This window comes from Thermobia domestica, chromosome 2 (genome assembly GCF_964235325.1).
Source record: "Thermobia domestica chromosome 2, izTheDome1.hap1.1, whole genome shotgun sequence".
In the NCBI taxonomy this organism is placed as follows: domain Eukaryota; kingdom Metazoa; phylum Arthropoda; class Insecta; order Zygentoma; family Lepismatidae; genus Thermobia; species Thermobia domestica.
The window spans coordinates 326,566,315-326,638,403 of record NC_137455.1 but is presented as its reverse complement, the minus strand read 5'-3'; the positions used below and the strand labels follow the sequence as shown (position 1 = coordinate 326,638,403).

The window sequence follows — 72,089 nt, the reverse complement described above, 5'->3', positions numbered from 1 at the left end:
GAGGTTTGTTCTGAACTAAATTCTGATGTATAAGTTCTATCTTGTTCGCTAAATACTAATTTTTCTGTCTTTTTCCCTTCGCTAAACTCTAATTTCTCCACTGGGGTCGTGGGTGTAATTACGCTACTAGGTGGCGAAACAAACACTATCTGTAAGGGATCTAACTTTTCCTCTTGTTGGTACTTTTTCATTTCTTTGGTCGCAGGTGATTCACCAGTTTCATTATAGGAATTAATTTTAGAACTAGCACTAGCTGAAGGTTGTAAACCAATATTCTTAACACTATTAGTTTGTTTGTTAGATTCACTTTGGGTTGGAGAGGTTGAGGGATCGTTTCTATTTTCTACTTCATCTAAACAAATTACTGACGCACCAAATTCCGCATAATCAAAGATTTTACCAATGTTTTCGTTTATTCTACTTTCAGACCAGGAATCGTTATCCTCTTCTTCTTCTTTCTCAATTTGCTTCTGGTGGTCGGAGCAAACTGAGGAAAAAGCATCATTACTTTTCTTCTCTTCGCCTAACCTCCTCTCAATTGGAGCAGGGGCGACGAGGTCATTTCTCTGGTCAGCGTACTCTGTGGGAGGGTATTGGTTCGCTGCTCGGGGAGTAGAAAAGTGGGAGGATCCCAGTGGTCATATCGGAGTTCTTCTTCGGGGTTCCATGAAGGTTTTGACTCATCCTCCAGGAATGACGCAGGAGGAGACTCCGGTTTGTCGTTCTGTATTTGCGCTATTTCTTCGTTTTGTAATTTCTGTAGTTCGTAACCTAACCAATCGTCTTTCAACGATTCACCCCCATCTGAGTCGGCACTACTAATATCTCCGTTTGACCACCTAACTTTACTAACTACACTGAGTATGTTATCTATACTGTCTAAATATTGCAGTTTCTCATGGAGGGTAAGGCTATCTTCAAACATGACAGGGTTGGTTTGAGTAGCAGTTGTCCGAAGAACCTTAAGTTCACGGTCTGTGTCAATCCGGATCATTTTAGGAAACTTATATTCGGTGTGAACACTAACATCTTTCTTTTGAAAATCGTCGGTCTGTATTTCCATATCAAAATTTCCAACTACATTTTCCTCAGGTAATAAATCTTCAAAGGGGGCTGAGGGGTCAGCTTGAAATAAAATACCTAACTTCTCGTCGTCGTCACCGTGGCGACGAACAACTGTGACCTGTACTTTCTTGTTCCGAAGTTGTCTAGTTAAGGGTCGAATTAAGTTTCCTACTGCCGGGGACAGTTCTGTTTGTAATGAATGCTTAATCTGGTCTATTAACTCTTCATCGTTAGGTTGTGTCAGAGAGCGCAATTCATTTTCATTATTTTCGTCAGGGTTCTCAATTTTCGTTTCCCTTGGTTCGTTTCCTATATTTGCATAAATTGGCTCTTTATTCGTTGAAGTCTTGGGTTCGAGATCAATATTTTCGTAAATGGGCTCTTTATTCATTGAGATTCGTGATACGGTATCTAAGTTAGCATACATAGTTCTAGGACCGATCTCGGCATAAACCGTTTCATCACTACTACCAGCATAAAAAGATTGAAAGGTCGGTCTTTGCATTTCTAACGGCGTTCTAAGATCTGACAGTTCGTATTTAATAGGAAAATATAGCGCTACTGGGCTATCTGGTCCTTTTGATACACCAATATCTTTGTTTTCTGCACTTAACACTAAGTCACTTAGTCTATTTTCCTTATCAGCTAACTTATTATTATCTAAGGGACTTTGGTTCGAGGGGACATCAGGTATTACACCTGTTGTTGTTTCTATCTCAATTGTTGCCTGAGGCCATTCCTGACCTGCAGTTATTACTTCGGCTATCTCTATTTCATCCTTTAAATTTACTTCATTCACTAGAGTTTTCGGATCTACCCCCGGTGGGGTCTCATCAGTGTCTGAACTTACATATATCGTCCTAGGAGCTGGCGTTGGTTTTTCACTTGAACCAGCACTTTGTATTTCCATATCATTTCTAGTCGGGATAGGGCTAGACGCGGCCAGCGGCGTTAAATCGCAGCCACTCGCCGGAGCGTCTGGAGTTTGCGGACTAGCGGTCGTTGGTTCACGATATCTTGGCTGACTCCAGGTATCCAAGTATCTCGGTAATGGATTCTTTTTCCAACGGCCAAACTCAGAAGGAGAATGCCCGTGGACTTTTACTTTATTGCATTCAATACAATAATAATTATTCCACCGATCTAAAATACAACGGTGTTTGCCCGTGGGTGTCTTAGGACAAGGAGATTGCCCTAAATCTAATAGCTTTTCTTTGATTTTCTGCGCGAAACTCATTTTTGATAAATGAATCTGTTTTTCACAAGTCAGTGGCCTCTTAAACCAGGGCAGTGGGTAATCAACCTATTTCCTCTGATATAATAAGAATTTAATCACTGATAGCTACTTCCCTCGGAAATGCCACGTCAAAATTTCTTACGTATTATGCGACTTATTATTATTTCAATATCTTCATTTAACTTCCTTTGAACTTGAAATACTCAACTTCAGTTTCTTTATAAATTTTGCTTTACTTTTTAGAACGGGAAACGGAAAGTGACTAGACAGCTGTTTATAACAGATAATGCTTATTTGTTCACTTAAGATGATTTTACTTTTTACTTCTATTCTTTAACTTGTTTTCTTTTTTTTAAAAAACTTCATTTTTTTAAACTATTTTGTTTTTAAATTCACAAGGGGGACTTCGATCATCCAACCATTGGTTCATGTACCTGCATTTTGATTTTTGGTATTGCATTTGCATAAAGGTGAGTTTTAGGCAGTTATTCCCAGGCAGCCGTCGGGCTTGCACCCCTAGTACAGAGGGGCCCTGCTGGACCTAAAGAATAAGATACCTGTGACCCCCAAGCGTTGCATGGGAAAGAATTTTAGACACTTATCACCGGACAGACTAGTCGAACTTTCATCCCGTAAAACGGGAGGTTCTGCTGTCTAGAGATAAAACTGCCTGTGATCCTCCCCAATAAGTGGTAAGGGTATTAGCCACTTATCGCCGGACAAACTAGTCGAACTTTCATCCCGTAAAACGGGAGGTTCTGTTGACCAGAGATAAAACTGACTGTGACCCTACCGAAGCGAGCAGAAGCATAAGCAGACTTAGGGTTTTGCAAGTACATGAGACAAGAGCTGAATTCTGTATTAACACTCGCGTCCCGATTTTTTCATTTCCATTACTACACAAAAAACGTCGTGAGGTAAACTGAGTCTTGCTCTGCGGAACCTAGCAACTATTCCGCTGACTTATAACAACTTAAAGCGAGAGAAATTGAGAATAAACATTTTTTTTTCGTCGCCACTTCACTACTTGTGAAACGCACTATTTAGAGCAGAAAAAATTATATTTGTATATCAGAGTCATATGCTGAACACCGCCTAGGCTAAGTACACCACTGAACTTTACTGACTTTACATAGTACCGATACACCACTTGACTAGTCAAAAGAAAAACTTTCGCGTACACTTTTCACTTTTTATCTATTGAAAGCTCTTCGGTAAAAAAAAATCACTCCCGATTTGCTAAAATCGCGTTTTAGGACGACTGAGATAGTTGGTTCCCCAATAAAGTGAATGAGCACCAGAGATTTGTTTAGAGATTCAAGAACACACAGTTGGTTACCCGGCGAACACCGAACACCATAAAACTGTTATATGATGTTTTGTTTGTTCTGAGATTGGCGTAGCAATTGTGTACACTTTCTTTTGTGAAATCGTATTTGAGATCACTTCTTCACTCTCACCCAGTATTACAAAGTTGGTTCGGAGTCCAACTCCCTTTTAGCCTCGGTCTCGAAAACGTCTTTGGCTTACTGGTTCGAAGATGATGAGAAAGTGCACTAACAGTGGTAGAGCTTGGTACTGGAAATCGAAACCCAGGTAACATATGAAGACTGTGAGCCGAATCTAGACAGGTGGGATTAGCGTGTCTAAATTAAAGAGACCATTCCACTTTACGTTTTATTTAAAAAAAATAAAAATAAGAATACAGATGAATTTAACAAAATCAGTTACTTGGAATTACAACTTGAAAGTTTTACTACACCACTTAAGTGGGAGCACAACGCCTATAATACTCAATGGGTGCTAGAAGGTTGTTATGCTAAGCCGCGATTTATTGAAAGTAGTGAATTTGATAGCCCGCACTTGCAACTTGCATTGGCCCGTAAGGAAAAATGATAATTCTTGAAAAGGGAATTTGGTCTCATATTGAATCTAAAAACTTTTTCACTAACAAATCTCAAAGTGCTCATCCCGAGTTGAGGGGGGGGGGAACTTAGAAAAAATAATCACATACCTGATTTTCTGAAGAGCGTCCCGAACAAGAGCGAAGTACACTGGAGGTCGGTCTACTACAGAATCAACCGGAGCGGCGAACAGGCCTCGTTTATAAAGGCGTTTCGTCCCACGCATTTCTGCCAGTTCTGACGTAGCTCGAAGGCGACGTCACGAGCCTCATCGAGCTTGGGAGAGACTTCTTCACGCGCATGCTCAATAGTGGTTAAGACTTCTAGTTTTTTCTATGATTTTTCTCTATCACGCCGGGATTGAAATTCCTATTTTACATTTATTTTTACAGTTTTTATTTTACACTTAGCTCTAACTACATAATAGATTTCATGTATTTATTGCTTTCGTGGTATTCCCTAAATATTGCATCTAGGACCCGGCACTGTGATCTGAGTACATCAGAGCCAGGGTCATACCACTAATACATGCGTGTGGGTTGGTGTCAATGAGGCATCAGGTCGCTAATTCAATCTGGACCTCAACTGACTCCGTTCTCCCTATCTCTCTTTTCCTTACTGCACACACAATTTGAAAAGCGCGGGCGTCTCGCCCCATAATTTGAGTCCGGCTTAGGACTTCGAGGCACAACTGTGTAACAATATATATATATATATATATATATATATATATATATATATATATATATATATATATATATATATATATATATATATATATATATATCAGGCAACTCGTCTCAAGAAAACAGTCGGTATTGGAATTGGTCACTTCTGGCTAACTGCTTCCGGTATATAATATCTAAACGTTTCCGGTGTGGGTATTTACAGTGATTGCATACACACATCATATACATCAATTAATAAATCTTGCCGAAGAAAGTGATCTTTACAGGAATTAGTCCTTTCGGTCAAACAATTCCATTACACGAAAACCATACATTTTCCGAGAGTAGAATATTTACAGCGATTGCGCACCTGCACCATATGTATCAATCAACTCGCATGGCCTAAGAAACGTCTATACCGGAATTGGTCACATAGGTCAACCACTACACGGTATCTAATACAGTTCCCGGAGGTGATTATCCAGCGATTGCAAATATGCAACATACATGTATAAGTCAACTCTACTTGATGAAAGAAAGTGATCGGTACAAGATTTGGTCCCTTTCGTTTAACCATTTCCGGTGCACGGTATCTAATATTGTTTCCCGCGTTGGAGTGTTTTCTTGGATTATACTCATGCATGTATTAATCAACTCTGGTTGGCGAAGGAAAGCGATCGGTACCAGAATTCGTCACTTCAGATGCACAGTAAAATAAAAAGTAAAGTTTCCAGGAATTTGAGTGTTTCCAGCGATTGCACACATGCAACATAAATATCAACTGACTCTACTTGATGAAAGAAACTGATCGGTATCCGAACACGTAAACCCCGTAAAAGGTAAATGAAAATGAAATGAAATCTTTGAGTTTTACGTCCCACGGTTATGCCGGTTAGGCTAAAGGAGATGGTGATGATGAGTAATGAATGAAATGGTGGAATGAAGAAAGTGGGAGGTAACAGGAGAACCCCGAAAAAACCCACGCACATGGTGCCCGTAAAAGGTGTCAGCACAGAGTAGTGTAAGTAGTGGAACGGAAATAAACAATACCGGTACAGAATAAGAAAATTTTCTATCATCAAAAAATGCTACTAAGCTGGATAAGAGGCAGTAGAAAGTTACAGTGTTGTACGGAGAAAACCCGAGAACCCAGGAAATTGCCCTAAACGAGCCGTTAAATGTTGACATGGAAGATGAATGTGTCAATTGCTACCTATTGGAGGAAGGGGGATGCGGTGGCATAGTGGTGGAGCGTTTACCTCTGGTGCATGGGATCCCTGGTTCGATCCCAGCTCACCAAGTAAACATTGTGATGGACAAACACAGTGTACGAGTGTTTCCTCGGGGTTCTCCCGTTTCCTCTCACATTATTCATTCCACCATTTCATTCATTTCTCATCATTACCGTCTCCTTTAGCCTAGCCAGTATATCCGTGGGACGTAAGAAACTTAAAGTTTTCATTTCATTTCATTTCCAATTCTAGGAAAAATATTGTTGGGGTATCAAGCTGGGAATTATGGTTTATAGATTATTAACGAGGGTTTGTGCCATGAAGCTTAATTCATAGAAGATAAAAGTGGTGTAATATTAAGTCCTGTTTCACTTATTTAAATTGAGTAACTAAACTGAGTCACCGGGATATAGCAAGCTCCGCTGACTGTTTGCGAATTGCCATCACTGGTAATCTTTCCAGTGATGCCACAACTTCTCTGCATTGTTCCTCTCTTGTCGATGGTCCACTACTTTGTTATTTAGTTTTAACACTGCCAGTAAAAGAAAGCAGTCTGAGTTTTCAACGCAAAAGTGTTCACTTTGGAGGAGACTCTTGTCCGAATCGAGGTTAGAAATCCATACCATACCTGTTCTTACGTTTTCTCTGTTATGGGCTCCTTGTGCATTCAAGTGCTTATGCCGTTGCGCTCTTCAATGGTATAATCACTTGTATCAGCTGTTGTTTGTACCTAAAATAAGAAAGAAATGTATTGTAATTTCGTCATACAGTTTATATACAAAATATACAGTTTATATATTTTGATCATTTTATATTTACGGGGGATGACGAACTTTGTACCTGCCCTGTACGTAGACATAGGAATCGAAACCAATTCTGATTTTTTAAGTTAACACTTCTTAAAATTGCATTTTGAAGTTTCTCTAAATAGTTTTTCTTTTAAATTGACAATATTCTCAGTTTATTTCTAGGTGCGGCCTTGCAATAGAATATACATATATAGAAGTAACAGATATAGCTGTGTTGCGAATATTTAAAACCCTATGTTCTCGAGTGTTTATTTTGTAAGTAAATTGCATACTGTCATAAAACATGCAGAAGGTTTATAATTCTCAGCAAGGCAAATTTCTTTCGATGCCAACAAATTCAAAATGAATTATAATGCAAACAATGCTAGTAATTTTCTATATCTTCTATAACCTGGTTAGCAATAAGAATACATTGCTTTATAATTTCGTAATTCGGTTTTCAATAATAACAAATCTTCAGGCACAACGTATTTACCTGTACAAAGAGGAAACAACATTGAAAGACTATAATGTGAAACAATCATTTATTATTTGGATGAACTTGATTCTGAATAGAATTTATTTCTATCAAGTACTTCAAGTGAATTAGGATTTTTCACGTATACTCACGTATGAATATTACATATTGAATCTCTAGGTATTTGAAAATTCACATACTGTAAGTATCTACTTTGAAAGATTTTACAAACATGAACACATCCTTAAATAGCAAAATGAGATAGCTACTATAAATAGTTTTATATTAGCGTAAGTAAATACATTTTATCGGGATGCCAAGAGCTTCAAAACACTTAGACTTTAATGTTCTTTCGCTTAGGGTTATGGCCCTGGGTCGTTAATGAATAAGAATCGGTAATAAGTGCATAAAGGTATAGATTACAAATAATTTTTCTCAACATCTTCCGCAGCCGACAAATAATGGCCTCTATTGCACATATTAAGATCGGCAACATATTCTATCGGCCCACATTCCGCCGAATAATTATCAGTACAGACTCTGTTCGTCTCTATACATTTTGTATGTTTACACATAAGTAATCTAATAAAATTTTTAGTTGTGTGTCAATTATCCTTTTTAGCCAAGATCAAGCGAATAATTCATTGAAGTGAATGATTATGAAAGAATTGGTGGAATTAGAATGTGGGAGAATAGGGATAACCTTGAAAATATCTACGGACAGGGTGTTGTCCAACACAAGCCAAGGATAGGTGAGCTCTCTCATTTTGCCCTAATGAGGACCGTTGTCACAATCACTCTTTCTCATTTAGCATCGTAGATAACTATTTTGCATTCGTTTACTCGGGCTAGCGCTGACTAATCTCAGTTGGACATACACTCAGACTCACTTCTTTCAATTGGGGTAGCGCTCACTCGGACTTCAGCTCAATTCACTCACTCGGATCGTGCTCACTCACTACATTGGGGCTCGAGCTACTCACTTCAATTGGGGTCGCGCTCACTCTTGCTCATGCTTGCATTCACTTATATCGTTGCGACTCGGACCCACTCTCCTGAATTAAGCTCAAGTTCACTCACCTCAATAGAGCTCACGCTCACGCCTAACCGAGCTAAAGTCTCTCACTTGGGGTTGAGCTCAAATATTCTGGCTCGGACTAGGGCTTAAGCCCCGCCTCCGATTGTCCCGGTCTCCTAGTCATTTATATATTTGAGGCTCGGGTTTACTTTCTTCAACTGAGCTCGCAATCTCTTATTTCATTAGGACAATCTCTTCTGGACTTGAGCTCTCATTCGATCGCGAATTTGGACAGCTTTACTCTGAGTACGATAAAATCGAACTAGATATGTAATGGGAATTGTGATAAAAATTGCTACCAGCGTCAGCACTTTATAAGATTGCAATAATACACTAAAAATACAAGTGCAAATACACTACACACACTTATTTATTGCTCTTATACGGTTTTCTTCATTTGTATGTAACATTCGCACGTAATGTTTGCATTTAACATTCCGACGTTCTGTCAATACGTATCATATCACAGATGTTATAATTTAAACATAATAATTACCTATAGTATGTCCTGAAATGATCATATAAAGATTTGCAACTGATTTATTTTTATGTGATTATTTTATATAAAGATTTACACATTCAGGAACATAACCTGAAATACGAATTGATTGATTGGGATTTAATGGGGACGTCAGAAACCAGATTATTTGTCTCCAATCAAAACACATGCTGTAAATTAAAGTTTAAAAAAAACATATGAAAATATACCCAAAATATTGCTCCAAAAGAGAGGAGAAAATATATAGGAAGAGATTAAATAATAACTTTATGAGAATACCAAATATACAACAATAACAATAAATATTACTAAGTTATTCATAGTAGCTTTGGAAACTTCAAGATTATTAATAACACTCCAATTGACCAAAGCAGTATATATATATATATATATATATATATATATATATATATATATATATATATATATATATATATTGATATTATGTATTTGTACTACAGTTTGTACTATAGACTATAGAGAAAATAGGAGGAAATTTCGAAATGAGATGGTACAGGAAAGAATGCGATGCCCAGATTTACTGCCACAAGAGGAGTGACGTAGACAGAGAAACTAAGAATAATTTTATACAGAACATCAAAAAGGGAATATAAATGATAGCAACGAAGAAAAAAGGAAAGCAGACATAGAAATGCTGTGAAAATTATTAAAGGGAAACGGATACAGAAGAGAAGATTTAGAAGAATGAAAGAAAGGAAAAACAGAGGAAGAAGCAGAGAAAGAAAAAAGGATGGCTTTGTATTGAAAGTTTAGGCGAGAAAACGGAGATTCTGAGTAACCTCTTGAGGAAGGAAGGGATTAAAACATACAGGAAAGAGGATAATAGACTTAGTGACAGAGAAAAGAAAGAATATCAGAAGAGGAAGTATATAATCTTAATATATAATTTTATATAATCTTATATATAATCTATATGTATGTATAATCTTAATATATATACTGCTTTGGTCAGTTGGAGTTTGATTAGTAACAATAAATATATTTCAATGACAATGAATAGTAATAATAGTAACAATAAATTAAATATATAACTAAAACAATAGTAAAGAATCAATAAAACATCAGAAATAAACGTTTGAGGCGAACCGTTCCATGTTGGCCGTCCACTCAGTTTCCATCAGTTTGTATTCCACCACATCCGATTTTAAAGAAACTAATGGTGCTTTACGAACTGGTAAATATCTGTTGGTGGGACTATATCATTAAGTTGGTGTATATACTGGCTAATTTTGAGTCCGGCGGGCGGAGTGAGGTGAGCGGCGAAGAGGTGGAGTTCGTCAAAGACCATCTGAAAGAACACTAAGAGCAATAGTGAGGCTTCGAGACGTTCGGCAAGTCGATGTCTGAATTTCTGGAATTTTGTAGGAAACAAGATCAATTTAAGTGGAAACGTCGGAAATCCGAATTGCATAGGTTTACAAGAAGAAGCTGCATCTGTAAAAGGGCAGAGAAAGCGAGGAAGGGATGCTTTCTTTTAAACACAGCTTAGCATGTGGAGTATGTCTTCTCAAGAACCACTAGATCTTGGATACTTTTCTAATGTTAAAAGGCACGACATCTCGATACCAAACAGAATGTTCGCCCTTGCAATTGGCGCAAAAGGGCTTGGTCTCTGTACAGGTTTCCGCACGATTACTAAGACGGTTCACATAAAGAGCAGTGCATTACACGAGGTGCTGGTGTGCCCGAAATGTTGACATTTGAAACAGTACAGGAGACTGCGAATATAGGGACGGACCTTTAAATCGAATATAATCAGCCTTCACGCAGTCCGAAATTGTAAACAAACTTAAAGGAAGAATTGGTGACTTGTAGTGACCAGTTCACCTAATTTGTTACTTTCGATGGGAGCGCTGCCACATGTTGTTTATCCAGCTGTGGCTTAATCTCCTCCTCGATGGCATTTAGAATGTCCAAAGGTGATATCACACCGCTTGAGACGTTCAGTGGAAAATGGGGTTCTGCCAAAATGTTAACTGGTCCTACGATAATAAGTTTAAATAGCTTCGGTGTTTGCTTCTCATTGATCATTTCCACTAATAAAGTGCCATGCCATAATTTCCTGATACCTTTAAGCTGTTGGGCGTTATAAGTAATAAATTTACTAATGAGGTAAGGAGACAAGTCCTTAATAGCACTCGGACGATTTTCTACTTCATTGACCATATCAGCGTCATTATCCTGAATTACAAAATATCGAACAACAGGAATCGCGATATTCGGCTTTTCCACACTAACTGAAACTTGAGATTGTCTCATTTTCGCTTAATATGTCTTTTTCCGAGAGGGTGAGCCTGGATTCAATATTAAAGGATTTTTATTATCCATATAAATTGGTATTAAATATACATTTATACTGGAAAAAGTGTGTGAATGCCCCAATTTCACACCGTGACATTTGCGAGGAGAATTTACGGTAGAATTTACGGAGATGGTCTACAATCCCTTCGTCGTAAGATTAACCTAGAGCCAACGCGATCATGGGGAAAGGGGTTGAAGAAAACCATTCCCATCGACTAAAACGAATAGTCTCTGAAAAGGAAGAATTGGAACTAACATAAACAACCTATAGAACAACAACAAGAACAACAGAAATGATTCCACCAGTGTACAAAAGAAGAAAATGTTCAGATTTTTGTATCCTTTGAGCTTTTGTTATTTTTACATTATATGTTTTAATAGTTTCTTTGTATTTTTTGTTTTCAAAGACTAGGACACCAGATAACACAAACACTGGACACACAAAACAAAATAGCAGATAGGGAAAACGTACACGAAACATGCACTTCCCAAAACTCCCACAAACTATTCATTACAATACTCTATTCAGTTCTGCTGGGTGCGAATACATTTCACTTTTCCGTCCCATGGCTCCGGGTCATGCGTCTTGAAACCTACAACTCTATTAATTAGACACAGCAATAGAAATGTTGGTATCCAAAGAAAGCAGTGCAAATGAGAGGCTTATCTTCCTGCTGTACTTGATCGTAGGTTTTATACCGGCATGGCACAAACCACAGACAGGGGGAGCAGTAGCTAACTGCAGTTCCAAACAACTGGGTTATGGGGCTGCCGCATCCCGACTCCGGGACATTAAATACCAAAAAACTTGACCCAAACGGGAATCGAACTACGAGTAGAAGTTCCGCAGTTTTCCACTAAGGTAATATGAACATTTTTGACGACATCCTTATGAAGAAATATAACTTATTTGAACGAGAAAGACATTCTTATAAGTTGCACATGCTGTTGTTATTTTCTCCTTTGTCTGTTTTATTCTACTATGTATGCGAAAACTATGTTTCCTTTCATTGGAAGTTTTCTTTTAGTTATGGGTAAGTGACAAAACCAACGTGTTCTCATATGTATAAAATGAATATTACTTAATTAAGTATCATTAAGTATTTAAATGAATATTACTTTTTCCTTCACTTTATATAATTTCATCATGTCTTATTGCATTTATACGAAGAATAACACTCCTACAGTTTTCCCCAGTTGGGAAGGTTGACTTCAGTGTTCGAATCTGGCATCCTTAGTTTATTGTTTCCAAATATACCCGAATCGGGAGTTATTTTTTACCCTTCAAAAAGCCACAATTAATTCGCTCATCCTTTTAAGAATAAGGTTTCTAAAGGATCAATAAACTTAGGAAATTATATATATAAGAAAACGGACGGTACAATTATCACTGACACGGATATTGCGGCAATTAGATGGATATATTTTTTACATGTTGTTCAATACGCACTCAGAAATAATATACAGCGAGAAATTTAAAATTATACACTAGACCAATTTAACCAAAGCCTAAATGAACAGAAATAGAAGTTAAGAAATAAAACACTGAACTGCTGAACAAGACTGTATGTACTATTGCTAAAAATATATACTTTACGTGTTACGTTTCGATCTTTTAACCAAGATCCTCATTAGACATGCACTCTGAGGAGTATGTATGTCTGACGCGGAGTGTATGTCTGATGAGGATCCTGGTTGGAAGATCGAAACGTAACATGTACAGATTTCTTTTCAATAGTACGGTACTGTTCAGTAGTTCAGGTTTTATTTCTTTTCTTATTTGCAAGACGTACAGCAATATTGTGTTATCAAATAGAAGTTCGTATAAAGAGATTAAAGAAATGTAAATGGCCGAGTGTAGACGAAAGATTTTCTGAGTTAATTATATCTAGAGAGGAAAAATGGTGGAATGAAATACTCAATATCCTTCCACTCATCTGGAGCAACTAGGAATTGCCATAAGAGTAAAGAGAATCATGGGTTCAATTCACTATTAAGATAAGAAAACTGACTTAAGAACTACGGAGGCATGTCCATAAAATCTTCTCAAATATTGTTAGCAAGATTGATTGCATACATAGATAAGGTAATTGGAGATTATTAGTATGGATTTATGCGAAATTGTCAAATACGTTTAATGCAAAAAATAAATGTGAATATAAAAATACTTCGGAACAATTTCAGAAGGGTCTACTACTCTATTAGGGAGGGTTATTGTATTCTATTCTTATCAAATTTATTTTCCCCGAAAGCCTAGTTAGATTAATAAAGACTTAATGAGATTTAATGAAACCCAAAGTAAAGCCCTAGGGGAAAATAGTTGCCTACGGACTATCGCATAGAAATTGGTCTGAGATAAGATGTGTCATCTCCATTGTTATTCAATTTTGTTCTAGAATATGCTGTAAGCAAAATCGAAGATAGCAACCAGGACCTAGATCTGTTGGCACTCACGATGTAATCATGATGGTTTATGCTGATTATGTAAATCTGATAGATGATGAGTGGAGAATAGGAATAAACGAAGATGGTTTGTCAAATGCCTCCAGCCAAGCTGTCACGAATTCTAACTGATCATTAGGATGTATGAGATCTGATGTATGTGTTACTTGAATAGCTAGATGTACTCGTGCTAATATTGGACAGTACAGGTTTGATTATATGGTTTTGTCCAGCGGACGCAGTTAATGATACACGATACCTTCCAAACCTACTAAGCTCACACAACAACCTTCTTGGGATTCACAATGGACTTTACCACAGACTACGAAGCTTCCCCAAGCTTTGACCATGATTATTTTTCGCACATTGTGGTCGATATTTATTCACTTTTGATTAGTATCAGTTTGCTGATGGAAATTAGATTGAGTACCTTTATTAAACTTAGATCATGTGGTACCAAAACATACAACTTTTCTTTCGTGCCAAGCTTTCTCCAAATAGTTTAACACTGTTTGACAATGATTGTTTACGTCTTTGAAGATGAAATTACTACTTTTGCCAGAATATCCTTCAGTTTTGCTGTAATTGGTCTCCTACTGTAAGGACCATCCAGAACTTTAAAATTTCCAGAAAAAACTGATTAATTCATCTTTTGATTGTTGCTCATAATAACGTATCGTGGCTTTATACAGTACATACATCTTTAAAGGATTGTGCGGTATTTCTAGTTCTACCGAATGAAAATTGTAAAATGTGAGAAAGTTTCGCGGAAAGTCCATTCACTTTTTAAGATACAATGCTTTAATACTTTTTGCCTGATTATGAGAGTAGCAACGCTTTCTGCACATCTGCTAATCTCGACTTTCAACTGAAGATTAGCTTAAATTAATCAAACATTTGACTCACCATTGTTAATTAGGGAAAGGATCCCGTGTCTACGGTGCCTATTGCGACACCGAGTACTCTAACCACATAAGAAACATTGCTGAAACAAAGACATTTGTTCACCAAAAGCGAATGCTGAAACTAAATTTTTCCTCCATAGAAATGGGACTGACGGTAATTGAAAGAGTAATTATCTTTTCGAATTCTTTGGTCTTGGAATACCGTAGCTCTTTCACTTATGTGAAGAATTTATTAACTCTTCCTCTATGAAAACCAACTTATGTAAACTGAGCCCGAATTTATTTAACTTATATTTTATGTAAGTTGATTCATACGAAATTTGAATACAGAATATTTGTTTGTTTGCAAATATAGTGTATCAGATAATGCATCATTGGTGTTTTGCAATTAAGAGGAAAAGAGCAAACCCAGGGAATGTAAGTTATTTAAGATTTTTATCCTTTAGTATGATTCACATACTTCGTTCTCAGGTTTACAGGTAACAATTATTTTCGAGGGTTCTTTCCACTATTATTCATTACTTAGCAACTTTTCTATCTTTAAACAAGAATATATATATATATATATATATATATATATATATATATACAGAACCACTAAATATTGACACAGAAATCATTGGTTAGTTAGGACTCACAAATAACGTTTTAGTAGTCTGAGTTCAGGTTTATGTTTGTAACTCTGGGTGAAGTAATTTATTAAGGATACGAAAATTTAAATCCAAGTCGAGTTTTTGAGCAAGGCTCTAGAACACACAGGTTTGTTTCTTGGACGTTTCTGATGATAAGTGATTCAGAAAATAAATCAAATGTGTCGAAGGTAAACCCAAAGTGAATATATATGTTATCTATCTACAGCTCTACTTCCACACACACACACACACACACACACACACACACACATTTATTTCTATCTATCTATGTATCTCTCACTCTCTCTCTCTCTCTCTCTCTCTATATATATATATATATATATATATATATATATATATATATATATATATCAAGAATTGGATTTCGAAGTCCAGTTTCGTGTGATCTTGATACTAACCCAACAAAACGAACGACAAATAGCAGTCTCAAATTCTAAATAAGCATCGAACTTAGACTTCATGCAAATCAATGCTTACGTGAGATGCCACAACATACAACAACATCTTATTCTATCATGCACGTAAAAATTTCATTGTACAAACGCATGGAAATAAACCATTCTCTTATGAAAAATATTGTTTGGATCAAGGAACTGTGCCACACAAATAAAATATTTAAATTCGATGTAAAATCTTTTTCGTTGGAAATAAACCATTCTCTTATGAAAAATATTGTTTGGATCAAGGAACTGTGCCACACAAATAAAATATTTAAATTCGTTGTAAAATCTTTTTCGTTAACTTTTCGTTATTCTTGCTAGATCGAAAATGTAAAATAAAAAAAAAATCAAAACACGGAATTAATTTTCGTAACCGATGAAGATTGAATTTATATTTCAGAGAAAGAAATTATTGGCTTTGCAATTTTCTATTTAACATTTAATCACATAGCTGTTGTTTTATTTTGTTTGCTTTTCAGTTTGCCTCTATACTAAAAGTTTATGTACAAAATTTAGAACACTAATTATTAAATAATGATTTAAGGTGATGACAAGTAACCGCACATTTTATGATACGATATTTATCATTCTTTTGAAGTCGATGGGTTATGGTTATCTAACTATTGATTGTAAACATGATTACACTTAAAAGTACACAGTTTTATGATGATTGTTGTTTCTGCAATCCGTTGTGATTGATGAGCGATACTCCACCAACATCTTTCATCCGAGTGATAAGCATCCTATAATCAATTTGGTTTATTAGTGTATGTGTTTGTGTGAACTATTCAGAATGAGCGAAGGAGAAATGCCATTGTTAATTGTTATCAGAAGAAATGTAAAATAATGTAGTTATTTATATATTTGTGATATTATATAACAATATTTCACTGATATTGTATGATATTATACTCCTTTTAATTCCACTAAAATATCATTTATGCATAAGAAATCCATACATTCTTCAGGAAGAAACAGGACAGGTTTATTTTCTTTCAACCAGGAGACGATGCATGCTTCGTACATGAAATACGTGCTAAAATACCTTTGCAAGGCCACAAAATTACCTACAAGCAACTTAGTTTTGTATTTCTAGTTCGCTGACGTATTTTAAGCCAAGTTTGGAACAGAGAACGAAACAGAGGCATAGGATTCAATTTATCTAAAATCACATACGCCTATAATGATTCGATAGCGTTATATATTTTATTATTATTACTGACAATACAGCAAATTACTTAATGGAACGGTGCTAAGAGAAACATTATCAGTGTGTTTTCTGTAATTTCACTTGTATTTTATTGTCTATGTGTATATATTCCTTTTTCGTTTGCTTGTACAAAACTCTTTATACTTAATATATTTTCAGGAACCTGTGTTATACAAATCAAGCCACATTAGATGCCTGAAGAGCGATTTCTGTATTGCACTTGTTTCATAATTAAACTTTATCTACAACCTACGAGTGTTCCTACCTCCATTTCTTTTGTCTAGAAGATCATCACTTGTTTACATAAAATAGTCTACGAATGTGTGTGAAGAAGTTTAACAAAATTGCATATAACAGTCTAGTAGCAACTACATCTCTGTTACATTACACGGATAAGTAAAATGAAGATTTATGTACCAAATTCAATAGAGCAGTGAAAATAGTTACATGAAATTGTATTGGATTCTCTGAAAGATTTTTTAAAAAAAGAAGTTATATTTAAAACACAAGGAAGGAGTTCTTCCATATATACGTTTTAAGTAGCAAATCTTGCATCGTTTTACAGCAATGCCTAAATATATATTTGTGTTTTTAGTTCTGTTTATAAATTTATCTTTTAATTTTGGTTTACCTGAATATAGGCTTCCACATACCGTAGGACCACTATTCTACAAAATTTCAATCATAACAGATTTTGAGGAATCCAATTTCATGTACGAAGGATTTGAGGAAATTTTGTTAATTTGTATTGAGAAAACCTACATTATTAAGATTCACTCTGTTGACCTTGAGATACAACACGATGAAGTGAAATTACTTGAGACGGATTCTGATAGAGTTTTGGAAATAGAGAGCCATACTTACGACACGAACAACGATTTCTATGTTATAACACTAAAAGAAAATTTGAAAGAACGAAAGACGTATCTCTTGCAGATAACATTCACAGGTGAACTCACAGATGTATTACATGGATACTACCGGAGTAGTTACATTGATCAAACTACAAATGAAAGAAAGTAAGTAAAAATGCCACTTTATTATTTTAAGTATGCTGATTATTCCTTATATTAATGAACGGTACTACAGGTCTTGCTAGAGTATAGTTATTCCTTGACTACTATCTAAACGGGTAGTCAAACCTATAAATCATTCATCTCACATCTAAGGATGTTATTTACGTAGTCCCACTTGAACAACATAGATATCGCAAATTAGCTAATAATATTTTGTCACTTTTTATGTAGCCCGGAGCCACCTATAAGTGTTTTCCTAGTATAAGTAGTCTTATATGTAGCTATAAAGGTAACCAAGAAAATTTTGTCGCTTTTTGTGGAGGTCTCCGTTCAATTTTACCTCACACCGTGATTTGAATGTGAATGGAGATAAGGCAAAGGTCAGTTGTTTGTGTGGGAATATCCAACATACTACCTGTTTGTGGCAGTTCAGTTACACCGTGAACTTGCTTAAGGACAAAGTATACATGGAGTCATAAAAGCGTGTATGCTATACGACTTCAAAACAGGGTCAAAGCTGTAGTGAGGCGAAAGATATGCCAGGTTTTTGGCGAGGTTGCCATGACTACGCGGACAGTGCAGCGGTGGTTTAACAAGTTTAAGGACACTGACAAACACATGAAGACGCATCATTTACCGGAAGACCAACATATGTAAAATGAAGGTCTTCAGGCAACAGTTGAGGCGAACAATGGCCAGACATGTGAAGAACTGGGTCTACAATACAGTGTGAATGGAGAGGCTATTTGACAACACCTACATCAACTCGGGAAGCATTATAAGATTTGTTGATGGGTCCCACATGATTTAACTCTGGGCCAGAAGGAAACACAAGGAGACACCTGAGTTCCTGTGCTCTTTCGTCTGAGGAAGGAGCAATTTCTGTACACGGAGTTAACACGTGTGATGAGAAGTGGGTTCTGTGCGAAGTTCAGGGCACCGTCATCATTGGTTAGCATCCCATTAACCGGTACCAAACCAGCTCAAACCAGTACTACACCAGAAGAAGTTCCTCCGGTGTGTTTGTTGGACTGCTCGCCGCATAGTGCATTGGAAACTGCTACTAAGTCGTCAGAGCATCAACACAATTGTGTAATGTCAGCAGTTGAGCCGTGATCAGGGAAAAATCAAAACTTCGGAGCCAGCACTTCTGAATCGCAACAGTTCCCTCCTGTTACAGAAAATCGCTAAGCCGTACATGGTTAGGATGACCCGGGACAACATTCTACTCCTTGGATGGTAAAGACTATTGCATCTGCTATACTGCCCAAGCATTGCACCGTCCAATTATTGCCTATTTCATTCCTTGGACAATCCCCTTACATTATGTCCAGTTCAAATCCCTAGTAGAGCTGCAAAATGCACTTGATACTCCTTCGCTTCACGGCCCACCAAGTTCTACTGCTATGGAATTCATGGCTTTTGAGAACGGCGGAAGATCTTCGATATTGATGGGATTATTTTTGATTTGCCAATTATGTCTTAGGTGACATGTCGATGTCGAAGGTGGTGCTAAAAAGCCGACAGAACTTCAATGGTTACCTTTATACAGAAGTGAAATATCAGATTAAATAAAAAGTATTGAGACTTCGGAATTGAAAGTTTAGAATACGTTTATTGTAATCTGTAAATATTGCCTCTGACAATTAAGATCGGTGAATGAAGTGATTACGCTTTACTTGAAAACACTGGCGGAACGAAACTGCGTACAAGTAGCAACGGGAGTCAATATCGATAGGCAACGTTGTTGCTTCATGAGTTAACAACGTTTCATACGGTTCGTGTTTTATTAGCTGCCTGTTAGCGCATTCTGTTTTTCGTGAGACTCAAATCCTTGGCCACAATACAATGAGCAAAAAGGCACTATTTACACTTTTGTTTTATGTTTGGAAAGACAGCCAAAGAAAATCTACTGTACTGGAAGAAGTTTATGGAAATCAAGTTCTGTCATGAAGTGAATTTATGACTGATTATCCATTTTTCGAGCAGGGAGGGAAAATGTTTCTGATGATCCTCGTAGCGGAAGGCTATAAGCTGCTCGCAGTGACGATAACTTTGACAAAGTGAGGACTCTTATCTCCAAGTATCGTCATGCAATACTGCGAATGATAGCTGAGGAACTAAACTTTAGTGTTGAAAACTGATGCTCATCGTGACCTAGGACTTAGAAAAACAGAAAATGTTTTATCTCTACCACATCACTTGACGAACAAGAAAATACAAAGACGTGTTCTGGCTTCACAATATTGTATCACTATGGCGTAGGAAGGTCCAATTGTCATGAAACGCACTGTTACAGAGGATGAAAATTGATGTGTGAGATGCAACCATAAAACCAAACTCCAAAGGAAGGAATGTCGGTCTTCTGCATCTGATTGGCAGAAAGAGGACAAGACGAATAACTAATGCATGAAGATGATTCTCTTCACTTTCTCTGATGGGTTACTTCTCAAAGAATTACTACAGAGGGAATAGCATTGACTACTCCTAGGTGTATTGAAATTCTTGAACTTTTCATGAAACAACTACGATATATATCCCAGAAACTAAGAACAAGGTTCATGGTTTCTTTTTACTGATAATAGTTCATCCTCACACAGTTACTATAGTCCGACAGTTTCTGGGAGTTAAGAGAATGGTTCAAATTGACCATTAGCGGTCTTTGCCAAATCTGAGTATTCCCGATTTATTTCTCTTCCTATATCTCAAAATCTATTTGGAAGGTAACAGATTTGATGATATTCCAGACATCTAACGGAATGTGAGGAGGGTATTGAAAAGTACACCGAAAGAACATGTTTTAAAAAGTTTCCAGGACATTTTCAGATATTCTCAACTGCGTACAGGCATGGTTGGAAAAAACTTCGAAGGACAGTAAAGTACATTTCGATTATGAATTATTCAACTTTAAATGTTCAGAATCATTCACCGAACTTGACTGTCATATCTTTCCTTGGCGTCAATGTCGGCTTTGCTACAAACATTGGTACTTCTCCTTACTTCGACAATAATCTTTTTTAGTATTATTATTGTAAGTTATAACTTTTTTCAATCGCTTCACAAATAGTTTCAGTTCCTTGCATTTAAGTAGAGATTCACAGATAAAAAAGTAGAGCGAGTGAATGTTTTAGAGTCAGATTATGTGGTACCTACATTTTGAATTTCTTTGGGCACCCAGATTTCTCCAATAGTTCATCTATCTCAGTGAAGCACGTTTAGGTCACTGACGACTTCATGACTGGTACATACTAGTACTGTCCGATTTTGTCATATTATGATCTGCTTTTGCTGTGATCGGTTGCCAACATGAGGAACATCTCGAACATTGAAATTTCCAGAACGAAAGCAGAAGAACCACTTTCTAGCCGTTATTTTTGGTAATATCTTTCCTATACACAACACAAAATTCTTCACGGACATGAACTGCATTTGATTCTTTATCGATATTAAATTGTAAGATATAGCGCTGCTTTATGTAAAGTTCAGTCATTTTCACTGCACTATACCTTAATCCTCATTATGAGAATTTCTTACAGTCTATTAGCTTCAACTGTCAGTTGTCGAGTGATATTAGGTCTGAACAATATACTCTGAGATATGAGATATTAACACAAGCCCGTTAGCAAAAGGGTCAATACTTTTAGCTCACTTGATATTTTGATGCTCAATAAAAGAACTTGATCAATAATTGCTTATTTTTGCACCTGGAAATATTAATAACCTACTATTTTTCAGTCTTAAAAGTGTAAAGAAATACCCAACTTTTGTTTTAAGAAATTTTTCGCTTCAAAAAGAAAGTTGAAATTCGATTGGTTTTTAAAATTTTCCGCTCTCGGCGAAAACGTGCAAAGTCTATTTAGAAATTCTAAACTGTTAACTTCTGATCATCTCTCGACATTTTTCTTTGTTGAAGTATTTGACTTGTTTTAATTAAATTATTTATCTTCGACTTACTTTCGAGTTACTTAAGGTTTCATTAACTTTAAACTGATTTTCATTAACTTTAAACTATTGAAATTTACATCGTGCTCTCGCTTGTTTTGCAGCACTCACTAGGAATGGCTGAAGTACTGACGCTGTCATCTGATTGTTAGACTGTAATTTAACACATGTTTTGAATACCAAAAATATATGTGTTTGGGACCTTAACTTAAGATGGAACCGAAACCACCAGAACATTATAACAAATTGAACATAATTCTCCTCAGTTACACTTCATTACTTTTTGACAGACGATAAGATTTAATCTCCCAGTGCGTGGTTTAAGTCGCCGCTTGAACATATAGATGAAAAGGTACTTCAAATTTGTTCAATTAACTCTCGTTCCCAAATTGTTCTTTTTAAGGTGAAGAAACTCTGGCACAAATCCAGTATGTTAATAAGTGATGCCATTTCGAATATTACACTGTAAGTGTCACTGCGATGTAGTAATGTTGAGTGTATATGAAGAAGGGAATATCTTTATCAAGTAAGTACGTCGGAAGCATGAAAAAGGAAAGGTAGCAAGGTTAGTATTGTAATCCTAAACTATAATTAAAAACAATATTTTGTTTAAATTTTGTGATCTTTTTTTTAAAGGTGGCTTGCTTCAACGCATTTTGAACCACATCATGCTAGACGAGCTTTCCCATGCTTTGATGAGCCAATGTTCAAAGCCAACTTCTCTATATCTTTAGGACGACGAAATGGTCTAAGAGCACTGAGTAATATGCCAATTGAAAGCACAGAACCTATGTAAGTATAATATTTTACAATATTATAATATTCACTGTTGAAATTGAAAATAAGATTGAGCTATTACTTCAATACAAAGAAGTGACAGTTAAATGTGCAACTAGTCTCTATCTCAGGTCTTACAGAAACTAAAAACGAAACACTGCTGTTATAATAAAATTGCATTCATACAATAACAATGAAACTAATGTTTATTTCAGTGCCGCGAACAACACGCTAGCAAAATAATGCACATTGTGTGGTATCAAAATACTACATTATGATGCTAAATACAATCGGAAATATTTATAGCAACAACTGTGCTTTTAATTACGAATGGGGGTATAACTGCGAAATCCAAGGATCCAGTTTTAATCCTATGTAGACACTGTGTTTAAAAAGGTGCTTAGTGTGACATTGCCTATTACAAAATATCGTAAAAGACGACGTTAATTGTAACATAATTTGGAGACATGTATCGGCTTTAACGTCCAATGTGGATGATTGTCACGTATTTGGAGGTTGTTATCAACAATGAAACTCTTATTTTCAATCTGTTGTTTTCAGTAGAATGTAGACATGAAATCAGTTTGTCTCTTGAATAGTCGACGTAAGCACCACTGTTAAAATGCTGCGATATAAGGAATGTGTTTAATACTCAAGAAGTCACACATAATATTAGCGATTAGAACATGGGTGGAAATAATGTGCCAACAACTTATTCTTCAAGCGAAAGTCAGTGAATTATCTCGTCGTTTGGGCAATAGGAAATTTGAACTATTCCGTTTCTTGGACACAGAATTTCTGAAGTCACTTTGATATTGTCACAGAAAATTTTGTAGCGAGGCTGGTGTTTCACTTGATAGGATAAGAGATCTGTTTCTGTCTCAGAAGTGGCCTGCTTTGTGTGAAGGTTACACGCAAGATGATATCTTCAATGTAGATGAGACTAGTTTGTTTTGCAATGTGACTTTAGAAAAGACACTGACATTTCAAGATGAACAGTGCTCGAATGGTAAAGTCTCTAAGGCAAGAAGCATAGTTATGGTTGCTGGAAATATAACAGGATAATGTAAAGAAAAGCTTTTGATTGTTGGCAAATTGAGAAAACCAAGACTCTTAAAATCATTTACTCCGCACCAGTGACGTATTCAGGGAGTAGGTTCTGATGATCTAGACCCTCCTGAAATCGTTACTTTTCTTTATGTTTAGTAAAAGTTTAGGAGTAAATTTTTACAAATTACAATGCAAATAATAATAAATGATGTTGAATTTGGAGCCTCCCAACAGATTTGGACCCCATCGGAAATAAATTCCTAGTACGGGCCTGTTCCCTACGTGAAGTTTATGAAAACAATACGAAGTATTGGCGATATTGGAAAGTTTTGAAAAGTAGTAACCTGGACTTTCGGTTGATATCAAAGGAACAAAAAAATCTTATCTTGATTGGACTCTTATTAGGAATCAACAATCTGCAGTGCATAAAACTCGTGTTTTTGCCTACTAACATCACATCAATTTTACAATCTATGGGCCAGGGAGTTATAAAATACAGTATAGGAAGCTCCAGGTCTACTGTATATTAAAATACAGTATAGGAAGCTCCAAGTGATAAACATGTTACAAATAACTAAACAAGGCAAATTAACAGTTTATGTCCTTGGGTCAATTTAAATTATATCAAGACGAGAGGAAATGTCACTCAAAGGACTATTGCTAACCGTTTTAAACATGGAGGTTTCTGATATCTTTCTTCAATATCTCACGGCATGTCTTCAGCAACAGCTGATGGCAATGATTATGAAGATGAGAAGGGTGATATTCGTTTGGTGAGATTAGTACAAAATCTTAGTCTATCGTTATTAACTTACGAAATAGAGTACTTTGCCGACGTAATAAATAATCTTGCTGTGTGCACCTCACCAAGAGAAGATGAAATTGTAGCTGTTATCCAAAGTTAATGCCTGAAAACGATAAAGAACAATTTATTGTGTCAACACTAATGACAATAATGAGGCATTGAAACGAATGCATTAGCAAACGAGATACGCGCATGCACATTTGAAAATGCGAAAAGCAAACAAAGATACACAACTAATTACATCATCCCTCTCGCGACAAAGGTTCGTATCTCATTTTTACAATCTTTCTAGGAGACAAGTTTAAAGATATTATAATAATTTATTCATTCGTGTTATGTTGAACTTTAATTTGATTTTGTGTGTTATATATCTGAACGAAGGAAATCAAAACAAATTTTAAAAGACTAGTAGGGAATAAACAATAAGATAAGGTCTAAACTTATCTCCTGGAAAAACTAAGAAAATGAGATTCGCCCCTTTGTCTCGAGAAGGACCATATTATGTAGTACAGTATTATGTACTATATAGTAATATGCGTTCCTGTATTGCATTTTAAAGTGAAAGCAATTGGTTAAAAAGATAAACAATACTGTCTTGGTTGTTAGTGTAGAAAATCAGAAAATTAAATTCCGATATTCCGAATATTAAATTCGCATAATGTACATGCCAGGTATTTATACACCATGAAGCATCGTTGTGAAATAATTCGTGAGTAATTTATTCCATCTTGTTGATTATTGAGGTATGAGTGTGACGCAAGATGACGAACAGCTGCTGCTTTCCCTACTACAGCATTCATTTGCCAACGAGTGATTCAGGTTTTTCGAAAACTCCGAATCTCAAGAGGAAAGGCAACCTTCACACTATTCAAATTTACGATTTTGTATTTATTACACCTTTCTCCTTTCTATGTGCACAAGAGACACTCCTGGTAGTAGCGATATAATTTAGCGACTATTCATTAACTTGCACAATGATTTCCCTCGCGCGAAATATTGAAGGATTAGTTTCTTTAATAAACATCTATCCATATTGCTTTTGTTTGAATATAGGAGAAACGATGGTTCAGTGTTAGTATTTACTTTCGGCGTGGTGTCACTAGTTCGGTACCAGTTCCCATCAAGCGGCCTTTGTGATGGACTAACAATTTTGCGTATGTTTACCCGAAGTTCTTCCATATCCACCTACTTTCGTTATTCCATCATTCATCCATCACATCATCACTGTCTTCCTTAACTTCGGCATGATCGTAGTACGTTAACTGAAAAAGAAATACGAGTATACATGAAAAATAAGAGTGTTTTATTAGAATTGTTACAAATTTATAAACTTCTTACTCTTACATAAATGTTCTTTGTCAGTAAAATTATTTTTTTATATGAAAATCACTGTAGACAGAATTAGAATCTATGTTAAGGTGAACATCAATACTTGTATCCTTACATTATTCACTAGACCTACAACACATGACTAAAACTTTTTCGTTTTCTCTATAACTGTTCTCTCTGAGTAGCTTCTACAGACTTGAATCTTGCAGTATCCAAGGTTTTAAATTTATCTTCTATTTACTCATCTTTAATGATTGTTGTCAACATACAATTTGTATATTTGTTTGGAGGCAACTTCCATGAACCTATTTCTCAAAACTACTATCTTGTAATACTAGTATAAAACCTTTTAAAATCAGATATTTTCAATAGTATAATTCCTAAAATCATGACAAATTGTGGGTATCAGCAATAGTATTTATAAATAGATTCTATTGTTATTCTAGTATTTCTATTTCCCGATATTCAACGACTTCTTTGATTTCGATTTTTTATTTGAAAAAACGAAATGAAAGGAAATCTTTGAGCTTTACGTCCCACGATTAAGCCGGTTAGTCTAAAAGAGACGGTGACGATTAGTAATGAATGAAATGGTGTGTAAGAATAAAAAAATATAATAATATCGTAATTGTGTATGTGTATTTTCGTGTCTACTGTTTTCTTGGATGTTCGCTTTCTTTGGACCAAGGTATGCTTGAGTACATCGCCAGTTTAACCAGCCATCGATCTATGTGGCCTGCACAGAAGAATAGCTCACAACCAGAGATATACTCAATCACTCCATAGTATTGGGAGAAAGAACCGGAACTCAGAAGACGTGCGCTATAAGTGTAATATCTAAGTGAAAACTATCGCGCAACAGAAAAAGAATAGACTAACACAAAAAGTAGAAATAAAGAATCTCGAAAATTTTGGAAAAGTAAAATAATATATCTATATATCTATATATCTATATCTATATCTATCTATCTATCTATCTATCTATCTATCTATCTATCTATCTATCTATCTATCTATATATATATATATATATATATATATATATATATATATATATATATATATATATATATAGTACTCTTGATATTCGCTGATGGGTTCCCCATAACGTTTCTTTCATATCATTTCCCTTCGGTGATTCGTTTATCAGATTGATAGGAAGGCGCATTATTTTGATCTGGACCAAAATCATATTATACTATCCAGTAAGGAAAAAAAGAAATATATATATATTCTACTCTATATTCCTTTCGATATGGAATAAAACATAATTGTCAACCAGAAGCTTTTACTTGTTTCACCGAATCTTTTCGTTATACATAAAATTCTTTACATTCACTTTATGGGCACAACGGTACATTGCATTACGCTTTAGATAGCTGCATAACCGTGCCTGTCACAATTTGTGACCAGACATTTTGAAATATTACACGCACATAAACTCTCATAACATTCATTTAAAGTTATTACATGTTCCCGACATTCAATATTTTATCAATATTCACTTGTTTACATTTATATCGATGAATGTGCCTCTTTTTCTTTCATTTTTATCTTTCATGTAAAACATTAATCATAGTTTTATAGCTGTTCACGGCAGCTACTATTACCAGGCACTTTCCTTTACATATTTATTTATATCTTGTTTAACTTAACCTATACATACTATTACAGGATAATACACATGAAATTACTAAAACCTTAACCTACACTAACCTAGAACACATTCACACTACACACTCACACCAACCAATTTGTTTATATGTCGTAAAAATGGTTTGGTTGGCATTCCAGCTCAAACTTCTTTAATGGGAATCGAATTTGTTACTTCTTGCCTCTGCACTTTTAAAATGAATACTTGCACGGTGTAGAAAACCAGTTGCCTCTATCGAAAACTTGTGAAAACGACTCATCGTGCTTCTTTTAATAAAAGTACAGCTTCGGTTTATTTTTCAATACTCTATGGATACGTTATAGGTTAAAAAACTAATATATATCGTATATATGTTCGATGCCAGAAAACGTTATTCCTATCCAATATGTCTAGCTTGGTTACAATAGGTAGCCAAACGATGCATAGCCAAAATAAAAAAAGAAATCACAATAATAAAGAATAATGCATACAACCTTACACAAGATTTAGGCTTTCTTTGAATTTCGAAGATTTAGATGGTCACTCTAAAAGAAAATCTTACGCTTACATGGAGATATTCTGTCATTAGCTCGTTCCACCTTTTATGTCCCCCCTTTTCTAGATAAGCTTAAGCCGTCACATGTTGTCCTAGTGATTGTATAGATCCTAGGGGAAAAGGGATTACGAATGCATGGTTATACTATTATGATTCACTGAAAACATCATATTGGAACTATATAACTTGGTGAAATTTCGAGGTTAAAAAAATATTTCCAAATCCAGATTACCACGTTATTTCCATAGAGCCACTTCAGAAATAGATCAAAACATTACTTACAGTTGGGTGAGTTTATATGAGCAAACAATCCAATGGTTGTCCTTATGAGTACCAGTTCCTATTGATGAAAGTGGAACTGTCTTGTGGAATATTTCATTTTCCAGTAGAAATAAATGTCACACACACTCTTCTAATCAAATGTATTTGAAGTTGAACCGGTTAATATCCATTAACCATATCGGTTCTTCAAAATTCAGAGCTCTACACATGTAGTAATCAACTTCCGTCGACATGTCACATGGAGACGACAATCAACAACATTGGGCTGCTTCACTAATTCTCCTTGCTGCTCGCTCCGTTCCGTCCAAATAGATAACAGAAAATCGCAAATTTTCCAACTGAACTCTTTTATATATTTTAGTGTAAAAATTCGATAAAGAGCAGCTTTCTGTACCACTTTATTCTTACAATATCTGACGGGCAGTAACAGGGTACTGCTCTCTTGAGACTGACGCTATTAAAGTACAACAATGTGACGTAATAGTACGAAGATTGATGATGAGCTAATTATCAGAGACTTCAAAGGAAAGCGACCAATTATAGATAATTCTGTAATTTCTATAGATAATTACAATAAAATTTTAAAGAAATTTCTGGGAGAGTTTACAGAATGTTTGGAGCTAGGAAAAGCCTTCTACAGATGAAAAAATAAATGAAATAAGCAAAATCTTTAAGAAATATAGGAAATTAAGATAGAAATGAACAAAACATAGATATTAAATACGAAATAAAATCCTAAACCTATTTTAAAAGGTTCCTAACTTAATCCTACCTTCTAATATTACGAGCAAAATTAAATGACAACATTACATCCTTACATATCCTACGTCATATATTATTCTCCACTATTATACAGGGCGTTCAAAAATTTCTAACATGATAACTCCATGTTGGGAGGTATCAGGTGGAATGAAGAAAGAGGGAGGAAACTGGAGAACCCCGAGGAAACCCACGCACACGGGATTTTTATTTGATTTAGCTCTAGCGTCCCTTTCAGTAGCGAAAGTATAAGAGATGTGGACCTAGAGTTTAACAATGAATCTGAACCACATGAGCTCCTCCCGGGAATGGAACCCGGGTCACCCACGGAAAAAACGCGTATGCTAATGGCTTAACCACGAGCGAACTCATTTTAAGACTTGTAGAGAACATATTACAAGACTATTAGTTTTAGGAAAGAAGACCCGTATGGTATATGTCTGACACAGATTCCCCTTGCAGTCACACCCTTGAGACGTAAGAAACTAGCCTAATATATTTTGACTCTAGATTCTGAAAAAGCAACGGTATATGTTTCCGTAGCAAAGAAGTTTTGCAATGTTGGCTATAATGAACAAGAAATTTAGTACTGAATATCTGAAAGATATTCTGAAGAGAAAACGGGCAAAACGTATTTCGGAATAAGAAATCCGAGTGGAGAAACGAAAGGAGAGCAAATTAATACGGTTTTCTTTGAGTCATTAAAAATGTGTTTCTATTTGCAGTATGTTATTTTGTATTAAAGAAGTAGTTATCACTGTATGTGCAACTTACAAAACTGAAATATAATGTTCTACATTGCACGCAAACTGTGTATAATTATAATAGTTACATGGTTCATTATTCGCATATATTTATATTAGCACATATTTTGATAGAACTGACATGCAGTATACAATAGAGCATTTTAATAACTATTAACTGATCAAAAAAGACCCGAAGGAATTACATTTAACTTATTTTTTCTTTCAAGAAAAGACAGACCAGGATGGACTTGGGATCACTTTGAAGAAACTGTTCCCATGTCAACGTACTTGGTAGCATTTGCAGTGTGTGATTTTGCATATATAGAATCTAAAGATAGTAGAATACCGTTCAAAGTGTGGGCACGAAAGGACGCCATTAAATATGCTAAATATGCCGTGGAAGTTGGACCTAAGATTTTACAGTATTTTGAGGAATATTTTAATTTCTCATATCCACTACCTAAATTAGATATGATAGCCATTCCAGATTTCAGTATGGGTGCGATGGAAAACTGGGGACTAGTAACCTATAGGTAAGAACTTGAGATAGCGTACTTTTATTATCATAATTTGTAATGCGAGCAAAGGTTGATTCATTGAATATTAAACAATTTTAAGTATATCATTCGTGATTATTTGATGATTGTATGTCATGTAGTTGAATCACAAAGCTTTTCATTAATTTAGATCTAAAGTAATCATATTAAAAGAACAAACAACAATACGAAGTAACAAGAAAATTGAATCTCATAGTTTAATACCATTTGCCAATATTCTTTGTTTGAAGTTTGAGAAAGGAGCGAATAATAATAAGACTATTAAACCAATAAGCCTCCCCATACTACTTTTCTTTTAGGTTTGACATTAAAATGCAATAATAATAGAACAACGTTTAACCTAGGGCGAGAAAGCATTTCTAAATACTTTTCTTAACTTTTTTCTTTTAATTTAACTTCCACTACTGTAAGGATCTGATATTCATTACATGTAATTCAGATTAACTTTCCTTTATATGAATGGTAAATTGCCTTATTATGATGGGAATAAGGTAACAAAGGTACTTACAACCTCGACTTATTTTAGCAGCAACTTTCTAAAATCTTTTAAAAGTGTTATATATTTTAAATAAGCCACTCTTATACCGAAGACTTTTTGGTATTTTATATTTTGTACCTTTTAAGAAAAGGTAATATCTTGAGATTGCTGAACATATCCTAATTTGTTAAAAGTGGTTCAATTGCCTACGCGACACCAAGCGGACACCAAGGAAACGTAACTTATGGAATTTAATCAAATTATAAAACATTTTAAAACCTTTTTATGTTTGATTAAATAAAATTCTTAAAAATATCATATTTATAATCATCCTAAGTACACACATTACATTGTTTGAATCATATATTTATCTAAAACACATACTTGAAAATAACAACGAATACACAACTGTATGAAAGTATAGCGTGATGAAGAAAGAACTATAACGTCATTCTCAGAATCAGCAACTTACATACAACCACAAGTAATAATAAACAATTGATATGATCTGGAAACAAATTTAATCGTAGTCCCGATTTAAAATATGTTATTGGACTTGTTATTATAATCTAAATATGTTTTATACAAAAATTACAGTAATATAAGTTACGAAGTTTCAAATCAATTTCCTTTTTGTAAAATATGAACAGGGAATCAAAACTCCTTCATGATCCGGAAAGTGATACTCTTGGCCAAAGACAAAAGGTTGCAGAGATAATATCTCACGAATTGGCTCATATGTGGTTTGGAAACCTTGTAACCATGAAATGGTGGACAGATCTGTGGATTAAAGAAGGGTTTGCAACGTATATAGCAAAATTCCTTGGTGTTCCTCACGTAAGTATGTAATCATAACAAGCGTTCAAAACATAAGAGAATCAGGTCATATTGCCAAAGTCGTGAAAAAGGAAGACGTAGAGTTTCTACAAAACGGTAAATTACGTGGAAAAGTTTACACATTGTTTTCCGTTTTAAAAGTCATTTGTAGTATCTGGACAAGAATACTTTAATATTGGAAAGGAGATTTATGTAAACGTTGAGGATTAAATGTGTTCAGAAAAGAACCAGCAAAAATGGATTTAATATCCTTGTGCACTGAAATCGTTATATGCTTTTAGATATCATTTCCCTCAGTTATGTACTTTTAGGCAGGTCTCTGGGATTGGCTAGGGAGCCAGACCCTCCTAAATACTCGTTGCCCCTTTAGACCAGAGTGGCTCTAAAACAAGTTAAATATTTTTATTCTGTATAAAACAAGTTAAATATTTTTAAAAAGATGATTTGTTTTAATTCATTTTAATAACTTTAAAAAAGTACGAGATGACGAAATGTAGATAACAACTAGAGACGAATGACAGACATGCAGAGGCCACGTCTTTCCAGCAACACACATTGCTTGGTAACTCCTCATTTATACGATTAAGAAAATGTAGGCAATGGAATGATGGTAATGGTATTAAGCAAAATCGCGCTAAACACATATGGATACACAGTTAGGAAAGATACAATACCTGTGAACTTTGACTGAAATTGGGATGTTCTTATTATATCTGTGAGAGATCTAGAAGCTAACACGTGAGTTTGATTTTGACAACTCAATGAGGAGTAACAGAGACGACATATATATCTTTCAAAACTGTGTTCGTGTTAAGGCTTCTTTTTCAATAGAGAGATATTAGTAGAATGGATATGATAGAATTTAAGATTTAATCGGTGCTACTTTCGAACATCTGCAAATTGTTAGCAATTTGTTACTTTACCAAAAAATAGTTCTACGGACTTTGAGGTTGATATGAGTAAGAATGCAGAATTTAAAGAAATTTATACAACACTGTATTCTCCTTACTTTTTAAAAGATCAATTTCAGTCGAGTTTCCTCATACCATTTGTACGCCCAACATTATTCTTTTAAATGATAATTTATTTCTGTGTATGCTTAAGTTCGGGTGCCGGTAGCAGAGAAAATATGGAACTCGTGAAAACAATCGAGTACAAAATATCAAAGAATTTACACGAATCATGACCTTTATGCCGAAGACGTGACTTATATACGTCTATTTGTGAGTGTGTATTCATTCATTCGTTCTTCTCGATGCATATATTCTCATCTAGAGGCCACAGTGTTCAACGTATCCAGACTGAATTGTAAACTAATGGATTTTCTAAAATTGTCTAGAGTTTCGAAGACTGTATTTCGAATTTGTCTACTACCCCTGGAAGTAAGGCTACGTTATTGGTGGTCAATATATTTATTGCATTTCTCTTTCAATATGTATTTTAAATAGATTTTTTTAGATATTACTAATTAAATAGGTTTTAATACTAAAAAGTATTTTGCTTACTTAGTATAATTTAATATACAACATTTTGCAAACAACAAATTAGTAAGAGTAGTATTAGGAGTCTATCCAACATTTATCTTCCTCAGATTAGGGATAAAATAGTTTATTGATAATTTCAAGTGAATGAACATAAATATTTTGATAAAGAAAATTGATAGTTGTAGTACGCTACTAAAATGCTTAATAACTCACAACATACTTAAGTAAACGGAATCTCATATTAGGATGTCTCTCAGGAATCTACACATAACCGTAGTATTAGTTTTTGTACGGGTTATTAAACATATTTTAAATATCCTTTATTATTATTATTATTATTTAAACAAAACTATATAATTATAATTATGGTTACACAATATATGAATAATTATTGGTCTAAATCGGTTTAAAATGTTTAATGACATGTGCTCCCCGACACTTTTATGGCCACTGTCCCAAACTTATGTGGCTGGTCGTGGGCCTCATCCTAACATTGTTACATTTATGTTATCAGTAATATATCCTCATGTAGCTCAACATTTATTCTATGTAAATGATAGAAGTTATCTAAGTTGTGTTATAAAGTTATGTAAAAGATGCTTTAAGTATGTACTGAGAAAGAGAGATGGGAGAAGAACTTGGTAAGAACCCAAATTAACACCTGCAAATCTTTTTAGATAATAGAACGTGAATAGAGTAAAATAGAGAGTTAGGAAACCTTGTTTAAAGTAAACGAGCGTAGAGTTAAAAGGATGCTGCGAGGAAAACCCAAAATTAATACTGTTGAGAAAACATTAAATTAATTATCAGATTAGTTAACATATACTTCATTTAACAAGATATATTAAACAAGAAAATATCACTCTTATCTAGCAGGCTCAATATTGAACTTAGGAAGAAGTAAGTCTAGTGCTATATCTGGACCATTGGAATGTACAGTTCAGAGAATTGTACATTATGGAAGTTGAAGTAGAAATATTTAGAGAGCTTTGAAATTTGGTGTTAGAGGGAGATGGAGAAGATAAAATGGACAGAGAGACCAAGAAACAAAGATATTGTAAAACGGATAAGAGAGAAGAGAGCACTACTGGCCAGCATCTCTCGTAGGAAGGCCAATTAAATTGGACAAATCTTGCGAAGAAATTGTCTTCTTCATACGGCCATAGAAGGAAAGATGGAAGGAAAGCGAGGAATAGGAAGAAGAAGAAAACAACTGATCGATGATTTGAGAAACAGAAGAAAATATCGGGAGTTAAAAGAAAAAGCTTTGAATCGAAGAACGTGGAAGAAACATTACCACGCCTAAATCTAAAATTAGAAAAAAAAACAACTCTTTAGTTCCAGAACCTGCCGAAAGGCAGAATACTGAATAATAATAATAATAATAATAATAATAATAATAATAATAATAATAATAATAATAATAATGGTTCGTATAGTCTATGCTGTTACTCTTCTCTTGACTAATTTTTTAACAGTGTCTAAATTTTCTGATTCAGCAATAAAGGCATAGTTGTATCAGTAAGATTATGAGAAACAGTAGCATGTAACATGCAAAAAGAAATGGAATTTGTAATTATAGGTCACCTTCGCTCTTACATTACTTACGATAAACTACGTATATACGGTATAAAATTTATATTGAGAAATGATATCCCGTCTTTTTCAAAGAGTCTACAGACTATATATGTGATTGACAATAGCATCTTAAGCAAAAAATTGATAATAATCTGAATGATGTCAGGTCACTGCACCAATCTTCGTGTCGTTTTTCTGAAAGTAATATAAAAGTAAACTCATTCCCAAAAGAAACCTGACCTTTCTGATTTTCCGCCGAAGAAATAACTTCTGCAATATTATACAGTTACTAATGGAGTGTTTACTTGTAAAATGTGAACAAAATAACATGAACCGTTTTTGAGAAAATCGTTCAGAAACATTACCAAGAATAAACTAACCCTTGGAGATATGTTCAGTACAATGAATATTATATTATATTGCCACGTTACTAATGAAATATTTGTTTATGAGACATGAATAACATCAAAAGATTCATTTTTGAGAAACTTATACGAAATAAAACCCATAAAATACTCCTTCTCTATTTTCCCAAAGAAATGACTTGTGTCACAGAATGGAGTTGCTTTTAAGGAAATTGGTTTACAAAATGTGAATAAAATCGATATTTATTTTAACCCTTAAGTAAACTACTCTTATTTTTAGAAGTAGGAAGAAAATTCGACCCCCCACCGTTTGGAGGATTAGCTGAAAATCCTAAATTTAAAATTTTGGTTGAGATTCGTTAAACCTTATGGCCTCTAGGTGAATGTACATCAGAAACAAATGGACAAACGCAGAACACATGAACGGACGACGTGATTTCAGGAAATCAATTTTTTTGGGATATGTGGGCATTAAAACATGTAAATCCGTTCAAATCTTGAATTCAATTTTTCACTTTCACCGGACTAACTTCATTCCTTTCGTCGCTCAAAAGTAAAAATAAATATACCGGATATCTCTGATTCTGAATCCGAAATAATGTACAACATTTCAAAGTATTGGTATAAATCATTAAATGTAAAAACCACTGTGTTATGGTAAAGAGACATGATTAATGAAGGGTCTCTAATTATGATATAATTGGTGGAATGAGAATGTAGAGATGAGGAGAACATAAGAAAATCCACGGAGATAATGTTATACCCTAAAACATCACATGGCACTGGATTGAGCCAATCAGAGGTGAGTGTTCTATCTACCATGGTCTGACTTGCTAACCAATAAGTAGGCAATAATTTAACTTTATATTCATTACTTTTAAGCAAGATGAATCGTCTATTAAAATACTATTGTATGTGTTTAAAGTGCTATTGTATATTTCAATATTATCATCAGCTTTATTTTTGCACTTTTTACAATAAGTTCAATCTACATTAAGTAAGTTGATCCTTTAATGTTACAATATTCTGCAAGGTATTTTTTTAGTTTACTGTCCCGTGATTGTGAGCCGAGGCTAAGGGATACGATTATTAATACAGTGTATGGAATGGTGTAACGAAAACGGATCAACATTAAAAAAAACTACATTCATGTTCTTTGTCCACCAGAAAAGTGCGAGGAGAAATCGAACCAAGGATCCCATACATCAGAGATAAATGGTGTACCACTGAGAGATCGCGTCTCAACACAAGGTATTCCTGGCTAATAAATTCCTATATTGCCAAGTGTTTCTAGTTGTTGTATTCTCAACAAAAAAAGATTGATTATATTGCTTATATTTTACTATCTATCACAGGTGGAACCTCAATGGAATCTGGAAAGTAAAGAAACTTTTGATTTGAGAGCACTCATATATGATTTGGATTCCTTCGAAAGTTCGCATCCAGTATCTATTCCTATTGAACACCCAGATGAGATTGGTCAAGTATACGATTCAATAACTTATGATAAAGGTATAACATATAATTTTATCCTCAGATAAATACAAATACACTGTAATATGTAGTATACATGCATTTCATTTTAGACTTTTGTGCAATGTTAAGTATCAAACAAATGTGAAAAAAAGTAAGTTAACTAAATGCACAGCTCCACAATTAGTTCGTCACAAATCAGCTATAAAAGTTTTCAGAAAAGACAGATTTGAAAATGAAATCTTTGAGTTTTACGTCCCACGGTTATGCCGGTTAGGCTAAAGGAGACGGTGATGATGAGTAATGGATGAAATGGTGGAATGAAGAAAGTGGGAGGAAACGGGAGAACCCCGAGAAAACCCACTCACACGGTGTTTGTCCACCACAAAGTTCACTAGGCGGAGGCTGGGTTCGAACCCGCGACCCCAAGTACCAGAGGTGAACGCTCCACCACTGTTCCACCGCGGCCCAAAAGACAGATTTGAGTACATTGTAACTTCCTACCCAACAGGTATATAAAAGCGAAATAAGGTTCGTATTGTATAACAGTCTTGGATATTTAGTTTATAACACTAAGGAAACGATTTATTTATTTATTTATTTATTTATTTATTTCAGAAAACAACAGGCGGATGCCTAATTACAGTTTTCCACCATGATAATATAATTTAAAATACACATATGATAACAAAATAATACGATTGCAAAATACTTTAAAATACATATAACATGATCTACATCTTATATATTTAGAGTAAAATTCTGTCTATAGCTAAAAATGTCTATCTCTGGGTGCTTTTCTCACACCTTATTATACAATAAATACATTTTTCTGACAGGCGATACATCCAATGCATTAGTCCTTTGCGCTGGGAGATGTAATATGCTATTATGGGGTCTGGTTGCTCTATGTGGGACGTGAAGTTTGATTTCTGATAGTAAATATTCTGAATCTACTGTACTATGTATTATTTTATGTAAGAAAGATAAAAAGAAGTGAGTCCTCCTGCTTTCAAGTGATTGTAATGAATATTTGCTTCGAAGATCTTCATACTTCTCAAATTTCGGATATATGCCTGTTTCTTTATATGTTAAAAAGCGCACAAATTTATTTTGAATGTTTTCGATTTTACTTGTATATTTCTTACTATCAGAACCCCATATTATCGCTGCATATTCCACCTTAGACCTTACATAGGCAATGTATAATGTTTTGAGGACATCGGTGTTAGAAAAATCACTTCCTAATCTCATCACAAAGCCAAGGTTCCTAAAGGCCTCAACAAATACTCTGTTGACATGAATATCAAATGATAGGTTTGACTGCAGAGTGACTCCAAGATCAGTTATATAATCCACTCTTTCAATTGGTATTTGATTAATAGTATACACATTGCGGACATAGTTCATTTTCCTGGTGTATGATACTACTTTACATTTTTTAATATTTAACAGCAATTTGTTTGATTCACACCATTGGAAAATAGAATTTATATCGCTTTGCAAAGAAATACGTCTAACTCCGTGGAGATACTACGATACATTTTTAAATCGTCAGCAAACAATAGTTTGTGGGAGGATGTTATTACAGGTGGCAAATCATTAACAAATAATATAAATAATAGAGGTCCTAAGTTCTATCCCTGAGGCACACCAGAGTCTACGACATATTCCTCAGTTAGAATATTTTTGTATCGAACGCGATGTTTGCGTGGGCAAAGATAGGACGCTATAAATTGTTTATGTATAGATGCGGTAGATTCAGAAGCCAAATATCACGTTCGAAGATCAGGCAAACTACTATGTTAGTGAAGACGATTCCTTAGTCATAGGAAAAAAAGATTTGGAATGAAATCTTTTGGTTTAACGTCCCACGTTTATGTCTTTTAGGTAAGAGAGACGATGATGAAAGCAAGTAAATGATGATGGAACTGGTGGAATGAAAAAGTTGCAGGAAATAGTAATAGTAAATAAGCACTCAACCACTGAACCACCGTTCACTAAGGATTTGAAATGAATAGCAACCTAACGTACTATTAGGTTTCAGAGAAAAGTTAAATGAATGAAACAATATTGTCAAGTTAAAGATATGGCAATAATGTTGAAAAACATTCAGTTGTGGTAGGTAAGACTTAATGAAAAAAAAATGCTGTCTAATACAAACTTTATTAAACTGAAATATCTCTGTACCATACAAAATTATAGAGAATTAAAATACATGGTGGACTTGGGAGATGCTACATTTTCTAATGTTTATGTATAGTGATATTAACAATTGTTAACTAAAAATCGTACTCTTAACACGAGTAACACATGATATGTATTATTATTGGAAACACTTCTTGTATAGAATCCCGAAGAACAAATACAAGACTCTAAACTAATTTATGCTAAATTTCCTTTGTTTGTGCCTATTGTTCCTAGTATTAGTGTTAATAGAAACATATTTTGTTTATTCATCACAAATGCTGAAGCCGGTGTCGTTACTGAAATTTTTTTCTTGGGGAGGCAAGCATTAATACGCTTATTTGGGCCTCCTAGAAAAGTTGTTTTCTAATTCGTGGCCTCTTCTTTGCATCTTTCTCTTACTTTTTATGAGCGCCCGGAGCCTATAGGTTCTCCAGCACGACAATGTCTGCGGTGCCGTTAGTTACACCCCTGGGCCAGTTTCAACAATATTAACAAACCTCAAAGCCATGTGAATTAATATTGTTTTTAGAGCCTCTAATACTAGACATTTTTTCTTTACTAAAAATTGGTCTAAGACTCATTTTTGTTTTACTGACCTCTTTTCTGATGTTTTGTTTATGTAATGTAGTGATCCTGCCTGATGCTTCATTTATAATTTCATGTTCGTATCATATATGTAGTAAGAAAATTTTGTCTTAGAATGTCCTCCCCTGGAAGAGCGGGAGCTTCCTTGGAGGGCAGTTGCCCCTGCCCCGCACACGTTACGGCCCTGGCTGAAGCCCATGTGAATGTTATATATGCTACTTTTTAGTTACATATCATTTTAGTGCTATTTAACATATTCTTCCAGTCATATATATCGCATGACTAGAAGTTACGTAAAATTACGTACTACATATACAAAATTCAACATTAATTAGAAAATAGCTGAACCTGCGTTCTCTACACAGCGCATCATTCACATATGAGCATAAATCTCCTTCTCATTCCTCACAACATCTGTACATGTCCCTTTAGAGACACAAGTGAAAGACGAATTTATTAAAAAAAAAAAGAAAAAAGCCAAGGGGTATCATAAAAGAGAGACTCTTTTCGAATATTTTTTCTCAATATCTCGCACCGTTTGCAAGATTTGAGCCTACTTCCGGTTGGAGTTTCTAATTCATGTATGACCAGCGTTTTCTTTCTTCTTGCATGCAGTATGTAAGCAGCAAATGCATTACATATAGAATTAATTATGTCAGTTATATATGGTGTTCATTGGGCAAAACACTCAAGAAAAAAAATGAAGATTTATCTTAAGGCTCGAGAAATGGTTACCCTTCCTTTTTCACTATTATTTGGCCATGGAACAAACGCCTGAGACATATACAACCCCAATATACAACGTTGTGGTGTTGGAATGTATAATGCATAGGATATGGTGCTTTAGTTTTTTTTAATTTCAACGCTTCCAGCGTACCCTAAAAGATGAAATAAAGAAATAATGACCATCTTTTTTTTTAAAATATTCAATTAGAACTGGATAATCTACGCAAAATTTGCAATCGATCAGTGAAAACGTCATCTTTTTAGAGCCTGTAGTTTCCGAGATCTCATTGTGGAAAGGATTGGCCAAAAACATATAAATATAATTTAAAAGAACTCGGAAGCACAACTCACATGCATTGATTTTAGAGAAGGCTTATTAAAATAAAAAAGCTTTGAACAATAATTTTATATCATAAACTTTATGAAAAAGATATAGTTAACTAATTTAGACTATTTAAAGTACAAATACTTAAAATGTCTCTGTTAAACGTGAAATCACACATAACCGTAAGTGAAAGATTTAAAAGCTAAAATTATAAGTTGGAGCTCAGGCGCCTTTAATTTACTTCCAGCTTTCTCATTTGAGGCATTGTTTACAGTGTCAAGTCCTGACTGAGGATATTACGAGCTTGTGGACTCAAGCCCGGCAGTTCTCAGTGGCGGGCGAGAGGGTGAGAGAGATAAAGGGTTTCACCCGAATGGAGACTGCACTACCGTACAATTTAGTGTGCATATTTTTGGAAGCTTAGCTTGATCATCCATTTCATCATCTTTCATTCAGCATATCAATTTTCAATCACTGGTTTTCGATCCATCATCTTCATTGGCCACTATGGCCAGCGGACAACACTAGAGTCTTCCTGTGGCACCTCCTACACCATCAGGCCTTCCTGCGGCTGCTCATAGAGTCGAGAAACGAAAGAGCTATAAGGATGCGTTTGAAACATCAGTACTTGTGACACCACGACCAGATGAGAATACCAGGACTACGGACAACGTCAACATAGCATCTACATCTACATCTCCACCTCACAAGAAGCACCATGACGATAACATCAGTATTGCTAGTTCCGACGACAGCTCCCGACTTATGATAGTAGACGGCATCCAGCAACTCTCTCACAAACCTCAACCGGACGTACATAACTTTCTTCTACAAAACTTTGATCCAAAACTCCGCAACACCAAATTGTTACTTCAGCAAATTCTTAAATACCGACCACGCACAGAAATTCTACAAATTGATCAAACACAAAACGGCTATATCATAAAGTCACCTCTACCGCATTTTGCTACAACAATAAGAGACAAAGACAGTTTCGAAATCTTTCGTAAGACAGCAAAACTTACGAAACTCCACGACCAACGTACCAAACTACTGCCGCCACCAAGACGATCTCCTACACTATCTGTGGTCATTCGCGGAGTGGATCCAACATACAGCGATGAAGAAATTGAAGAGGAATTACGTCAAGAAGGGTACGCTTTCAAGAAATGTCTTCGCATCCGTAACAACTAAGGAGCAACTTACATGGTGCGGGTCTTGACCGAATTACAGGACACCATTGATGATCTATTGGAACACGGGGCATACATCTACAAGAAACGACACAGAGTCGAACCATCGAAAACTCCAGCCCCCTTACCAATACGTTGTGACCGCTGCCAGGAGTATACACATCCAACATCAAAATGCACTAATACCTTCAAATGTGGTTACTGTGGTGGTCCCCACCACACCCGAACCTGTCCAAACATGCAACAACCACCTGACTTTCCTACCTGCCACGAACGTCATCCTGCTTATAGTTACAAGTGCAAATCTAAACCTGTTCCTCACGAAGCACAGCCTGAATTAGTTGTTCCTCTCCGCATGCATGATGCACAAAATCAAACTTCTGACACTCATACTACCTCAGATCAACCTATAACAATCAAACAACTCCTAGCTTTCATCACTCTCACACTTCAAAACATACATCCGTTCGCACGTCCTCTAGTTTTGCAACACGTTTAATTCGCTGCACAATCAGTCTTTCACCTTCAATTTCGTGCAACTTACAACGAACCTACGGCCTACTTTCATACTTTTCCATCTCAGCAAAGTATTTAAATTCCATCCTGTCATTATGGGTTTAGTATTTCTCTTTTTAAATATACGTTTAATCTTCACTCACAAACTACTTTTCGAACAACTCCTTCTCGAAGAAAAAGCAAATGCTTTCCTACTGAACGAAACTCATCTTACTCCGAAATTGCAATGCAAAATTCCAGGCTACGCATTCATCCGCAAAGATAGATTCTACCAGCACGACGTGCGAATGGTGGCGTTGCTATCGGCTTCTCACCCCATATCCCATATCGCATACATACATGTCCAGCACAGAATCTACCACAACAACTCATAATCACCCTTTATTACAAATCAGATTACATCACCATAGCAACAATCTATGTACGACCAGGCCACCAAATCCCTCTGGGTTTCTTTCAGTATATTTCAAACTCGTTTCAGCGCTATATCATCTTAGCTGACATCAATATTCATAGTCGTTCTATCAGAGACAAAACGAATTTTGTGAACTTCATCACCACTGCTACAACAGGCACATATCACCAACTACCAAAACCGACACGCCCAGAATCAAATAGACCCCTGACGTAGCTATTACTTCAGCTACCTTAACACAGCGCACAAAACTTGAAGTCTTAGACCCATTAGGAAGTGATCATGTACCGATCAAGCTATTCATTCAATGTCGCACTCCTCGACCTCTTGATGCAACTCCACCTCATATGATCTTAAGATATGATAAAGCAGACTGGGAGAAATATCGTTCATATCTTTCAACACACCTAGAAGGACTTGATCCACCTACTACCGAAGACGAACTATATCATCTATTGGATACTATTACACGCCATATCAAACACGCCTCAGCACAATATATACCACAATCACAATATACGCCATATAAGCCTAAACTTCCGCCGCAATATCTTGCCATGGTGCAGCGATCGCGACAGTTTTTTCGAGACTACATTCATACAGGAAGTCGAGAGGCTCTTCGTCATCACAGAGGTCTTCAACGTACAGTCCAAAACTATATTAAAGCCTATAAATTACGTCAGTGGGTAAAAACCTGCAAGACTCTTTCAGAGACATCTCATCCGACTCGTTACTGGAAACGCCTCAACGCTCTTTCTGGCAAATCAAATAGAACGTCATATCCACTCACTCTTAACGACACACCTCTTCACTCTGATCTCGATAAAGCAAATGCCTTTGCCACATATCTTCAGGATATCTTCACACCACTTATTCCTGACCGTCCTGTTCATAATCATCCGGTGGATCAATTTGATTTTTCATCTGCTCATCTTCAGCCAAACAGTTACCACCAGCTGAATACTCATAAAACACTAACAGCGGCCATAAGTCCTGATGATATTACTTCAGCCATTAGAAGAAAACGCAGCACAGCCCCAGGTATAGACTCAATCTCTTATCGCCATATTAAGGAATGTTCATATGCAGTCCTCTACCTTCTCTCACTAATCTATACTTTCATCTTGCGTTCTGGATTCATACCATCCCAATGGAAGACGTCTAAAATTCTGATGTTTCTCAAACCTAATAAACCAGCCGACAGTATTTCTTCATATCAACCTATTCAATTAACGCCTGTGTTCAGTAAAATTCTCGAAAAAATCTTAGTTCAACGACTGCATATCCATCTTACTCATTATAATCTTTTACCACGATCGCAAGCTGGATTTCGCCCAAATTTTAGCATCAACGACCAATTACTCCGTCTTCTCAATCACATCACCAACCATTATAATACATCACGACCATCTTGCCTTACCTTATTTGATTTGGAGAAAGCATTTGATAAAGTATGGCACGCAGGACTTACGTACAAACTTTTTATCTTCCGGCTTCCTCTTGCTTATATTCGATTCATCTATAACTTTTTGCATTGTCGCTTGGCATACGTATCTATTAACGACTCATTCTCTCATCCACATTTACAGGACGTGATTATAAAAGCTTCAAACCGGCTCAATTTATTAAAACGTCTCACGGGCACTACCTGGGGTCTCAATTCTACAACTGTGTTAAATACTTACAAGGTCTTTTTGCGTCCAGTTCTGACGTATGCTAATCTAGCTTGGATCGCTGCACCACCATCCTTCTATAACAAATTTAAGATCTTAGAACGCCATGCACTCCGCATTGCTTATAGGATAAAATTACCAAGTCCAACATGCGAATTGTACGAAAGAATCCCTTTTCCACATATTCTCTTCCATATCGAATCTCTCCGTCTGAAATATGTCAATAAACACCTGCATGAACGCCACCCGCTTCTCATAGACACCATGAACGCCCACATAGACTTTCCTATTTCAACTCCTATTATACATACGCCGTTATCTCTTCTTTTCACGATTTACCACTACACTCTACCTCCAAACCACAAGTACCTCCACTTAGCAGAAGAATTGAAGACCGACGACCCACAGCCTCTCATCTGTCCATCATACGCACAGTAATACCACTGTTACTAATCTGGGCTTTCCCTTGTCTTTCATCAATGCTTGGAGCAGCCCCCAAGCGAGAAGATTAACCAGCATCAGTCAACTAACATAACCCAGTGTTGTGTTTGTGATTTGCACTTCACCACATCATGTCATCTCATCCTCACCTCATGATTGTGATCTAAAGATCACAATGTTCATCCTACCAATGCTACAATCAATAAATAAAATAAAATAAAATAAAATAAAATAAAATCCTCTGTATAATAACGATAACACCTTCCTTCTTTTCCTATACCCCTCTTCTAACTCAGTAAGACAAACATCCCATAGACCAACCACCACAACTCCTATTTCTTTCCATTATAATGACACCCACTCCCCATAGAAGGCGTAACCCTCGAGCGGGTAGCTAGCTCTGGCTAGCAAAAAAGAAGCGCCTTTAATTGCTATTGTATCATTTTAATAGATAGATAGATAGAGAAACGTTGTAGAATAGAATATAAAATTTAAGATATAAATGGTCTAAAAGTGAAATATGATCCGCTGGGAAGGCTTGTCCCTTTAGAATTCCTATGAAAGCATCGTTATTTTTTAGGTTGACAATTATTTTACTGTTCCATATAATTGTCTGTTTCATTCATGACTTCTTTGCATCTCATTGGCAGCCTTTCAATTCCTCTTCTGTAGAATGTTTTGTATCTAGAATCTAGAAAAGGGAGTTCAGAAAATCCCAAATGTATTAGTATGTAAGAATACTAGATTTTTTATTAGTGAAAACATATTTCATCATCTTTATCATCCTTGAGACTAGGCATATCACATTACTCCAGAGGCTAGAACGTGTGCCTTTATCGCATAAAGTCCCAGTTTTTCCCGGTAAGATAAAGTCGTAAGCATTATAGTGGTAAAGATCCTACTTTAAGCTGAAAGGTCTTGTCCTACGTATAGATATGTAGTCTAATTGACACCAAACGATGTAAATAACAATTTATAACTTCATATGTGTATCGTAAGAAAAAGTTCGTCAAATCAACCTTGGTATATCTACTCTACTACAATTTATCAGGACTATCAAGATGTGCAAGAAAAAATAGTATAACTATGCATTTTCTGTGAATTATCACTTTCGAAGTACTTTCAAAAATAATCTTAGGAATTTTGTAATTAATTATTCGCATACCACTCACTCTGAAACAATCGTATAGAAATATACTTTTTAAATATCAATCACATTATATCTTATCACATTCTAAATGTAATCTCCGAATGTTTGCTATTCGAAACAGATAATTTATTCTTCATTGTCCAGATGAGTTACATACACTGAGTTGGCTTTCATCGAAGATAAAGCTTGATCACTTTTTACTATTAACAGAACTATCTTGCATCCGGGAAAGTATTTTGCAATTGTTTACATAACTATATACTAATGTTGCTATATTAATTCATTACATTTTCCATTCAAGGTTGCTTTTTGTTACGTATGCTGAATCACTTCTTAACGGAAAATACATTCCGTCAAGGATTAATATCATATATAAAAGACCTTCAATATTACAATGCAGAACAAGATGATCTGTGGAAACATTTGACACTTCAAGCTGAGGAAGACGGAGTCTTACCTGAAAATATAACTGTGAAAACTATTATGGATACATGGACGACACAGATGGGATATCCAAAGATAGTTGTTGATACCACTAATATCAGTAGCAGTGAGATAAATATTTGTCAGGTATACTACTTGTCTTTTTATATGTGTACAGTAAAATATTATAAAGGGAGTGCTTCTGCACAAAATTCGTTTCCAGTGGTAACTGAAATGCGTTATTTAGAAGCATGACTTACAATGTTTTTTAGGTCTGGGAATGCTATTATTACAGACTGAATTCCACGAAACGATTATATAATTTCCAGAATGGCAATTGAAGTGAAAGAGCAATTGGTAGAAGGTGGAATGGATAATAGTGAATGTTCGAATTGTGAAATACATCAACCATCCTTTTCGAGAATTCAAGCTGTTCTCAGTATTAGATATGTCCACTGATTCCACAAGGGTTGTAGGTAGGCGCTGCTCAGGCTTCACTGGAAGCCCTCTTAAATGATAGTTATGTGTAGACATAGGTTATTCCTATCTTGGCTTTCTTCTCGCCATGAATGAAAAGAAGTTGTTGCCGTATCATCGAGCAAACCTTCCTCCTGTGCGAGCAGGAGGCTAGCGTTCTACTGTTTGCAATGTTTTACATGAAACGAAATGCTGATGCCATCCCTGGCATATGTCATTGATGAAAAAAAATTCTAATGATGCAACCAACAACCTTACGGGTTTCAAACATACAATTTTTTAGTAATTGTTATGAAAGCGGTGGAAACGAGAATAATTAATTTATCTTTATTACATAAGTAATGTATTATACAATGTTTAAATTCCTGTATGTCGCAATTTCTACGCAACGAATGTTTAAAAAGTACTAATCGTATTTCAGCTTTCCTACACCTTCTTCTGTTATTGTCGAATAAATTGTGGACAATTTCGTAGAGAACTTTACAATATTAAGAAGTCGTTTATCGTAAGATTCAAGAACTCTTAAACAAGTTACGGCTTTTAATGCTTTTAGCAAATATTACAATCCGTAGTAAATATGAGGATCCTATAAAATTAATAATATGTTCATACATATAAATATATTTCTATATTCTGATTTTCAAACGAAATGATATCATAATTTTCTGAGTAGTTATTAAGATAAGGGAAGAATTTGCACTGCAAAACAATTCTATTTACCAGATTTAAAAGTATTTTTACTGCATTAAGTAATACAATTTTCCAAAGTATATTCAAGACACTACGCTTACGAAACAATTTGTCAAAACAACCCCAAATCTTTGGAGTATCTAAAATAACATTTTTAAAAGGACGCCTTTTCCATTTCAATAGTTCTTCTCAAACGCCTCTATTCCGTAACTTTTGCGTCATTAAATCTAACAGAAAACTTCAAACCTTTTCATTTAATTGTTTAAAATGTAATTTGGTAAGTAATTTTTGCGCCAACCTGTGCATTGCATATTTGGAAACTTTATATATATAATGTGCATTCATTTCACTCAGGTTATATTGCATTCAAAGTACTTGATTTCAGTTTACAAAGTACAAAGATGTATATTAATTATGAAAAATTAACTAACTTATTTATATATATATTTCAGCATAGATTTCTACTTTATGAAAATCTACAAAATAATTCTAGTGATAACAGTAGTTATACCTGGTGGATTCCTCTGACATACACAACCGACGAAGAAAATGATTTCAGTGATACAGAACCTAAAGCTTGGTTGAGTCCTGAAGAAGAGTGTGTAACATTGGCAGATATCTCAGACAAATCTACGTGGGTGATATTTAACTTACAAGCAACAGGTACAGAATTCTAGCCATATTTAATTATAAGAAGAAAACTTAAGTTAAATGCTTTTCTCAACCTTTCGTCATTCGCACTGTTGAAAAATTACAAATAGGTAGGGTGCAGTTTACGAACCTTCGCATTAGTTGAGTTAGCTCTTACTACTGCTCCTCAAGAGGCTGCACATTCTGCTCAACCTAAGAATTCCTTAATGTTGTGCAATTTCAGTAACTGTCAGTCGTTTGAGACGATAGTGTTTTCAAACAATTAAGTTTTGTGATAGAAATGGAAATATAAGAAGTGAAGAACTGAACACTGATGAAGTTCATGACATTAATGATGGGAAAGTATTTGGATGTAAGCGAAACTGATTGCGATGGTATTAAAAATTGGGAAGAAACATGAAAAGATTAAAATAAAATTTAGTGGAATTGCACCAGGAAAAACAAGGTGTACCAAGATTATAAAGAGGAAGAAAATACCAAAAGCAAGATGCTAAAGGTGTCACTAAAGCAATTGACATTTTCTTCTGAACTTCATCGACATAAATGTGATTGATAAAATAGTAGTGTCTACCATGAAGCACTACGATAAATTAAAAAAAAAAAAAAACAAAAGGGGTCGTAGAGCAACATTAAGATTCAATATTAAGATGGCTCATTTGTTGCAAAAAGAGTCCATGCTGATGTAAGATAATATATTTCTTTATAATACAGAACTAAATATTAGAATATGCCATTATTATAGCAAAATAGTCATATTATGGAAAGGAAAACAAGCGAGTAGGCTTCGCAAGTTGCACAATAAAGCACGAGTGACGAAAGATAAAGAAACTAATACTGAGTGCAATCTTCAATTTACATTTAACTGATTGTCAGTAGATAACTAGAAGATATAAACTTTCAATCAAAAATCAAGTTTGACAGTAAAAAAAGGAAAGTGAAAACACAACTTTCAGAAGTATTAAGAGTCTAACACGTTTTTTACAGGTATTTCGGACAGAAAACGTACATCCAAAGTCATTGTAATGGACATTCATGTAAACTTCTGATTGTAATTATATTAGGTATTTCAACTTTGAAGTAGCCAATATTAAGAGTAAACACCATTACAGCTTCGTAACTGGAGATGAACTTTTCTTAGTATCCATATTTTTGCATGCACTATGGTTAGTTTTCAAAGAAAGACGCCCTTAAACGTAAGCCTGTTGGTTTTCGAGTTTGCACAAGCTATATGTGCAATTAGATCATAACGAGATGCTTCCACATTACTCATCAGATGGTTTTGTGTCAAATATGGAGTTCTCGGCTTGGTTGATAAGTTGACTTATGATGACTCCTCACGTAGCTTGTATACACTCCACTTCTTCTTCCCTACAAAAGGGCAACCGAGATATTTTCCTCACAAATGCAATGGGTTTCTTCAAACGCCGCATACTACTTGCTATTTGACTTTACACAAAGTGGTTCAAACCAAAGTTTCGTACGGAAATGCTACTGAACAAGCATGACAAAATTGTGGAAATCAAAAATACAGAACGCTTTTCATTATCTAGTAGTAACTGTTTCTCTTATTTCGACTCAACTACTTTCTGATGGACTACAGTGCAACCACAATACCAATCGATACAAAATACTTTGTAAGAATATTACAAATATTACTTTGTGAGAATATTGTACTAGTAAGAAGATTGCATTTGAAAAAAATATCATTACATTTAAAATAGCACGTGAACGTAATAGTGAACATCAATCTGAATTACACTACATGTGAATTTCTCTCCACCGAGAAATGATACTAAAAAAAATTCTGAGATAGTATTATTGGCTATATCGAGAAAATAGTAATTCGTGTTACAGATGATCATTTTATCTATAAGATTGTGAATTTTTTTGTGTATGGCTTGTAAAATATACTGTCTCAGTAGGACAAGCATCTTTGGCGTAAAGTAAGTGATAAAATGTTGCGTGGTTGCAAAATCCTCTCCAATAGAATTTATATCAAAATGCACACTTTTTTTGTCATTTAGTGTTTTTCATTCAGTTATCCAATGACAAACACTACAGAACAGAAACTACAACACAAAACTACAGAACAAGATTTGACAGTAGCACATACAGTGAACTTGATGCTATTCATATTAATCAAGGGACTTTTACATCGTACCTTGATTACACTGGACGGTTCTTTCAAGAACCAATTATTTAAAAGATCATTTACTTCACACATGTGTACCAAATTCGTACTAAATTTTGAACATCTTCGTTTATTCCTTTTTATCACTGGAAGAATCAAATTTAATAATATCCTGTTTTCACTCCTTAAAATCCTATAATTAAAGTTCATCAGTTAATTATTGTGTAGATGTGGTTCAATATTTTAACTGATATTTATCTCTTTCACTGCGAGAAGATTAACCTAAAGATATTTGTTCTGTAAGAGAGTACAAAAATCTGTTAATATTTTAATTGATATTTATCTCTTTTACTGCGAAAAGATTAACCTAAAGATATTTGTTCCGTAAGACAGTACAAAAATCTGTTAACATTTTAATTGATATTTATCTCTTTCACTGCGAGAAGATTAACCTAAAGATATTTGTTCTGTAAGAGAGTACCAAAATCTGTTAACATTTTAATTGATATCTATCTCTTTCAAGGCGAAATGATTAACCTAAAATGTTTTTTTTTCTGTCTAGGCTTGTATAAAGTTGAGTACAGCAAAACTCACTGGGATCATTTAACTAAAACATTTCTAAGACGCCCTGGCACCGATGAAACTATTTTAAATAAAGCTTGTCTCATTGATGATGCTTTTGAATTGGCTAATACCAACCAATCATACGAAATACCTCTAAATATGTTAAAATATATAAACAATGAGGAAAGTTACTTAGTGCATAAGGCCTATTTTAATCAACTAAAGTTCATTCAAGATATGTATCAAAGAAATAGTGCTTACGGTATTTTCAAGGTAAGTAAGATATCTCTGTTACAGAGCTGACTTTAATAGACTTATGTTTTTATATGGATTTAAATGGACGATATTTCTCGTTAATCAGAAACTTTTTACACTACTTCTGCTGGAGATATATATGTTCAATGTGCAAAATCCCGGGGATCGGGTTGAATTTCCCCACTTAACATTGTTGGAATTAAATCCCATACCAATAGCTCAATGGAGGGTGAAAAAATGAAATGAAATCTTTAAGTTTAACGTCCCACGGTTATGCCGGTTAGGCTAAAGGAGACGGTGATAATGAGAGATGAGTGAAATGATGGAATGAAGAAAGTGGGATGAAACGGGAGAACCCCGAGAAAACCCACGAGCACGGTGTTTGTCCACCACAAAGTCCACACGGCGCGAGCTGGGATCGACCAGGGACTCCAAGCACCAAAGGTGAACGCTCTACCACTTAGCCACCGCGCCCCCCCCCAATGGAGGGTGAAAAAAATTTATATCAGAATTTTACAAATTAATTATGGTACCTTACATGTAATTAAAGTGTGCACTAGTGATTAGTGCCATCTGTTTTTATATAGCTGAATAGTTGCAAATATTCAAGCATGAGAACTCTCTGTTTCAAAACAAAACGAAGAGGTTATTTTTCTTATTCCTGTCTCTAACCCCTCCAAATTCGACATTATGACTACGCACTCTGACCAGAGAAGAGTGCGAATGAGGCACTCGAGTTGCCGAACGACATATATCAGATATGAAAGGTGTGAAATTATGAACATATGCAAATTCATAGCGGCTGAGGACAACATGGAACAGCAGGAGAGCTGGAAGAAATATAACCGACTGTAGGGCCCAGCAACAGAGAAAGCTAAGGAATCACTCGTTCTATACGTGAAAGGTCACAGAAAGTAAGGTCATATTTTTAGTAGTAGACGCATGATAAGGTTTGCTATATGTAAAGAATATCATGGCCGCCATATTGAGTGGCCATCTTGAATTCGATCTTGCATCGTTTGGCCTAATCCTCGTTTCGCCTAACCAATTATCTGACACTTTTATGACAGATAAATTATAAGATTTGTCTCCGCCATTTTAGGCGAAATACCGATCCTCGATCGGCCTGATCCACGTTTTGCCTAAAATGACGGACTGTAATAAAACAAGGGGCCGCGGTGGTTCAGTGGTAGAGCGTTCATCTCTGGCGCTTGGGGTCCCGGGTTCGATCCCAGACCCCGCCAAGTAAACTTTGTGGTGGACAAACACCGTGTGCGTGGGTTTTCTCGGGTTTTTCCCGTTTCCTCCCACTTTGTTCATTCCACCATTTCATTCATTTCTCATAATCACCGTCTCCTTTAGCCTAACCGCCATAACCGTAGGACGTAAAACTCAAAGATTTCATTTCATTTATGTAATAAAATAACGGAAATAAAACTGAAAAGAAATTTTGAAAAATATTCTCTACTTTGTGAAGCACTAAAATATTGTATTTCTTTAAGTAATTTTTAATACTCGTATTTGCTTTTGGAAAAATGTTTTGACAGTTATGTTGCGAATGTTTTTTCTTTCCATTTTGAGAATATTAACATTAGATATACTTTTCATTTCAACTTAGCCTGTATATTAGCTATATTTGAGATGAGAGAAAAAGAAGTTACACGTAAATTATTCCGTTATTAATTTTGTTTAAGGATGAGTGTTTTTAAAGTAACTTTTAGTTTGCACTCTGACCAGAAAAGTGGTACAGCTAATCACTATCTTAAAGGAAATACAGCTTGTGAGTGTAAATGGAAATATCATTTGGATTTTAGATTTCTGTTTGTTTCTTTCTTATGTCTGTAGACGTTACTTTATTGTAAGTTTTGTTCATCTTTCAGATGATTCCATTCCAGTTTAAATGTGTACTTTTTAACTGTTAATTCATTATAAGGGATTATATTGTGCTTCTGTATAATTTTAATTCATATGAAATTTGTAAACATTTCAAGCCAGATCTGATAAAAAATCTCTAAATATGCCATTAACGATTTTTTGTAGCAAGTAAATTTCACATGATACTGGAGTATTTCGCAGTATTTGGTCGAATCTCAGAAATTCGAATGTAGCAAATTACTACGAAGCTCTTTCACTATTTTGAGACTTTATTTTCTATTCCAAAATGTTCTGAAGTACACTAAAGTCACATATGCAAAAATATACCTGAAATAAGCTCAACATAACCACGTATTCTTCATACCCTAGCAGTTTTTTATGCGTCTCGTTTCCCAAGAAGCACTTAATCAATTAGTTTTGTTTCATTAGTGAAAATATGACTTTTGAGTTGAAATTTCAAAAGTTTTACATAATACCGAAGACGTCCATAGCATAAGTATCTGATTAATGTTTCTATCTCTCGGAGATGATCTACATATATTGAACAAATTCTAGTGATAGTATTTAAGGATAATATTATGTTCTAACTGTTGAACAAATGTGTTTTACCCTCAAATTTAACTAGTGTACATAATATTAAATGTAAATGCATAGTATTGACCTTTCTGTTTCCCGGACGGACATGGTAAATACATAAAGAAGTTTTGGTAATCCTAACTCCTTGGATATATTGACCTCGGGATATTATAACATCAATGTTAATAAAAGATATTTTGCATTTCTTAATTCTTGAAGTACCAGGGAATTTTCTCTTGTAATTTCGCTCTAATTGAAGTTACGGAAATAGTTAAGAGCAGCTACTTCTCATCTCCCGTGCACGAGGATACTTCTTACTGCTGCACTACCTACAGAAATCATTCTATACAATGTACAAGTGGTAATAGAACACACAACAAACCCAGATCATGGAGTGTGAACCGTGATCTGCGTTTGTTATGTGTTCTTATTACCTCTTCTACATCAAATACAATCATTTTTCTTGGCAGTGCAACAGTAAGGAGTATCCCCGTGCACGGGACTTGCGATATGTGTTTCCAAATCCCTCCACATAAAGTCATACATAAAGTACAAGGGCACATTATTATTCTTCCCATACGATATTAAAAAAGGTATTTCAAGATAAAAACCTTAAGTACAAGGGCAAATTTCAAGAATGCAATAATAAAACAGAGGAAGTACCAGGCGGAAACGCTAGCTCTTTAACTACAAGGGCACTATTATTTTAACCAATATAAATTACTCTATAATTTAATGCCTAGAATGACCTACTCACGAGTATACAAAGTGCTTAACGTTACGAGCTTCTACAATTCACAATGTGATATGCTGTTTCCATTTTATTCACCTAAAATAATAATTTGTAACATGTCTAGAATGATGTAATTTTTCCTTTAATAAAAAATATCCCCAACTTGAAGTACACTAATCTCACTCATGCCGCTAACACCACCCGCAATTTTTCTCTCCGCCTCTTCTAACTAGATTCGTTTTCACTATTTGTATTCGGAGTTAGAGGCTCAGGAAACATGAAAAAAATCTAACAATAAAGAACACAAACACAATTGCACAACTCAGACTCCACGTGCAACAAACTTCAAGCCGCCATCTTTCTCTGCCTTTCTTCTTTACTTCCCTCACCTATATTAATCTTGCACGGACGCAGTTGCATGATTCCTGACATGGCATCGAACATTTCTCGTCAAAGTAAATAAACAAACTTAAAAACACAACGAAAGCGGAACACAGGCACGTCTTTTCTTATTACTCAATGATTCATTAAATACATAGAACTGAGTCTATTACCTGCTTTTTAGGAAGCTAGATAGTCAATGAATAATTCCTAAAAGTATGAGGTTTCTCGTCCTTCCGTAAACGGAAAGTATCTCTGCTTAACTATAACCGAAGTTATATATTTTTTTTTTATTTTCTGCCATTTTAGGCATAACAAGGATTAGGCCAAACGAGAATCCTTTTTCGCCTAAAATGGCAGGAACAAATCATTCTGGCTCATTTATCTGTCATAAAAGAGTCAATCCATTCTAAGTGATCAAGCATGTGCATCTCGCCCATCTCCAAAAAATCTAATTTTTAATGAATTTTAATACTATATCAGGGTACTTGAAAACCACAATTATTTACTTTTTAAAACATCTCGTAGCGACGCAGCTTCTGTCGCCATTTTGCGTTTTCTCGATTTCAGGCGTTTACGTACTTTTGAATATCTCAGCATGTATTTGACCTAGCAAATTGGAACTTGCTGGGCGGGCCCAACTTGTGTAGAGCTAAAACTTTGTCCTCTTCACATATTTCCCTAAAACCGCTTGAAAGGGGTGAAATCAAGGCCTACACTAGCAACATTTTTGAACATTGAAGTCATGTTTGGGAAATGAAGTAACTGACGTAGAGGTCTGAATTTTTGTGTGCATGTAGTTCGGGGTCATACTTTTAGACCTAAAAATTTACAGACCTGTAATTGCTCCCAAAGGCATTAAAAATATCTTAAAGTTGCTGAATTATGCAAATTTGACATATTTCACTGCCCATTATCTCCAATGGGCCTGAATAAAAAAATCTGAAATTTTGGGAATAGTTACTCCTTTAGCATACCATAACACACCTTGATACTTTTACCTACTTCTGCTCAAAAACACAAAACGCGCTTTGTTGTGTGTTATTGTATGCTAAAGGAATAATTATTCCCAAAATTTCAGAATTTTTTTATCCAGGGTCATTGGAGATATTGGACAGTGAAATATGCCAAATTTGCATAATTCACCAACTTTACGATATATTTCAGGCCTTTGGGAGCAGCTACAGGTTTGTAAATTTTTGAATATGAATTTATGACGCCGAAGTACATGCGCTCAAAAATCCAGACCTCTACTTCAGTTACTTCCCCTTCCCAAACATGTATTCAATATCCAAAAATGTTGCTAGTGTAGGCCCTGATTTCACCCCTTTCAAGTTGTGTCTGACAAAATGTTAAGAGGACAAAGTTTTAGTTCTACACAAGTTGGACACGTCCAGAGAGTTTCAATTTACTAGGATAAATGCATGCTGAAATATTGAAATCAACGTAAAGGCCTGAAATCGAGAAAATGTAAAATGGCTGCAGAAGCTGCGTCGCTACGAGATGTTTTAAAAATAATTAATTGTGGTTTTGAAGTATCCTGATATAGTATAAACATTCACGAAAAAATAGATTTTTCTGAAAAGTTCGAGCGACAATTTTTCTTTCTTCTTTATCACTTGGCATGGATTGACCCAAAAATGTCAGATAATTGATTGGGCGGAACGAGTATAGGCGAAACGTAACGACACGCTTGAATTCGGATTCACAATGTAAAAGAAAAATTAGGTCATGTGGCATATGAAATAACACAAGTACTTCGGAATAACTTGTCGGAATAAGGTTATCACATGATGCAGATCTACAGGCTGTCCAATATACAATCCAACCCAGAGTTTGGGATAGTGGAACTTTTGAACCTGAAGTGATACACGAATAATGGTTATACGAATAATAAAGTCTTGTCCATGCATATATTTTTGAACTAGAAAGCAACGATTGAAGTACACTAGGAGCCAAGTGTGCTGATCCTGGGGAACCGGGGGAACCCGGGCCTTCCCAATGCTCATGTCGGCCCCATATAGTTTTATGAATATGTCCTTTATATGCATTTTTATTCTTAAATGTATCGTTAGATGTATTTTTTTATGAATGGGTCCCCGAAAGTTACAGAGAAATTAGCACCGTTGCTAGGAACCACACATTGTTTCCAGATGTAACCGAATGTGTAAATCAATTTTTTGCAAAACATGTAAATTGACTCATAACCAATACGTATGGATGTTTGTCGTTAATTTTCAGTTTCTTTAGTTGCAGTAGTTTGGAAACTATGGAGTAGAAAAAAGAATTTTTCATTTACGCCGATAACTAATCGAATGAGGCCTCTGTAAGGGGGAACCAGGAAAATCGTAGGTTTCATAAATTAACACTCTGAATTGGCAACCCTGCTGATGTTTCAGTGCATCACAGGTAAGTTAAGGATCTGCCTACATTATGCAATTCCTGAAAAAATGGAAAATAAACTTTGAAATTATCATGATAAAACGTTTATTTACATGTACCCGCCAACACTGCTACTATCATAAATGAGTTACCAGCTCTATAGCGGATGCTGGGAGTGTCCCCTGTTCTGATTCAAACACTGGTTCACACGTTTCACCATATTGGCAGCAACTTTCCGAAGATTAGATGTATTAATGTTCTTAATGGCATTGCGAATGTGCGTTTCCAGGTCTCGAATAGTTCGAAAATTGTTCTTGTATACCACTTGCTTTAAATATCCTCTTAGAAATGAATAGCAGTGTTACCGGGTGCATATAGGTAAAAATTTTATCATGATAATTTCAAAGTTTCTTTTACATTATTTTCAAGGAATGCATAATGTTTGCAGGTCCTTAGCACATGTTTTGATGCACTGAAACATCAGCAGGATTGCCAATTCAGAGTGTTAATTTATGAAAACTACGATTTCGTTAGTTCCTCCTTACAGAAGCCTCATCCGACTAGTTATCGGCGGAAATGAAAAATTCTTTCTTCTGCGCCATAGTTTCCAAGCTACTTCAACTAACCAAACTGAAAATTAACGACAGAACATCCATACGTATGAGTCAATTTACATGTTTTGCAAAAAAAAAAAAAAAAAAAAAAAGATTTACACTTTTTGCTACATCTGGCAACACTGTGTTGTTCCTAGTGTATTTCAATCGTTGCTTCCTGGTTTAAAATTATATGTATAAACAAAGCTTCGTTTTGGTATAACCGTTATTTGTGTATCACATCAGGTTGAAAAGTTCTACTATCCCAAACTCCGGGTTGCATTGTATATTGGACACCCTACAGAAAAGATTACAAAGAGCATTTGCACATACAAAGAGATGCTAATACTGAAGTGTTAAAGATGGATAGTTCTTGTCGCGCTAAAATGCCGTACAGAAAGGAGGGGTGGGGATTACAGGTACAATTACGACGTGGTTCTTCTCAAAGAAAATAACACGTATCATCACATAAGCAAGGATACTGTTAAAGGTACATACCAATTTATGAAGAACAGTTGATGTGAAAAGTCCCTATAAGAGACTAATGAAATCACAAGAGCTGATAAAAACACAAGAGCTGTTCTCACCTCGCACGCTAACATCTATTTCTAAAGTTTGATATTCTTCGATCAATGTACTAATATTCACCAAAAATTACATTTCTGATCTTCTACACAGGTATTATTGTCGCACGTTCCAAACTCAAGCACTAACTAACATTTCTACCAACCACTGTATCTTACTTGGCTACTTCACCGATAACGCATATATTAGCTAATGAGCTTCTCTGTCTGCAAACAGGACTCGGATTAGTTGGCAAGGACTCATCTTCGGTCTCTTCTTTTTCTGTCCCTTACCCGCAACTATTCTGCATGCAAACATACTTTTCCTTTGGTCTGTATACAAATTAGAGTTCTCCAACCTGGAGCTTTTGAGTCATAATAATGAGACTATAAGAGTATATATGAGTCCTTCTTGCATGTTGCTTCTCAACTCGCAATAGTTACTACAGAATGGTTAACAGCAATGTATTCCTGGTAAAATTTCAGTGCTATTTCATATGCCACATGACCTACTTTCTGTGAATCCGAATTCAAGGTGGCCACTTAATATGGCGGCCATGATGTTCACTATATATAGCACATCTTATAATGAATCTACTACTAAACATTTGACCTTACTTTCTGTGCCCATTCACGAGCGGGACGAGTGATTCCTTAGCTTTCTATGTTGCTGGGCCCTGCGGCCGGCCATATTTCTACCGTCCCTCCTGCTTCTGCAGGTTTCCGTTAGCCGCTATATGTTTACATATGTATAGTCTGTCAGGAAAGTAAATGTTCACCAGTTTTTTGAGTCTGGCATTCCTGCGCTCCATCAATGGAGAGTATGAGAATTAAATGAATCAAATGTTTACTGAGGGACAAGAAGAAAAGTCTATTCTGAGTAAGACATTGCAGAGGAGCACAAGCTGTGAATACGAATAGTGCATAGGACGACACCGAAAGAGAAAGCCAGAAACAGCTGCCAAACGGAGAAAAAAGAGTAAAAATTGTCGAAGTGGGAACATAAAACACAAATAGAACAAACACTCCGATAACTAAAAGTTCACCAAGCCTTGATCTTGGTGTAGTGGTTTAGGTGCTTGCTTAGAAATGGGAAGTACGGCAGTTCGAATCCTCTACAAGGAAATTTTTTAAACGTTTTGTTAATAATACATACAGCTCATGCGAGATCTTAAAAGAGGTCATATTTAGTCTTTCGTAGCAATTATTATTGGTAATGTTTAGTATTGATATTACTTTTTGTCTTTGCGTATTGCTTTTATTCTTGTCTTCATTTCGAAAGAGAAGAATATCCGAACAAATGCCACCGAAATTCCTCTTATTTTGAATGTAAACGACTTTTGCAATTTGCAAAGAATACAAATTGAAAGTTCCGACGGAGCTGCAAAACGTAAAAAAATGGAGGTGGATGGGTGCGAAACCCATACTCATGGTTATTAAAACTACAATCCCTACATGCCTTAAACCTCTAGACCACGTTTCTACGTTGAGTAATAAGAGGCTTGTGTTTAGCTTAGGCTGGTCAATACCGGTTTAGCTCTGAGCTCTGGTTTTGCAAAGAGGCCCGGTTTAGCTGTGACACAGTACAGAAGCGAGAAGGGAGAAGTGTGCAAAGCACTTTTTCTCTCTTCCTCTGTGTGTCTATCTATCTATATGTATATATATGTAACGCTATTTGTGAATGCCATAACCACCATAATTTTCAGCGGATTGAGACCAAATTTGGCACAAACATTAATTGTTGAAATATCTTGAATGAGTTCGTTAGCCAGAATAATCAGATGGAAATGTTCAAAATGTCGGCCCTTCAAACTCTTAAGATGTTCCAAGGGAAATAAATTTTGCCCATAAATGGATATCCACAATTTTTGAGTGACTTTTCCTCTTTTACTGAAATGTTTGTGTGCAGGGACTTATCCTCTTTTATTGAAATATTGGACCCGATTAATCACCTAAAGAAGGTTCACGACCTTTAGCTATGGTCAGGCTTTCTTTGTTTTTTTTTTTGGCAGGGGGAATATTTTTCTATCGGAACAAGACGATTGTTAGTGATGATACGAAGTTACATATTGAAAGTGAAGTAACTTGTGAAACGTGTTATTTGAAAGAATAATATAATAATTAGCTTTCCCCTAACACAGAGAACTGTAAATCATGTATTTCGAGTTCGGGAGCGTGAATGGCTATGAGTGTTATTTGATTTGCTTTTTAGTAAAACATTGCGTTGCAAATAGTGGTAGGCACATTATTAGTAATAATAATAATAATAATAATAATAATAATAATAATAATAATAATAATAATAATAATAATAATAATAGGTGTTGTATGTGACAACGCAATATCTTCCTTAATTTTTCATCAAACGTAATGATTGAAATGCCATATCTCCTTTACAATCAAAAAATTAGCAATTTATATCGAGAGAACGGGAAATTGTATAGTGATGGGAGCAACGTTGGACAGTATGCATTCATACTACTCAGAAAAATAAGCGATTTCAATGCACAAAGAACGAAGAGGCATTGTCATGGGGAGTCATGAAGCCACGGCATAGCCCTATTTAGGCAAAATGTCGATAACTTGTATCGAGAAAACAGGAGGTTATGGTGGAATTGGACCAACGTTGGACACAGTGGACTCATAAGGCGCATCGAAAAAATTATGTGGGGGGGGGGGCGCTAGTCACCCGTACTTATTTCCACATGATAATATAAAATTATATTGTGCGAAAGATACGCACGAGTTAGCTAGAAATATTTTGTATTATTATTATTATTATTATTATTATTATTATTATTATTATTATCGTTATTATAATCAACAGCGTCTTTTCAATACGTGTGCATGTTTGACATGAAACGAAGATAACATCCATCATTCGTAGAAAGAATAAGAATAGCGAGTTACTTTAACTGTGAAGGACGACGAAAAATACGAAAAGAGGGACTACCTGTAGCGAAAAGGAAACATACTTTCTCTCAAACTGATAAAAAATCAAACCAAGATAGATTCGAACTCGGGTGGACGGCGCAAAAAGCCAATGCTTTGTTATTCACCCAAGGTGTCATTAGGGATTACAAGCACTGCATTAACAGCTATCACTTCAGTGGGTTGTATACTATGATCATATGTTACTTGTTTGCTGTAAGTCGACAATGTTTTTACATGTAGTAGTTAAACCTTCATGCTATGTAATACATGAGGTATTTAGACCTTCATGCTTTTCATATAATGTAATAAAAGGATCATGCTGGGAATAAGAAAAAGAACATTCCTTGGACAAAACGGAAACTATTGGCATCATAAATATTCATCTACGAGGCATGCGCAGTAATATAATTCAGAATAGTTACGGTTTAGTTTAGTAAACGAAGAAAGGGGTATAGAAAGCAAACATATCGCGTCAACGAGATCGACCAGAGTGCATATTCGTGGATACCAAGAGCTTCAGATATCCTCTGAATTTATTGGCCGATGCAGATACGACATCACGACTCATGACATTCATATAGCACAAAGTAAACGCCAGCTGTTTTCGTCCCTCGTGACCGAGTGAGCTAGCGCAACATGCTAGTAAGGAAAATTCTTTTTGGCGTGGGTTCAAACCTTGTCTCGTGCCTAAGGAAAGTTTTTTTATTATTTTTAAAATTTCCATAACACTTCTTTTGTTAAAATAATATTCAGAAAATAATTTAAAGATTATTTTTTAAAATTTTCATTAAATGAAATTTGTCCTTCTACTGTACAGATCCAAAGTGATTTAACGACTATTTTTTAAAAAAATTTCCATTAAACTTTCATTAAAATAAGTTTGCCCTTGTACGATACAGATCCATAGCAAAAGCAGTAGCAGCAGTAGTAGTAGTAATAGTAGGTGACGTCATCGGTACGTGGCCAACAAGAATGCTACTTCAGCCATGTTTTGAACGAACCTCTTGGGATCTGCGAAAATGCGACCAGAGTTGACAAAGGCGGAAGCAGATGTGTAGTAATACAACAACTTCAGTTAAATCGATATTTCGTTCTGTACCTGTACTAGATTGTATCACAAATTCACAGGAGAACAGAGAAAGACTTACTTACTCTATCATATAGACACAAATGGATGTAACTGTAAATACTACAACTTGGATTTAACGAAAGCCGTTTAGACATTCAGTGGTTTGCAGGGTTGTATATGACACAAAAAGATAAGACACAATACAATTCTTCATACCTGAGTTTCCAGTAGCTAGGTTTATGCAATTTCTGGTTAGATACTGAAACTGCTGTCGGATTTTAATACATGACGTATTGCAGGATACAAAATTCTTTGCATTACTTCTTTGTTTGTAGACAGCTATTAGTTTAGTGTTCTGAAAGGTTGTGTGTAAACTAGGGATGGCCTATTCCGGAATTTTTACTTTCCGGACTCCCGAATGTAAAACCGGACAAATTGCGGAATTCGGAAAAACCCGATTTTGACAACATACAGGAACTCAGAAAAATCCGGAATTTAGGAATTTCTGATCTCGTAAACATTTCCCGTCTTGTCTCTATTCTCGAAATAGTTTATGTGCATTCTTTAAGTAACAATTCCCCTGTAGACTGAATCTCATAGGCTATTTCGTTACATTGTATTTCAGAGCTCATTGAATTATGGTCTGTGTAGGTATTTTTGTAGCAAAGCTTTTATATTTACCTGTGCATATCCTAAAAATTAGTTTATTATATGCCTTACTGTTGCGGGATATTCAGTTATATTTATTACAGTTATTTTCCTTAAAACATACAGTAGAATACTTTCTACATGAAACTGAACATTGCCAAATTTTAGGAAAAATAACTGAATACGAATCTGCTAAAAAGTCTACTTATATAGTTTAATATTCTAGTCTCAATATGGTCCCTCATCCCATAACTTGTGATTGTTTTCACAGGGCACATTTGGAGAGAGGAGGAGTTGTGTAAGTCACAATATTTTGGCATTCGGGATATTAGTGATGTTGTTCGGATCTTGGAACCTTAGGTGATAAAGCTTGCAATTATTAATTTGTCGTTAACATGGGCTGTTTGTATTCGGCATTCTTATTATGTAAGCGTCTATTTGTCATCTCGTTGATTTGGATGGAAGCACCACACTCTCATGTCCGGGAACATCTGTCTCTTCCTCTTTTTTTCTTTCTTTCCCTCTCTCTTTTCGTCTCAGAGGTGATGATCGGCGAAAGTGCAAAAGTGCAGAGAAATTTTACGGCATTACTGACACGACGATCTCTGCAATAGGCACATTTCTGAAGAAATTTCCCTACCGTAGAGACTCACATGGGCGAAATTCAGGAAAATTTCCAGTTTTTCCGGACACCACCCTCTGATACTACCCCTGAAAAAATATACTTGCTTCCTCATTTTCATTGTTTCACTTCTCTAATAAATTTCACAGAAATTTTTAACTCGTTTTCACTTGACATATTAAACGGGTAATACGCTCTCTTTTACCACCTTTCATGTGCTGTATGCATTATTTAAAAAAATAAAAAGAATATACCACTTGGAGCAGATTCCAACCGCCGTTCTCTGGATTTGTAATCTAGCGCCTTAACCACTACCACCACGCTTAGTTGTTGGCATATTTGTTGTATTTGTATTTTATGTTCCCACTTCCACAATTTTTACTCTATTTTCTCTGTTTAGCAGCTGTTTCTGACTTCCTCTTTCGGTGTCGTCCTTTATTTACACTATACACTATTCGTATTCACAGCTTGTTCCCCTCTGCAATGTCTTATTCAGGTCAGACTTTTCTTCTTGTCCCTCAGTAAACATGTGATTGATTTAATTCTCATACTCTCCATAGATGGAGCGCAGGAATGCCAGACTCCAAAATCAGGTGTACATTTACTTTTCTGACAGACTATACACAATTTTACACCTGCTTTCATATCTGATACATGTCGATCGGCAATTCGAGTGTCCCATTCGGACCCTTCCCTGGTGTGTATTTTCTTCATAGAAACGTATCTGAAAGGTCAGCTTAGCCTGATAAACTAGTTTGCTTGAAAACTTGATGGCTAATATCTCCCATTATGACTGCATTTTTTCAATCAAATTATGGAGAAGCATTGCGAAAAATTCACGAAAAACTTCATTTTTTGGCAGAAATGATCTATCAGAGGAGACTGCACAGAATAAATAATGACCCATGTATTTTAACTATATATAAAACTACATGAGCTGACATAAATTTTTGAGCACTTCCTGCAGGGCTACAATGATGAAATTTGGAATGATTGTAGCATTCCGGAACAGACCCACAGGAAAATTGCAAAAAGTGAATATTCTTAATTTTTAGGGGGTGTAAAGAGGGGATGAAAAATTTTCCTGTTATTTAAATGGGCATTTTTACCTATAACCTCATATTTTAGGTACTTAGAATTGGACTAAACTCTTGAAATTCGGTATGCTTGTACGTTTTTCTTAGCACTACCTAAGAAAATCAGAAAAATAAACTATTCCAACTTTAGAATGGTTTTATAAGGGTTCTGAAAAATCTTTCCTATGTTATTTATAATATGGAACACCTTTCACACCTACAAATTGTTACAACGGTAATGTATATTGTTGTATACTCTTTGCAAGTATTGTTTATATTTTAGGTCAAAAGTGCTATTTTAACGGCACAAACACTTAAGAAGAAGAAGATGATGAAAAATAGAAAAAACGAATTTAAGTATTTGTATTCTATCGAGAGATTTTCTTAATTTGGTTGGTATGACGACTTCTGTGTCTGTTTAATGTAGTTGTTATGGTAACTGAAATAGATGTAACGAAGAACCATCTTCTGCACACCGAATGCATATTTTAATGTGACAAATGATATATATATGTTGAAAGATAATAATATATATTTGAAAGTGTATAACTACATTGTGCTATTCTAGATAATCTTGTGAACTTTATAAACATTTAGAATCAGATAATGTAACGTAGTTGGCAAATGAATTCACGTTATATATTTTTATGGTGCCGAAACCGTGGAACCTTGAGATTAGTCAGAAGTTTAGTAAACGATCACAGCAACACGGAGTACATTTTTCTACGTAATAAAAGAAAATATATCGAAGAGATAAAATGATTACCAGTCCCGAAGTTGAAGACATTATTATTCCGATAACTGAGAAGTCATCGGACGTGATTGATCTTTTACGGCAGCTAGAACAGCAGATGTATTCTATGACACAAAATTTGGATTCCAGACTGGAACGAGTAACCCTACAGGTGGACTCTAGATTGGATCAAGTATTACAAAATTTGGATTCCAGCCTGGAACAAGTAACACAAGATATGGATACAAATTGGAACGAGTGAAACAAAACTTTGATACTAGATTGAAACAAGTGACTCAGCAAATAGGCTAACAAATGGATTCCAAATTGGACACCAGATTGGAAAAAGTGACACAACAAATTCCAGATTGATTCCAGTTTGATTCCAGATTGGAACAGATAAATACCAATTTGGAAATAACTGACACTAGGTTGGAACAAATCATTCATAACTTTGCATTGGTGAGAAGTACTGTAGACGTAGTCGAAATACAAGTCAACAAACATCCCAATCAAATTCGAAGACTACAAGGAGATTCTTACTATTAAAGAGAAAATCAGTACGTCCAATTGTAATCCTGATCCTGCCCTCAATGTTGTGTATGATGAACATAGGATACCTGAGTCAAGACACTGCGAACAAGAAAAAAACTCATCCAAAGTCTTTTCTGACAGGGAGGATATCATCTCAAATACTGGGCACGAAGACAGAAGATCACGTCACAGGAATCACACGCACGTAAAACGACATCTAAGGTATTTTAGTAATAATAAAAATCGCGTAAAATTTAGTGAAATATGGTCATTAACTAAATTCAGTGGGAGATCAGAAGACATCCCAGCGGGTAGAGAAATTTCAGGAAGAATGCGTGTTAAATGGAATAGATAAGGCCAATTTCTTTACAATCTTACCGCATATTTTGTTACCACCTTTTTCTGTATGATACACTCCGCATCAAAAAAATTGCGACACCTAACGCCGTGCAGCTAGGCCACCCAATATACACCTTCTTATCCCATAATCGTGTTTGGTAGAGAGACTCGCTCCCTCTCCTCCTTTCTTCTCTCCAATTCTAAAATAAGCTAACAACACGAATGCAATTCTAATTTCAATCTACACATGTATTAGTATCAATGAAATGAAATAAAATCCGAGACGAAACAAGATTCACAAGTTAATGTAGGGAGAAACTGAAACATGCAAAATAAAAAATTGAAAACAATGAGTGTCTATTACACAGAGGTTTAGAAATGAGTCAGAGAGAGAGCGACAAGGCGAGAGAGGAAGAAAAAGAAAAGGGAGAACAAATAAAAATGTGGAATTTTAAACTTAGCAAGAAAAGAACCTAACATTATAAAGTTCTGTTACCAGAAATTCAACAGTAATATAGAAATAACGTTTGTTTTATATATTTTTTAGGACTATTCAAATATATAATGGATGCTTGAAACATTCATTAAGTCACTTTCAAAAAGAATAGCATACTAAATTTCCAGTAGAACTGTAGATCTCACATACACATCTAAGATAATGTCAACAGTTTAACACACATGCTTTGTTTCTGCGTGGTTCGGTTGTAAATTCGGTAGTGTTCATTGGACGTACTGATGCAAACCACATTCTAATAAAGGCAGTAGGTAGCATAGGTCATATCTTCCAATCCAAACACTAATGCAAAGTGAAAAAGAAAAGAAAAGAAAAAGGAAGAAAGATAAAATTGAATGAGTGCTATTTTACTGGTAAAATTTTATCAGAAATATCCTATATTAAAAGTCCAAACCGTATCATAATGAAAAGTTACAAATGTTGAAATGGAAAACTGGATGTTCCTTATAGATGTAGCAGACCCTGCATGTTTCAAATTTCAGCGTGAATAAATCATATTGAATTATAAGGTGGAAACAAATTTGTGTCGAACTAGTATAAATATTTTTTTGTTTCCAAATAACCAGAGATTTACCATTTTCTAGTCTTTTCTGAAGATTTATCTGTACCGAACATCCAGCATCACCTTCATCTCTTGCGAATATAAGGTTGTAATTTGCACAGAGAGAATGAAGACGCTAGAAATAAAACGGATCATAGTGTCGGTCGGATGATGTTGGTTAGCTTATGGACTACAACTAGATCGAGGATTCAAACCCATATTGACTCGGTAATTCGACTAAGACTCGGTAACCCAGATGATAAAAAAAGATATTTTGCTTATTCCCTTACGTTTAAACAGTATTTCCTTCAGAGATGACCAGGACTGGAGATGTTACAGAAATAAAAACCTATTATGCAGTAATTTCGCTGTGCAAATTCAAAACTGCGCCAATAATAATAATAATAATAATAATAATAATAATAATAATAATAATAATAATAATAATAATAATAATAATAACCTATATTGTAGAATTGAAAGGGACTGTGACTTTTAATCTCTTGAACCACCCGACCGATCTCGATCAAATATTCAACATTGATAATGTTCGTACCTGGGAGTATTTTATCTATTCGTTTTGATGGTGTTACTTAGGGCAGGGGGAGGATGGAAAAATATAAAAAATAAAGAAAACAATAAGTCTTGAATCAAACGACCGACGTGGATGGAATTTTCAACATAAATTACGTTTGTGCAGTGGAATGCTTTTAATCATTTCACCTTGATTGTGGAATGTAGGGCTAGGGGAGGACGGGGAGATATACAAAAATCAATTTAAATTAAAATAAAAGTTACCATGGTAATGAGTTAATATGTAATCAACCATTGAACAGATGTGTATCAAATTGTCAACATGGATGAAGTTCGAGCCTGGAATGATTTTCATCATATCACTTTGAAGGTAAAACTTAGGGGAGTGGAAGGTAGGGGAAGATATTTAAAAATAAATAAAACTTAATAAGTCTTGAACCACGCGACTTATCTTGATCATTTTTTTAACATAGATGAGGTTCGGGCCTGATATTTTTATTATTATTTCAGTTTGACGTTAGAAATTAGAGAAGGGGAATGCGAAAGGGATATATATATATATAACCAAAGTTCTGTTTATATATAAAATTTAATAACTCTTTAACCACCGTACCAATCTCGATAAAATTTTCAACCTAGATGAAGTACGAACCCGAGATGGATTTCCTCTGATCATTTTGATGGTGAAACTAATTGAAGGGGGGAGGATAGCAATATTTAAGATAACGAAAAATGGCCGATATTAGTATCGAATCTATAATTTTTGGAGTCGCTGAGATGAACAGTGACACATCTTATGCCTTTTAAATTCAAATCCAGCCCGCAACATTGAGGATGGGGAGACAAAAAATGATCAAAATATCATTGTGAAATATAATTGGTCTCTAAATATCATTGTGAAATTCATAGTTTTCCGGGTGGCTGAGATGAAAAATGAAGATGCGAAGCTCCGCAATATGGGAAGGGGAGGGGATATATAAAACTCATCGAAAATGACCGATATCAAAGAGCGCTTTAGTAATAGTAGAAAGTGACTGAATAACGGAGCATATTATTATGTTTTCTCAATTTAGCCCAGCAAAGCGGCCAATTGATGCTAATAATAATAATAATAATAATAATAATAATAATAATAATAATAATAATAATAATAATAATAATAATAATAATAATAATAATAATAATAATTATTATTATTATTATTATTATTATTATTATTATTATTATTATTATTATTATTATTATTATTATTATTGGCATACTTTTGAACTTGCACGGCGATATTAATTCATAATATGTTTTTATTTCTGTAATTTTTCCTGGATTGAATGTGGTTTCCTTTATTAGTGGGCACTAATTTCTCTCTAGGTCGTCGAATAAATGAATTTTGTTGTGTACTTAGGTGCAAACAAACTTACGGGAAGAAGCTTGATCGTTTTAATAATCAAGGCTAAAGTAAGTAATATTTGTCTTCTAGCTTCAGGTGGCATGGTAGTGTAGCGGTAACATAATGGAGTTACGATTAATTATGGTGTCCAGCATGGGTTCAAGTCCTGTTCATGCCAAACTTGCATTTTTTTACAATGCGATAGTGAAGAATCGATTTCTCATATTATACGTGCAATGCTTAAGAATGTGGAAACAAACACCTTTGTCATCATAGGGACGATTTACGAATGTTGGTTGGGAAAGGGCAAGGGATTTATCAAGACATTCGAAACACTTCATTGATCTGCAGTAAACACGTTTCGTGTTATTGTTCTGAGAAAGAAATATTACAGCATTTGTTTAACAAAGTTTGGGTAAAGCAATCGGTGGTGTAGTGGTAAAGTACCAGACTTACAAGCAGAAAATCTAGGTTCGATTCCCCATCAGGCAGTATAACTTTTTCGCATAAAATAATGGCTGCAAACAAAGATTTATCTTCTGTTGGAGAACTTACAAAGCATCACTGGCGAGAATTCGAAATAACAGTGTGTGCGTTCTTCATCATACACTATAATGATAAGTATGTTTAATATTTATATTCATCCCCCCTCTCACTCCTTTTCTTTTCGTTTCCCTATCCTGTCGTTGCATCTTTCACTTCTCCCCTCTCTCTCAAGTACACACGCACTTTATCTGCGTGTGCGTGCTCCATAGTTAAAACGGAGCAAGAGAACGATAGACGTGGTCTGGAGAATGTAATTAACTGGCAACTTCAGCGTCGAGTTTTTCGTGCTCTAGACATGACATCTCCAGTCCTGGTCATCTCTTAAAGAAATACTGTTTAAACGCAATGGAATAAGCAAAGTATCTTTCTTATCATCAGCGTTACCGACTCTCAGTCGAATTACCGGGTCACTATGGGTTTGAATCCTCGATCCAGTTGTGGTCCATAAGCTAACCAACATCATCCGACTGACACTAACATCCGTTTTAGCTCTAAGCGTGTTCATTCTCTCTGTGCCAATTACAACCTTATATTCGCAAGAGGTGAAAGTGATGCTGGATGTTCGGTACTAATAAATCTTCGGAAAAGATTAGAAAATGATAACCTCTTTGGCTATTTGAAAACAAACCTTTATACTTACTAGTTCGACACAAATTTGTTTCCATCTTATAATTCAATGTGATTTATTCACGCTGAAATTTGAAACATGCAGGGTCTGCTACATCTATAAGGAACATCCAATTTTCCATTTCAATATTTGTAACATTTCATTATGATACGGTTTGGACTTTTAATATAGGATATTTCTGATAAAATTTTACCAGCAAAATAGCAATCATTCAATTTTATCTGTCTTTCTTTCTTCCTTTTTCTTTTCTTTTTCACATTGCATTAGTAGTCTGGAATGGAAGATATGACCTATGCTATCTACTGGCTTTATTAGAATGTAGTTTGCATCAGTACGTCCAATGAACACTACCGAATTTACAACCGAACCACGCAGAAATAAAGCATGTGTGTTAAACTGTTGACATTATCTTAGATGTGTATGTGAGATCTACAATTTTACTGGAAATTGAATATGCTATCCTTTATGAAAGAGACTTAATGAATGTTTCAACCATCCTCTATATATTCGAACAGTCCTGAAAAAAATGCAAGAGCAAACTTTATTTCTATGTAACAGTTGGATTTCTGGTAACGGAACTTTATAATGTTAGGTTCTTTTCTTGCTAAGTTTAAAACTCCACATTTTTATCTGTTGTCCCTTTCACTTTTCTTCTTCTCTCGTCTTCTCTCTCTCTCTCTCTCTCTCTCTCTCTGGCTCGTTTATGAACCTCTGTGTAATAGACATTCATTGTTTTCAATATTTCATTGTGTGTGTTTCAGTTTCTCCCTAAACCAACTTACGAATCTTGTTTCGTCTCGGTTTTGTTATTTTATTTTATCGATACTAATACATGTGTAGTTTGAAATTAGAATTCCGTTCATGTTGTTAGCTAAATTTTAGTATGGGAGAGAAGAAAGGAGAAGAGGGAGGGGGCCTCTCTACCAATAACGATTATGGGATAAGAAGATGTATATTGGGTGGCCTAGCTGCACGGCGATAGGTGTCGCAATTTTTTTGATGCGGAGTGTACAAAGCAATTAGAAGTAGTTTGCGTAACTATTCCGATTTTAAAAATGCATTGTTAACTAATTTCGAGAACGATTTTATGTCAGCAGACAGGGATACCCGAATAAGGAATCAACGTTTTGAACCAAAAGCCCATAAAAGCAGTACCGATTATGTAATCTCAGCGTATAATGGCTTGAAACAAATCAATCCTTACCAGGCAGGAACCAAGTATTATCTCATCAATAAGAATATTACTACCGTTTAAGCTTCAGCAAGTTTGATTTCGTCGCAATGTATGAATTTAAATCACTTAATAATGATTGTTCAATATTATGAAAGTCAGATTAGATTGCAAAATAATAGTAATAGAAATCAAGCAAACTATATACTTGTTCGAAATAGCAATGTTAGAGAGGATTGTAATCATAGTACGAAAGGTAATGTTAGAGTTACTCGTAAGGGCAATACTTCAGAACCTAACTTCTGAAGAAATAGAAACAATAATAGTACCATTTTCAGAAAAAAATTAAATAATGGTGCTAATTTCTCTAATTTTCTACGTACCCCCAGATTTCGTTGTAACTATATAGGTGGCAGAAATTTTCGAAATACAAATCAAAGATTTGGTGAAGTAAATAACATAAAGGATTGTACTCAAGATTGGGCCATTCACTGTAATAATCGACTCTTTTGGTAAGGTAACCTAAGCTGAAGTTATGGCGTCCGATAAACATATTCAATTAGTTTTTGTTTTGTTTCACCTTTAATATTTTTATGATTTCACTTGCAATTCGTACTTCTTCTGAATTTTATGCAATTACATCTATGCATCAATACAAATATTATCTACCAAAGATATGCTAACTATGCCCTAATACGAGAAATAGATTAATTTGGA

The 72,089-nt window shown here is 35.1% G+C and overlaps 1 protein-coding gene across 1 annotated transcript; it reads left to right on the top strand.

Moving 5' to 3' along the window:
- Positions 1-17,599: 17,599 nt before the first annotated feature.
- Positions 17,600-65,490, top strand: LOC145679514 (aminopeptidase Ey-like). Its single transcript, XM_081750092.1, has 9 exons — positions 17,600-17,940; positions 22,516-22,671; positions 30,044-30,349; positions 31,502-31,688; positions 36,471-36,627; positions 46,104-46,372; positions 47,845-48,055; positions 50,737-51,011; positions 65,395-65,490. Exons 1-9 carry the CDS (start codon positions 17,633-17,635, stop codon positions 65,488-65,490), a joined length of 1,965 nt encoding a protein of 654 aa, XP_081606218.1. The 5' UTR covers positions 17,600-17,632.
- Positions 65,491-72,089: the final 6,599 nt, after the last annotated feature.

Bases quoted from the DNA above. Each gene is read 5' to 3' on its own strand.
- LOC145679514 (XM_081750092.1), top strand. From the start codon at position 17,633: ATGTACGAAGGATTTGAGGAAATTTTGTTAATTTGTATTGAGAAAACC. The intron at 22,672-30,043 runs GTAAGTATAATA...TTTTCTTTCAAG, and splicing joins ATTGAAAGCACAGAACCTAT to AAAAGACAGACCAGGATGGA. The intron at 51,012-65,394 runs GTAAGTAAGATA...TTTGGATTCCAG, and splicing joins GTGCTTACGGTATTTTCAAG to CCTGGAACAAGTAACACAAG.